Below are 72089 nucleotides of genomic sequence, written 5' to 3'. Positions count from 1 at the left end.
TTATAGGATTTGTGTGTAGGTTATAGATATTACGCGAGAGAGTAGGTGAAGTAAATTATTATTAATACTCCTCTTATTGGTTGTCAGCAAAGGGCGCATTCCTCGTCATCCTCTGGGTCGGGCGACACTATTGCTTTCTCCGTGTATGCTGAGTTGAGGCGCGAGTTCGACATGCTTCAGGGCAAGTACGACCGACTGATAGACCGACTGAAGAACGTGTATCCGGACAGCCGAAACTACGAAGGGAAGCCCAAGGAGCAGATGACTGCGAGACTTGAGACCTTGGTTCGGTACGTCAACACTAGGCTTGAGGAGATGCCAGCACACCGGGACCGTACCAGCCAGTATGTCATTCAGATGGTGGCAGATGAGCTCCAAAGCATTGTGAAGACGCTTCGAGAGAAAAAGACTACCAAGCCCCATTCAGATGGAGTGGAGCCTTAGTTCTTTCCATTTACCTTTCATGTTGTTGTACTATCAGACTCTATGGAATCCTCAATTATTTCCGTTTTTCCTTTAAATAAGCCTGTTAATCCTAGAATCAGACTATGTCCCAATCTTATGTACTGTGACCTTTAAAATTTCAATAATTATGTGCTATTGTTCCATTTGCTCTCAATTGTTATTTTATGTTTTTATCATCATATCTGCTTAATTTGGAAACTTGACCCCATATGTAAATGAGAATGCCATGCGATACCCTCGAATCATTTTATCATTCATATCTGTTTTGACACAACTCTTATTTCAGATCATGCCTCCCAAAAAGAAGAACCCAACAACCACCTTCACCACAGACCCAAATATTCTTCGACTACTGGAAACCTTGCAACAGCAAACCAATGCTATAGCTCAACAACAACTAACTCTTCAACAACGAATTGAAAACCAAGATAACCGTGAGCCACACCAACCACCTGAACCACCAGTACCACCTAGACAAATTGTCACTTTCAAGGCTTTTCAGAATGTGAATCCACCTGTATTTCATGATACCACTGATCCAGTGATAGCTAACATATGGATCAAGGAGATGGAAAGGGCTTTTGAGTTGGTGCAGTTAGGACACGATCAGAAGACGCCGTATGCTACTTACTTCTTGAAGGGAGAAGTCATCTATTGGTGGGAATCAGTAAAGGCTATGGAAGTCACTCAGCAGGTTTCTTGGGAGAGATTTAAAAAGTTATTTCTGGACAAGTATTACCCTAAGTACATGCAGAATCAGATGGAGCTAAAATTTCTGGAGTTGAAGCAAGGGAATATGACTATATTGGAGTATGAGAAGAAGTTCACTGAGTTGTCAAGGTTTGTGACAAAGTATACCAGCACTGAGGAGGAAAAAGCAAAGAAATTTCAGCAAGGATTGGAACCTTGGATCAGAGATAGGGTGGCTATGTTTGAGCTTGAAACTTATGCGGGAGTAGTACAGAAAGCTGCTCTGATTGAAAATAATGGGATGCAGTCAAGGAAAGAGAGGGATAACAAGAAGAGGAAGGTTCTGTTTTATGGAGAAAAGTCTGAAGCTGGAAGTACGCAAGATCGGAATGTAAAGAGGATTGGCTTCCAGAAGGGCGGAAATTTTCAAAAGAAGGGAAATTTGGGAAAAAGGCAAGAATCAAAAGGGAACCACCAGGCAAGCCAAGGGCAAGTTGGAGAAAACAGGTTCCAGAGACCGGAATGCAAGCACTATGGAAGAAGGCACCCCGGAGTATGCAATAAGCTGAGTATGACCTGTTATAGGTGCAATCAGAAGGGACATTTGGCAAATGAGTGCAAGATGCCAAAGCCAGGAGTTACGTGCTACAAATGTGGGAAGACTGGACACATGGCTAGGGAGTGTAAGGCAACAGGACCAGTCAAAGCTCTGATGAATGTGGCAAGTACCAGTGCAAGCGTGCCAGCTGAGGTATTTGCATTACCTCCACCACCCGCACCAACCCCGCAAGCAACAACAAGGACATTTGATCTAAAGATGAAAGATGCTGTTCAGAATTCTGAGGTGATAGCAGGTACACTTTTACTCAATAATGTCAAGGCTAAAGTATTGATTGATTCGGGAGCAACAAGATCTTTCATATCAGAATCTTTTGTTGATAAGCTCCAATGTGATAAAACGGTTATGAGTGAGGTAGTAAATGTGGTAATTGCAAACCAAGAGAAGATTCCTGTGAAACAATTTTGTCCAAAGTGTGAGATCGATATTTCGGGATATAAGTTTTCAGCCGACTTGATACTCTTCAAGTTGGGAGAGTTTGATATAATTTTAGGAATGAATTGGTTAGGAGAGAATAGCGCTCAGATTAATTGTAAGACCAAGAGAGTGTATTTAAAGACGAAGAGTGGAGAGAAGGTAATATTTAAGGGGCAGAGGCAAGAGCAACTATTTCTTACAATCATTCAGGCTAAGAAGTTGCTTAGAAAAGGTTGTGAGTCGTTCCTAGCATATGTAGTGGATTCAGAGAGAGGCAGCCTCAGCATGGAAGATATTCCTGTAGTTAGCGAGTTTCCCGATGTGTTTCCCGACGAGCTACCAGGCTTACCACCAGATCGACAAATTGAGTTCGAGATCAACCTTGCTCCAGACACGGAACCAGTTTCAAAGGCCCCCTATAGGATGGCACCAGCAGAAATGAAAGAGTTGGCGAGCCAGCTACAAGAATTATTGGATAAAGGAGTGATACGACCAAGTACGTCGCCATGGGGAGCACCTGTTCTGTTTGTAAAGAAGAAAGATGGGAGTGTGCGTCTATGCATAGATTATCGGGAGCTGAATAAGGTGACGATCAAGAACCGTTACCCGCTACCAAGGATAGATGACCTTTTTGATCAGTTGAAGGGAGCAAAATGCTTTTCGAAGATTGATTTGAGATCGGGATACCATCAATTAATGATCAAAGAAGAAGATATTCCTAAGACCGCATTCAAGACCAGATATGGGCATTATGAATTCCTAGTAATGCCGTTTGGATTGACCAACGCTCCGGCCGCATTTATGGATCTGATGAATCGGGTATTTAAGAAGTATTTGGACAAATTTGTCGTGGTATTCATTGATGACATCCTTATTTATTCTAAGTCGGAAGAAGAACATAAGCAGCACCTCTGGATAGCATTGGAGATACTCCGACAAGAGAAGTTGTATGCCAAGTTTACCAAATGTGAGTTTTGGTTAAAGGAAGTTCAATTTTTGGGGCATGTTATTGGAAATGAGGGAGTTAAAGTGGATCCGGCAAAGATTGAGGCAGTTATGAATTGGGAGAGGCCAAAGACTCCTACGGAAGTGCGAAGTTTTCTAGGATTGGCCGGATACTATAGAAGATTCGTCAAGGATTTCTCGAAGATCGCCACGCCATTGACCAAGTTAACCAGAAAGAATCAAAAGTTTGAATGGAGTGCAGAATGTGAAGATAGCTTTCAAGAATTAAAGCAGAAGTTGGTAACAGCTCCGGTATTGGTACTTCCAGATGATCAAGGGAATTTTGTAATATTCAGCGACGCTTCACATAAGGGTTTGGGTTGTGTGTTGATGCAACACAGTAAAGTGATCGCATATGCGTCAAGACAGTTGAAGCCACATGAGTTAAAGTACCCGACGCATGACTTGGAAGTAGCCGCTATAGTGTTCGCACTCAAGATCTGGAGACATTACCTCTATGGAGAGAAGTGTGAAATCTACACGGATCACAAGAGTTTAAAGTACATTTTTACTCAGAAAGAGCTCAATATGAGGCAGAGGAGATGGCTGGAATTGATCAAGGACTATGACTGCTCGATAAATTACCATCCTGGAAAGGCGAACGTAGTGGCCGATGCTCTGAGTAGGAAGGCGAGATTGAATATGATGATAACATCAAAAGAGTTAACTGGAGAAATCGAAAAATTGGAATTGGAACTTTATGCTTATGGAAAAGTTGCGGAAGTTTGTCGTGCAATGATCTTTCAGCCAACACTAGTGGAAAAGATAAAGAAGTGTCAAGAGGAAGTAATGGAAAAAAGAGAAGAAACAGTTATCTGGAGAGGAGATTAATACTCAAAGGGATGAGCAAGGGATACTAAGGTTTTCATCCAGAATATGGATTCCCCATGTACCTGAATTAAAGAATGAGATCCTCCATGAAGCCCACAATTCAAAATTTTCAATCCACCCGGGAAGCACCAAGATGTATCGAGACTTAAAGAAGAACTTTTGGTGGCCAAATATGAAGCGAGACGTGGCAGAATAGGTTGCAAAGTGCTATACTTGTCAGAAAGTAAAGGCAGAACATCAACGACCAAGCGGATTAATTCAGCCCCTGAAGATTCCAGAATGGAAATGGGAAAATATTGCTATGGACTTTATAGTAGGACTACCGCGAACGAAATCCGGACATGACGCAATATGGGTTATAGTTGATCGTCTTATGAAGTCGGCGCATTTCCTCCCAATAAACGAGAAGTCGTCATTAGACAAGTTGGTTCATTTGTATGTGCGCGAAATCGTACTAAGGCATGGAGTACCCGTATCAATAGTTTCAGACAGAGATCCCCGATTTAACTCAAGATTCTGGAAGCAATTTCAGGAGTGTCTTGGCACGAAGTTGAATATGAGCACGGCGTACCACCCACAGACGGATGGCCAGAGTGAAAGAACAATTCAAACAATTGAAGACATGTTGCGCAGTTGTGCAATCGATTTTGCAGGAAGTTGGGACGACCATTTGCCATTGATTGAATTCTCTTACAACAACAGCTATCATTCCAGTATCGGCATGCCACCATACGAAGCGTTGTACGGGCGAAAATGTAGATCACCAACAAGTTGGAATGAAGTAGGAGAATGAAGAATTCTCGGCTCGGATCTGGTACAACAGTTGCATGACTCGGTCAAGTTAATTCAGAAAAGATTGCTTGCTGCTCAAGATAGACAGAGTAAGTATGCGGATCCAGCACGTAAGGACGTTCAATTCCAAATTGGCGAAGCTGTGTTGCTGAAGGTGTCACCTAGGAAAGGGTTGATAAGATTTGGCAAGAAAGGGAAGTTAGCACCTAGATACATAGGTCCTTTTGAGATTTTGAGTCAAGTGGGAAAGGTGGCCTACGAGTTGGCCTTACCACCTCAGTATCGGCATGTGCATAATGTGTTCCATGTGTCGTTGCTTAAGAAGTACAATCCTGACGCTAGCCATGTGATAGAATATGAACCTGTAGAAATTCAGGCAGACCTGTCATTTGTGGAGCAACCGGTTAAAATACTCGACTGGCAAGTAAAGAGTCTTAGAAATAAATCCGTAAAGTTAGTAAAAGTACTTTGGAGGAACCCTAAGGTCGAAGAGTCGACTTGGGAGTTAGAGTCTGATATGCGTTCCCGGCATCCTCATCTTTTCTCTTAGATTCTGGGGACAGAATCCCTTAAGGGGGAGAGGATGTTACGACCGACATTTTATGTAATATTATTTGTGGATTTGGTATAATATTTAAGTTAAATGAAAATATATTCAATGATTGTACGCTAGAGTGAGTGAAAATTTCTGCGTTATAAATTTGCTTTGTGTAGTATATGATTTTTCAAAGCAAGAGTTTATTTAATTTCTTTATTTTTGATTTATAAGGAATATTCTAAGCTTTGGAAAAATTTTCTTTTAAAAGGAATTTTGTTCACAAATTTTGAAAATGATTTTATAAAGTCTCTAAAAATCCAAGTTATTTTATGATATAAATTTTATAATTTTTGAACTTGTATTTTATTTTATAAAAATAAATCTTTATAAATGTTAGTTGTCATAATTATCAAATTACATGGTTGTCCTTGCATGCAAATCCTTCCCTATTCAATTCAAAGGGCTAAAGAGACAATTCCAACCCCACTAACTCTTAATTTTCTAGCCAAATTCCTTCTTTGCCCTTGCATGCAAAATAAACCAAGTAAAAGTGGAGGGATAGTCTTGTCAATTCTCATTCCCATTCACATTTGCCAAATCAAAAACCATAAAGCAAGCAATTGATGTGATCATCCACTCCACTCACCATCACACTTTCTCCTCCCACCCTCCTCACTCTCTCACTCTCGGCCCTCCCCCTCCTTCTCTCGGTTTTTTAGCCGAAACCAACCCCCTCCCCATTTTCTTCATTCCTCCACCAAGTTTCCACCTTCTACACAAGTAAATGTTACTTACCATACCATGATCACATATATTCCAAAGAGTTTTGAGTAGAAAGTTTAAGTTTTAAACTTGCATGTTAAGGTTTTAGTTGAAACTCAAAATACAATCTTGATTCTTATGGATTTAAGGTTGTTTTTGAGAGGACTACAATGAATGGGTAAGTGCCAAGTCTTGAGAAGAAAACTCTTCATGATTTAATGGCCATTTCCATCCATTTTATTCGGCCATGACCATATGGGAGCCGAATAAATGGTCCTTGAAATCATTCTTGATTGTTTTGATCAATTTTTGCATGTATATGTGATAATGACTTGAATTTTGTAGTGAAAATTTGATAAAACTCCTTGCATGCTAAGTGATCATCTAGGTATACCTTATGCTAGGCTTGCATGTCAATTTTAAGATGGAATATATGTAGAAAATATGTTGTTTTGGTTTGAAAAACCCGAAGGCATGCATGCATGAGGATTTCTCTTAGAATATTGTAAGATTTTGATCATTTTGAAAGATTTTGTTAGTGAGCCTTAATTTCAGTAGGTATAATGTGTTAATATTGATTTATGCTTCTTGTTGCATGGTAATAATTCGTGGTTATCTTTTATAAAAATATATATATCTTGTTGTTTCAAAAGCATGAAGATTTGTGATTTGTGAAGAGTAGTCTCTTTTGTTTTGCCATAATTGTACCTTAGGTAAGGATGATCTCACCAAGGTTATTTTGAGAAAAAGGGAGTTAGTTCAGTAGAATACCATGTATAAGTCTTGGTTTAAGTATTTAGTTGTTGTTAGTTGAGTTTGTCAAGTCGAAAACCTTGGAAAATGAGAGTTATAGTTTCTGCAGAAAAATCAGTATAGCACCCTGAGGTTTAGAGTGAGTTTTGACCATGTCATTTGGTTAGGTGCACAAGTAGAATCACAAAAATCTGTCCAGCAGGGGACAGTTTTGTTGCAACTTGGAAAGAGGGAGATTTGACCATGTCATGGGTAGGCCCTCATTAGTCCCAATTGGGCCTTAGTTAGAGGGTATGTCAGAGAAGTTTTTCCAACCATAGTTCATAGGATATGAGCTAGAACCATGTGTCACAAGTTAATTTAAGTCAGGGCATTTTCTGCCCAGAAAAACAGGGGAACCTTGGACTTTTAGCTTAGGCCCAAGAAGGCCCAAGCCAGGCCCTTGAGCCACATCAAGTTTGTGAGATGCCCTTAGGTCAGGAGAGTCTTGTGTAAAAGTTTTGAAGAAAAACTTGTAGTTTAAGAATGTCTAATGTACTCAAGAAACCATAGTTGTCATTCTGAAATTTGCACCAGTGAGCACTATCACTTACCACATAGTTTTAGAACACTTAAAAGTGAGTATTTGGTCAACCACCATAGTTGTAAGATAGTATAAGGTCAGTAGAGAAAAAGGCACAAGTGAGGGTCAATAGGTTTTGGATAATTTAGGAAAGGCACATCGAGTTAGAAAGCCGAAATTAGAAGACCTTGTCTAGTTTAGCGACCGTGTGACTTAAGTCGCGAGTCGAGATCATCCAAGCCTAGTGTTGCATTATGATATATATGGTGTTATTTGGTGTTAATATATGATATGTGAATATGTGGCTATGTGTGTGCAATTATAATTTAAAAGTGAATATAAATTAAGTGCATATAGGCCTAAGTGCCATCCGTGTTTAATTTCGAGTTGTAAATAGGTTAGGTTGGTGAGAATATATTATAATGAGGATTATTATTATTTATGTAGGATCTCGAGACGAGGGAAAACTTGCCATAAAAGTCGAGTGAAGCTCCAGTTGTTGCTCCTACCTGTCAGACAAGACCAGCCTATCTCAAGGCAAGTGATTCAACTTGACCTTCGTATTTACTGCAAATTCATATATATCGATGCAATTATCCTGAGTCATTTTGACATACTTAAATCAAGCGTATCTTTTGTTTATCTTTGAGTTACATAGAGATGCCATGAACCCTCGAGTACGTATTGCAAGTAGTTCAAAAGTCTTTCATGATTGTTTAATGCCATGATAAAAAGAAGAATTGATATATTACTTGATGGATCACCTTGATTAACATGTTGATGTTTCCTAAGTATTAATATCTCATCCTGATACTTGAACCCCTATAGAACCTTACTTTGAATTTTGATAGTCAGATACTTACCAGCTTGATTCCTCATTGATTGATACCCTCTTTCTTATCCTAAAGCTTGACAATTCTGATATGTCCCGAGTTAAAGATCATTCTTCACACCTTAACACCCTTAGTATTCTTGAAGCTTACCTTCTTGATGATCCAGCACTTGAACCTTGATGAGAAACCATTGTTTTGAGCCCAAATTAGCATTACCCTTCATACTATCCATTAGTCTCACTAAATCCTCTTGTCCAATCCTTGATATTTGAAAACCATTCAATTACTTGAATAAAGAATAGTTTTGTGAATCATGGCTCTGATATTCAGTACCTTGTTTCCCGTGTTTCGAGCTGATCTATAATCCCTTGATAAAAATGTTTACAGTCAAAAGAGATTTTGTCATAAACCGGCATCTGTTTTTAAATAATTAAAATGTGGGTTTTTAGTCCCAAAGGGGGATAAATGTTTTCTTGAATAGTGGATCTGGACTGAGACGCGAGTCCTTTCCACACTTATATTAGGCTTAAAAGTTGCCTAGGGATTCCCAATAATGTTTTAGAACCCAGCGAGGTTCGGGATTACTTCGCGGCTGATCACCGGCTGTAATCCGTAGCGTCATAAAATGATTTTGATTAAGACATGATTTTTAAAATTGTTTTGATGCAAGCAAAATGATGCCATCTCACATAGTTTTTATCTCTCATTACCTTTGGTTATGTCTTTCCATTATCATTCTTAAAGGTATATCTCAATTTATGTTCTGTGTCGTACTGTTAGCACTTGTTGAGCATTTGGCTCACTTCTTGCTTTACCCTTATATTACAGCTAGCAGCTATGGTTAGATTCAAGCAGACTGCCCGTAAGACCTGTGATGCTGATGCTTATGTTCGAGCTCAGGTAGAATAAGTAATAATAGTTGTGTGAGGACTCGGTATTTGTAATCAGATGTAATAGTTGGTAGTGTTGGGCTGTTCCAAACCCTAAACTGCAAGATCTTGGATTTTAGTTGTGAATTCTTCATTAAAATGATGTAATAGCTATATTTATTTTGTTATTTAAGTTGGGGGTGTGACAATTCTAACGAGAAAAAAATAAAATTTTCTTCTAGAAATTTACGACCTCTCCAAGTAAATTCCTAAAATAAAATATTTGCACACTCAAATACCTAAATTAAAAAATTTCGATTTTCTAATTTATTCTTACACTTATTTCCACAAATAAAAAATCTTTTCTCAACTCAATAACTTGCGCAAAATTTTTCCAAAACATTCTAAAAAATATTTATCTAAACGAAATAATATCTGATATATAATATATAATATATAAATTAAAAATAAAATTACGGATTTTACAGATTCTCTGTGCCAGCACTCGCTAAGGCTACATTACTATCTTGTTAAATAATATGTATAATATAATAAAGTTGAAGTTGTGTAATAAGGTTCGCAGAGTTATAAAGTAGCGATATGGGTATCCCTGGACCTGTGCGGGAGTTGTAGCAAGACTTTGATGTAATTTTGTTATTTTATTTATAGCTATAATAATAAATAGATAATTGATGCACTGCATGACGTGACGAACTGAATCTGCAGAAAGGCGCATTTGGGGGCGTTACAGAGGTGGTATCAGAGCTATAGTTAAATTCTTAGGATGTAAACCCCTAGGAATATAATATGAGAGAGTAATATGAATAATGAGTATAATATTAAGTGTTAAATTATTATGTGAGATAAGATTATAATAACGGTAACCAAGTAATAATTGTGAGTTGGCTAGTGTCATTTTCCTGATAGTAACCTTATACATATAATTATTACTGCAAATGTCAGAATATAACATTGATCGCGATAACCCTTCTTCTTTATACCTCAAAATCCAGGTAGACTTGGACTTGACACTAACAGTGATCAATCTGATGGGATTATGATCGTAGAAATGATTTTAAGGATTCGTCGAGTCAGGTTATACCATCTCCTCTAACTATGGTTGTTGATTTAGAGCCTTCTCTAGTGGTTGTACCTCTAACCCTCATAGCCCTAAAATCCCATTTCTTATTGATTTAGAGAGTTCGGTTTATCCTTCTTTAACTAAGGTGACCCATGTTATTTATGTTCTTGTACTGGATATTATAATATAATCTGCTTATGGTCCACCGGTGGTTAGTGATGGAGTCGAAACTATAATTACAAGACACATTCAGTCTAAATCTGCTGAGGCTCATGTCAACTACTGATAATTTAATTATAAGATTCTGAGTCTTATCCGTATTGAGCCCATGGATTAGGGTCAGCTATCACAAGCTCTTGATATATATATATATATATATATATATAACCCCGTCAGTTATGGTTATACACTAGTTATGTATTATTGTGTCGGCACACTATATATATATGTGTGTATATATATAAATATATATATATATATATATATATATATATATAAATATATATATATATATAACCCCGTCAGTTATGGTTATACACTAGTTATGTATTATTGTGTCGGCACACTCTACTTATCATCAGTTGGTGGATGAGCCTTTTATATTATGGGTTATTATTGCACTTTAACTCTTAGCACCTTAAAATTAATATGACATTAACAATCAGTAGATATACTGAAAATCTTTTATAAACTAGAAACATTTTTATACTTACGGTCAAACATAAAATCGACTAGTTTCGAAACCCTTAACCTATAATTATTTTCATAACGATCAAGATTAAACTGTTTTCATAAGGACCGTTTAAAAATCAAAGAAAAAGAAAAACCCCATATATTATATGGAATAGATAATAGTTTTAATGATCACAAGACCTACGTTTACACGATTTCCTTGAACCCTTTTATAAATATTGTTAGGATTCAAGCCTAAATTCTGATGATAAACAAAACTATATTTGCATAATTATGTTAAGACGGAATGTAACCTCCAACTGATAACCAACCTAAGGGATAAAAATTGGAGGAGTAGCCCATCAAATGATGTGGTCATTATAACATCTTGTCTGAGATCTCAATAAAGAGATAGCAATGCAATTATTCATCCAGAAGTCATGTTGACTCAATGGATAATCTAGAATAGAATGGATAAGTGTAAAGATTCGATGCCATGTAATTCAGATTAAGTGAAGTGAATTTTCAACTATTAAATGAAGAGAAGCATCAACTGCTATATACGCTAGCCTATCAACTGCTAATCAAGTGACTATCAATGGCTAAGGGGAAGCTGTAGAAGAATGATCTCCAATGGCTCAGGAGTTCTACGACTAGCAGCTATCAATGGCCAATGCATATAATACCTACTGATAGTGATGTGACAGTGGTCAAAACCTAGGACTGTCACAACATATGGGCTGATACGTATCTCTAAAAAAGAAGATGAGTAGCCAAGATAAACTTTGCATGTGATCTTGGATTCAAAAGAAGAAGAAACATTCCATTTTCATCCATGGCAATTGGGAGTGGTAATCAAGGACGTATATCAAGATGTTATCTTTCCTCATTTGCCAAGCGTCATGGGAAAGAGAATGAAGAAGCAACATTGCTGGACCTCAAAGACTGTAATATGTATAGTCTAGCAAACTTTGTAACTTGGTGATATAAACCTTAGTAGCAGTGTTTCACTTAAGAAATAAGTTCTTTATTTTCACAGAGCTTAAGAGAGATATCCTCATCTGAGTGAAGCACTGAAAACCATAGTTGTGAGATTATATCTGTAATTGTAATAGTATATTTCTTCGAAATAAAATCTCAGGTGGCAAGTCAAAAAACAACCCACCTGAAATTATTAACATATGTGTTCCTCTTTCCTTTCCCTTGCACAAATTAACTTGAAAATTTTAATTTGTATTCAACCCCCCTTCTACAAATTAACCTATTTGCTTTTTAGTGAATAAAAATTAGTATCTGAGCAAGCCTTCAACATACAGAAGGTTTAAAGATCTTGACTTGAAGACTACTCAATCAACCATGGTTAAAAATGAGGTAGAAGCTCGGATTCCAGTCATAATCAATGACATTGACCTAGAAACTGTTAGTGTTTCTGCACTAGAGAACACTATTATATTTTTTTATGACATTTGGATTATTAATGTTTATGTTCTATAGATTTTTTTTTAATAATTTATTAAGTATTAATTTACTGTGACATAAATATTAGATTAATAAATATTCTTGGAATACGATATGAATTCTACATCTCAAAGTACGTGACATAGAAATGCGATTATGTGAATAGTATCGATATTCTAAAATATCCCTAGTCGAGTATTATTATTAAGGGACAATAATAATGCATTAAGACTAGTGTGTTTGTGGACTGATGATCACATCTCATTGATCATAGATATAGTGATACCAAAGTCGAAAACACGGGAAAATATAAATATACATGGTGCTGGAGAGACCCAATGTGAGATTCTACATGTTTGTTATGTCATAAGTAATTCTCACAGTAATAATGATGTAATGGTCCTTCGAATTGAAATCAATATATTGCTATAAGTGATTAATATACTTTGATTACCTCAAAAATTTCCTTTGACCGGGTAATGATAAAAGTGGACTTCGGGTATATTAGGAATCATGTGAGAAATATGAATGATCTAGAAAGGATTTAGCCCTTCTAATTTTGGAGAGGTATTATTGGCATCTTGTATGAGCTAGACTATGAAATATGTGGCGTCGCGCTCAAATGTTGATTTGAAATGATAGTCTACTCATTGATCTAGGAAATCTGGATTAAACCATGAAGAGGATAACACATAACATGCCTCGAGTTCAATCTATAATATTTGGTTAAAAGGATTATATTATATTGTATATTATTCACGAAAGGTTTAATCGATCGCCGATTTAATTATTATTACTTGGGTAACAATGATGTATTACTAGATGCCGCTTATTGTTTATAATTGAAATATGAGATATTTAACTTATTGCCAGGGTAATAATAACATATAGGATCGCACAAAGAAAGCTTGGAGGAATATTTAATTCAAATTCGGATTTGAATTAAATAGAAAATTTGAATTATTTATTATCAATTAAGTTGGACTTAATTAACGGGATAAATGAATTTTGAATTTGTATATTATTAAATTCAAAATTCAATCGTTATTTGATAATTGAGTTAGAATAATTATTAAATATATATAGAATTTCATATTTTAATAAACTCTAACTTGGATTAGGGTTAGGACTGTTTTTGGCCTCTATATATAAACATCATTAAGGCTAAAATTAGGTTCACGTTTTTATAAGATAAAAACATAAAACCCTAGCAGCTAAAGGTGGGAGAGTGAGATAGAGGGGAAAACAGGTCCGTTCTTGGTGTTAGTACATGCCTCCTCCATACCGGCTTTCATGTGGATACCTCTACGGTGTAGATCGTTAAGGCGGGATACGTGGTGTTTGGTTAAAGCTAGGATCTCCTTTTGGCAACCATAATCGTAAAGCTCTTTAAGGCAAACATCTCATCCACGAATTAAATATTATTTTTTGCATGGATCGTGCAGTGAGTTTTAGTTTTATTCTAATTTTACAGTTTTATTTATTGTTTCCTCTATTTTATTAAATATTGTTTTACCCCGAATTTCAACAATGGTATCAGAGCTACTTGCGAAAGGTTTTAATTCATTTGTGTTTACTGATTTTGATGATAATATTATGTATACAATCTTCCATGACTATATGTATGTGATTTGTATATTATGCATGTGTTGATAATTTGCCATGATAAATATTATGATATTATGCATGTGTTGATTATTTTCCATGATAAATATGATGATATTATTTATGTTAATGATCTGCCATGATAAATATGAATATATTATGCATGTCTTGATGATCCGAGATGACTGTTGTTATGATTAATTGTGTATAGACACAATAGGGGACTGGAACATACTGTATGTATATGATACGATGATACAGAGATGAAGAATCAAACAAAAAGGTTTCGTTTTGATTATGAAATTTCGATCCGCAAAATTGTGTTTTATATATGTTCCACTTGATATGATTAATTAGATTAATCATAATAAGCATATGATAACTTATATTAATATATGTTGTTTGAGCATGGTGGATGGTTGTGGCCTTTGGACCCTAAGATTAATGGTTTCTAAATTATGGTTTTGGTTTTTAAATACGACTTGCATGTCATTTGATTCTTGCAATATTATATCTCGAATGTAACTCGAGTTCTTCTTGTAAGTTCATAAGATTAGGTTTTTATATTTCATTTATTTTATGTACTTGAAGAATTGAAGACTAGAAGGAGTCCACTGGAGGTGATCTAAGGAAGCTATACAAGGAAGCAAATAAAGCAAGAATACATATGATGTAACAGATAGTTGTATTAATATACTTAACCACCTTAGATTGACCATGATCTTTATCATGAGCTTGACAAAGATCACATAGGCCGGGGCCATAACCTACCACGTTAATTTTATTGCACTTTACATATATCATGTGATGAATGAATGTGTAGAGTAGTTAGATAGATGCATGCTTAATTAGATTAACAATGTATGTATGTATTAGATACAACACCCATGCCATGCCTTTTAAACAAGATAAAATATGTAACGATTTAAGATTTTAAAATTTAACAAATGATTATGAGATTCTCGTATTTCAGAGACACGAAATTAAATATGATTTTTTTGATTTCTGATATGGGGCGATTTTTTCAAAAGCAGGTTCATTGAACTGGTAAGGTTGTGGGTTTTATGCGAGACCGTTGTGACCCCATCACTACCTGGAAATTAAAACATTGATGAATATTGATTTGAAGTATTTCATTCAAGGAAAAATTAGGAATCTCTTTATGACGTAATCATGATCGTTTTAATATTAACAAAACCCTAAAGTTTATATTAAGTTGTTAGATGCTGTAATAACCCCAATTTTTGGAAATTTTTGAAACCCTTATGAATAGTGATTTTGCAGATTATACTGAATGAGAAAACTTTTCATGCCACACTATGTAGGGGTTCTGTTATTGATCTTCTGGGATATTATTAGTACTCTATGTGGTATATAAGTGTATGTAAAGATCGTCAGAATCCAATTCCGAACACTTTGATTTTTCCCGGAAATCCACTAGATACGGAAAGAATTGAGTATAAGGTAACAAGATATAAAAGATTTAAATAAAAGGATTATAAGAGAGGATCATAAAAGGATTAGAATGTATTGAGAAAGGTTAAGGAAACCCATGTAATAAGATCCCGGATATGATCCCTCAAACGATAAACGAAAGCGAAAGTAAAGCGAACCGTATAACAGATCAACGGTCATTAGGCAAACAATTAGAAGCTAATCAAAGGGATTAGTGGGGATGATGTCATCAAACCAATAGGAAGAGGACAAAGGAAGGAGGGTGACATCACTTGATTATGTAAGCATGACATAAGGGGAAAGAGATGTGGTTGATTTAAAACCACACAAAGTCAAGGTTAGAAAAGTAATTACCCAAAAACAAATCAAAAGCAACCAAGGCAAGCAAAACAAATCACAAACACACCAAGCAAGCAAAAAATTCATTTCCTTTCTTTTTCTTCTTGAAGCTCTCGGCCCCTTTTCTTAAAAAATGAAGATCCAAGCTCCACCACTTACTATTTGGCAAGGTATTTATCTAAGCTTCCCCATGGATAGTTACATACTTCCTATAAGTTTAAGCTTCTCATTCCAAGCCAATTATTTTTTATAAATCAAGGAAGAAGATGGTGAATAGTGTTTTTCAAGAACTAAAATTTTTGTTCTTGAAGTTTTATTTAGTTTAAGCTTGGATAAGGACTTTAAGGGTGATTCCAAGCCATTCTCTTGATTCTCCACTCTCCAAGGGAGGTATAAACTCCAAACCCTAGCTTTAGTTTTGAGTAATTAGGAATGAATATGATTGATATAGTATATGTGAAGCATGATGCTTGTTTGTTTAAAGTTTGGTTGAGTTTGTAGAGATTAGTTGGTTGTGGTGTTTTTGGAGTTGTAAACCTTGATAATTAGTTAAAAGAACTTAAGTAAAGCTTTTAGTTCATGTGGGGAATAAGTATAAATTGTTAATGTTGAGTTGTTGGGTCTGTTATGATGTAGTATGGATGGAGTTTTGATTTGGTTGTGATTGTGGATTGATTGGTGGTTGAATTGGAATGGTATAAAATTGGGAAATCGCGTAAATATAGCCGTCGTAATGCCCGATTTACCGTAGACTGTTTTTGTTCTTAACATCAGAACCCTTGAACTCACTGTTAGGTTTTGACCATTGCCATGTTTATATAGTTCATGTTACGAGCTTTGTTTTGATATGAGGTTCGTTTGATTCCGATGTATGGTTTAGGAGAAACGGCCGTTTTAAGTAACGACGTTTCGCGAACGAACCATTACCCCTCGCCTTACTTTGAAACATAGGTTAAAGACCTTAAAGGACTAATTGAAGTATGAAACATTTATGTAAGGTGTAATAGGCAGTTGGTAAGACACTTGCGAAAGAATCGCCTTAAAACTCGTAATGGTAAATTTATTAAAAATGGTGGAGCCACGGGTACTCGAGCGACTTAAGTGAATCGTTAAGCGCGAAAGCGAACATTAGGACTCTAAATGGTTAAAGTCTAGTTTCTTAAGCGACCGGGGTCTAATTCCGACTTATGTTGTTATTCATAGGTTATCGGACCCACTCTAAGCTTAAGTCTATCCGGGAGCACTCAGGAAAGTTTTCTACCCGTATAACTATTGTTATGATGTATATGTGTATATGCATGATCTTGCGATAAATGCATATTTGTTATTAGCAAATTCTTGCGATATATTGGAGCATGCTGATATGGTATATATGCATGTCTGTTTCATAATCTTGATATATATATGTTGATTCAAATGCTTATTAGTTGCATAATACCTATGCTAGAGATAAGCAGTAGTTGCGTATACCCTGAGTATAGGGGACCCAAAGGTGAACCCTTTTCTAAAACCGGGAGTAGATGTTCCCGAGTATATGATATATATATTTATATATATATTGATATGGTTTTTAAAAACTATTAATCGAATAAGGTTTATTTGATAACCTTATATTATTTAATGAATATTATTTCGAATATTCATTCGAGGGCTTATGACTCAGCTTATTTTATTTATTGAATATTATTTCGAATATTCATTCGAGGGCTTATGACTCCGCTTATTTTATTTATTGAATATTATTTCGAATATTCATTCGAGGGCTTATGACTCACCTTATTTTATTAATTGAATATTATTTGAATATTTATTTGAGGACATATGACTCCGATACTTACTGAAATATATTCTTTATTTTATTAAAGAATAAGGTGTCGATAATCAAACTTATTTTTGATTATTCAAATAAAGATAGTACTTTCGTATAAGTATATCTTTGGTTATTTAATACTCATTTCAAGTATAAGTTTTACAACTTCTACTTCGAATATTTTTATAAGGATTATCTTTATGAGAATATTATTTAAATAATAATATTCAGATATTTTCTAATATATCGGGACTGATTTACTTTATTAAATCAGCATTACTCCAAACACTCTTTAAAGTGTTTACAAGTCTTCAAAATGATTTTTAAAGGTTAGAGCGGATCCCAAAACTTGTTTTCAAATTTAAGATCTTCCTTTTTGAAGGGGACTTGAATACTCGCTAAAAAAATCTAAGGGATCCGGCTCTGTGATGTATTTTATATTCGCAACAAGGTTGCTGTTTTGATAAATGAATTGATAACTTACCCAACACTCGGGAAGTAAAATTCTTGGAACAAGTTAATCCATTAACAGGCATCGCCTAGGAAATATCGGTGAGTTCTCCTTTCCAGCTAGATACGACTTCTTGGTGGAAAGGGGGAACGAGCTTTACGTTTCAGAGTCATGGATTTCATCTGAACTAGGAGTGGCGTAAGTGGTCGAGTAGCGCCGGCCCAGCCTTATTATATTGGACCAAATGGCCCGGAAGTTCCGCTAAGACGGTCTATTCCTTAGGAGTCCAATGTTCGGTTGACAAGTAAATCCGACAGGTTCTCCTCTACATGTAAAAAATGGTGGGGTCGCACTACTACGACTGATCATCGTAAGTGGTCTTCCTGGCGCGGTAAACTCCCGTAATGAGTTCATCATCCAATTGGATATTTCTACAGCACTACCCAGAGCACTTCGATAGAAATGCTACGGTTGGGCGATTGTTGAAAGTTGGCAGGGTCAAGTTTTCAAAATGATGTTTGCATCAAATGAAGTATCTCATAACTTCATTTTATTTTGATGATATTTTAAAGATTTAATCTATTCAAATCTTATCTTGTAGTCTCATCTATGTGATGAACTGTTGAAAGCTCATTATAACTTGAACGGTGGTAGTTCAAGCAGTATTTGGAAAAGATATAAGTATATTGGAGTATCTTGTAACTTCATCTTTTAAACTTATATCTAGTAAATGATTATCTGGTGCATGTCAAAGATTTTTAGAAAAATGTTGAGACAAGGTTAGATATATGAGATCACCTTGCAACGATATTTTTATACAGTTATAAACTGGAACTCTGTGTATATTATACATGTCAGAGGATTTCAAAGATTGTGAAAAGTATATATGTATGTATACTGAATATTTTGCGACTTCATCGTATTAAGATATCAAACTTGGTTCATTTCTTTTGACCAAGACTTTCATGAGTACTATGAGAAGGCTCATATATTGTTAATCATTATACATATTATTTTGGTGGGCTGGCTGCTCACCCTTGCTTTCTTCTTTCATCACACAACAATAAATAGAAAAGATGAACATGACCAAGCTCCCAATTTACGAGTAGATAGGAAACGTTCCGTAGTTTCCTATAGGCATTGATGTCACTGTAGCTGAGGTAGGATCTACCAATAGGCTAGGCTTCAACTTTTGATGTACCAGATTTATGTATATTTATGAATTGTAATAATGGCAAAGAAATGTAAATTTATTCAGAAACCCTTTTAAGGTGTATTGGCATATAATTGTGGAATAAAATGACTTGTGATTATTTTTGGATATTCATCTCTGAGACTATAACTTGTGGTGTGTGTGTTTATTGTGGGGTCGCAGTACAAAGTAATTGATTATTTATTAAGATTGGGTGTTATTAAGGGAAATGGAACTCGTGACAACCTGGATCCCCGACCCCGGATTTGGGGGTGTTACAGAAATGGTATCAGAGCCAAGCGTTATAAACCTCTGAGATGATGTGACGTTAAGATAATAAGTTCATTAAGATAATAAGAACTATTTCCAAGTTCATAGTCGGGCTACCTAATATAGTACTGACAGTTAAAACCCTTATGGGAACCCTTATAAATATCGTGATAGGAGCGTAGTTCGTTATCGTATATGGTAGCGGGACTCCGAACCCTGAGGTTGAGGAGCAACAACGCGATGATATTTTATTAGTTATTGGAGATCAGATTGTGGATCTGATAGAGCGTCCTAACAAGGGACCGGATGATGTTCATATTGAGGATGTAGCAGTTGAGAATGTTGTCCTAGAAGGGATTATCGCTGAGAAGGATCCCGTGAAGGATCCTGACAAGAATGAATAAAGGACCACTAAGGAATTGATGACCATGGTTAGGGCGACTACTAGAGGTAGGATTGGCCGGTCACTACCAGAGGTTCGTTCAAGTTTGTAAAGATAGTAGCCCCTTTAACGCGGCTTACTCATAAGACTGAGAAGTTCGAACGGACAGAGAAATGCGAGAACAACTTTTAAGAACTGAAGCAAAGATTGGTGACGGCCCCTATGATGGCATTGCCAGATGGAAAAGAAGATTTTGTGATCTGTAGTGACGCTTCACATAAGGAATTAAGGTGCTTCTTATACATCACATCAAGGTAATCGTGTACGCGTCAAGACAATTAAGGGAATATAAAATTCGATATCCCCACCCATGAGCTTGGGCTCGTGGCAATAGTTTTGCCCTAAAGATTTGAGGCACTACTTGTATGGAGAGAAGTGCAAGATTTACACAAGCCATAAGTGCTCTAGTGCATTTTCACGCAGAAAGAGCTCAACATGCGCCATAGGAGGTGGTTAGAGCTAATCAAGGATTACGATTATGAGATTCTATATCATCCAGGGAAAGCCAAAATGGTGGCTAATGCCCTTAGTATAAAGGAGAGACTCAAGATGAAAATGTCTTTGGGAGAGTTGATAAGAGATTTTGAGAAAATGGAAATAGAAGTGAAGGTAACCGGAGCCGGTACCGAAAAGCTGTTTGAGATTGCAATACAGCCCGAATTATTGGAGAAGATCATATTGTGCCAAGAAAAAAAAGAGTGATGAATAGAAGCAGAGAACCAATGACCGGAGAAGAGATTAATACCTAGAAAGATGATGAGGGAATAATGAGGTATCCCTACAGAATTTGGGTTCCAAATGTTCAAGAGCTTAAGGACTGGATCTTAGATGAAAGTCATAGTTCGAGGAATAAGATTTAGGGCAAACCCTGAATGTGATAGTCAGGGAGGACGCCATCAAGGTAGAAGGAACCCATAACATAATGAAGTGGAAAATGAGGATTTAAAACATGTAGGATGACCCCAATTATGGGGAGGATGAGAAAACATTTCATACTGAGAAAACAGAAGTCGAGCAAGATAGGGAGAACCAGGACGACACTCCTATGGGGCAATTCATGGACCTGCCTAAACAAAACTTATACTTTTACCCCTAACAACCACCTTGAGGAAACAATGTGGTGTGAAATTCTTTCAGGACCTTTAAGTCGCTAAGCTCTCAGAGTTCCAAGGAAATAGCTGACCCAGTCAAGGAAAGAGCCTGGCCAAAGGAAATACAGGAATCATTTGAGATTCTAAATGATTGACGAATCATAAAAGACTGTTTCTGTCACTTACCCTCCTAAGAGAGAGACCACCCACTGGTGAAAGGCCAAGGAAGGCATGAAGCAAGAGATTATAATAAACTGATTTAAGTTCAGTCAATTGTTTTCGGGAAAGTAATTCCCAAAGATAAGGAGATAGTGTAAAAGCTTTGGAGCTAGAACAAAAGCGGATAAGTATGATAAATTATGAATCTAAGTTATAAAAGTTGTCAAGATTCGTTCTGAGGACACGAATCCAGAATGACGGGATGTTTGAAATCAATACTTATGTTGTGTTGGTTCATGAAATAAGGATAAGAGAAAGAAAAATAAAAAAAAAACTGAAGTGGAAAGGAATATAAAGGCAATAGAGTTTGTGGAATGATAAGGGAGTTGGGTATGAGGAAACCCTAAAGACTCGTAGCAATAGAAATAGAAAAGTATGTAATCGTCAAGATGAGGGTGATTCACCATGAGTTAAAGTTGATGATTGAAGGAATAAGAGATATATATATTTTATCCCCTGTAAGTTAGAAGGATTCGAGGAAACCTTGAAATAGTTCGAAGGATAAATAATGAGACGCGGATAGACTGAGGAGACAAGGAAGTAAGAAATTAGGAAAATTGGATGAAGGAAGTGACCTTCAAGAATGTGAAGTGTAAAACCGGTGGCTCGATACCCAGAAAGGGAGACGCCAGGTATGAAAGATATCCCAACATTGAGATGACTGTTGAGATAAACAACAAAAGTAAATAAGGAATTATTAAGAAGAAGTTCACGTTGAACATGACCAATATCTTCCAGAACATCCTTGTTATCGTTACCAAATTAGGAAAGAAAAGCGGATTACCGCCGTTATCTTTTGGAGGCCATAATTGATTGACCTCATTTGGAATACATATGTTATTGTAAAATTAGGCATATACTATCGAGGTGGGAATGATTGAATAAGATACCCTTATCAGGGATATATGACTTGAATTATCCATGGAAGGATGCATGTACCTTTTTAAAGGTGGAATTAAGGATAGAACATCGGTAACTTAAAACGAATCCTAGGGGAATGCATAAAGGTTGGCATTTCACCCTTAATAGGGATAGTATGAGTTTTGACAGTATGAATTGGAAAGGATTAAGGTAACAACAACCTTTAAAGAATCAGTGGAGAATTTTTTTTTTCAAAAGTATATAGACAATGATTCTGGTATTAATAAATGGTATCTTGATATGCCCTATATCTAGGGAATACAGGAGGAACGATTCAAGGATAACCTTAGAGGTTTTACAAGGAGAAAGGTAATATTCAAAATTCTCAAGAATAGAAATGTTGATAAAGGAACTATGATGTAATTATAATGATGCCAAGTGGGGCACGTGTTAAACCACGAGAAAGTATGGATCGAACCAGTAATGGTCGAAATTGTTCAGGGCAATTAGGACTTAAGATAAAAAGATGTTCTAAGTATGATTAAAAGTCAGTCGTGACAGTGATTAACCTCTAAAGACTGAGGCAATAACTTATGGAAAAATGGTGATAATTTTTTTTATTTTACTCATCAGACTTTAAGGAAAACATCTTCACATAAGCTGTGATTGAAATGAGGTGGAAAATTATTTAGAGGTGGTTAAAATGACATTGACTGTACGGAAATCTTACTATCAGGAAAGGCCAAAGAGGTGGCCGACACTTTAAAGGTAAGAGGATAATTATAGGCGCTTGTGCCAAAAGAATACAGTAGTGATAATGGTTAAAGCTATGAAGGTTGTATTATGGTTTGGAAGATTGACATTCCTTCTGATGACTGTGCAATACCCAACCGTAATAGTAGTTGGTAAAGGTTTAATTCGTGTAATCGCCATGAGTGGGCTATCTATCTCAGAAGATACTATCGTGAGATAAGCCAGGACCATGTTTTGAAAAGGACTAGACGAACCTTTGAGTTAAGTCTTCTATTTAAGGTATACGATTAAGAATGGTATTAACCTGCTATCGTTACTTTGACTGAAACTCTTCTGTAATTTTATCTACTTCATGTCATGAAAGTACGTCAGAGTTTGGAGTGTTCTTCATGAATTGTGATTGGTGGTTATGTTAACTCCTTAGAAGAATTCTATATGAAATGTATGGACTCCGTATGATTAGATATTAAGATTTCATGGAAAGTGAATGACGACAGTAGGTCAGTAGTGGACCATAGTAGTGCAGCAATGATTCTGCGAGTAATGAGCTGATTACAACCGTGAGAGTTGTATTGGAATGGATGTTGAGATTGAGTACCACTAATCGGGTCGTGGTAGTGTATAAGTTATCATTGAATAGACTAATTAAGTAGATTATTTACCTATTGAATATTTATTCCTCCTTATCAATAGAGGGTCGTATGACTATACGAGGAAGGTTGCGATGCAAGCATAGAATTCTAGTAACGATGATGTCTAGAATGAGATCTCAGATTCGATTTTCAATGTCAAGGGAGTTTCAAAGGTGATTGTGTATAAGCTCGAGGAAGAGCATGGGTCCATAGAATGATGGACGGAATAGCAAAAATATTTAAGCATGTGAAATGCGATGCGATAATACTTGATGTTGATATATATACGTATATGTTTTGTTCTCCTATGACAAACCTCTATAGTTCAGAGGTAGATTCCAAGCCAGATATTTTATGGCAATAATTTTTTTTTTACGAATATACAATCCTCTTCAGTTCGTTCTTTCTCTTCTTTTCATTTCATATAAGCTGAGAAGAAAAACCCTTCCAGAAGGGGAGGTATTGCCGAATGCCTATCTATCTGTGTGATAGAATCCTAGTAGGATACCATCTATTGTTTAATTGCTTGTCAAGTACTAAAGGCTGGCCACCTTCTGTACTAACTATGCAATAGAACAAGTGTTCATGATCATAGTGATCTCTCAACAAATTCCTTTACTTTTATATGATGGATCAAGCTTTCGAAGATGGAAGCAGCTAAAGGAAGTAGTATCAGTACGGTGGTATTCCGATTCTAACGCGTTCGTGATGCTAAGGTTGACATGGGTATTAAAAGGTTATAGAAAGCTAACGAGCAAAAGTATAACCAGTATAATATTAGGAACGGAAGGTAGTAGAGATTATGAACTGGAAAAGAAAGGGTATTGAGAAGCAAAAGCTCTAATGCTAAAAGCTATAATGAGAGTCTGTGCACTAGACTTGAAAGAAATTGGAATGATCACTTAACACGGATTGAGTTTTCTTACGACAATAGATCATATGTCAGTATTGAGGTATCGCCTTATGAGATCCTTGAGGGAAGACAATGTCGACCTCCCTTATGTTAGGATGAAGTTGTAGAGCGCAAGATGCTCGGACCCGCAGTAGTCCAAAGGACCAGGGATATAATAGATCTAATCAGAGGACGGCTGGTAGTAACCCAAGATGGACATAAGAGGTATGCTGATTTGACTCAAAAGGACAAATAGTGTGAAATAGGGGACCTAGTAATGTTATAGGTATCCCTTGGAAAGGATTGATGAGGTTCGGAAAGAAAGGAAAGCTAAGTCTACAATTTGTTGGACCCTTGGATATATTAAGACGTTTTGGGAAGTTAGCATATGAGCTAACCCTACCCCCGAACATGTAGCAAGTCATAACGTATTCCACGTATCAATGTTAAGGAAGTATAATTCGGATGCCAGATAAATAGGGGCATATGAGCGCATAGACATGCAACCCGACGTAACCTATATGGAGCAACCAGGAAGGGTTATAGAGTAAAAAGGAACAAGTGCTTAGGAGAAGGGTTATCAAACTATTCAGAGTTTGATGGAAGAACCACAATGTGGGAAAATTTACTCGAGAGTTAGAAAGTGCAATGTTAAGAAAGTATCCCTATTCATTTTCTATCTGATTCTGGGACGGAATCCTTTTAAGGAGGGGAGACTGTAATAACCCCAATTTTTGGAAATTTTTGAAACCCTTATGAATAGTGATTTTGCAGATTGTGCTGAATGAGAAAACTTTTCATGCCACACTATGTAGGGGTTCTGTTATTGATCTTCTGGGATATTATTAGTACTCTATGTGGTATATAAGTGTATGTAAAGATCGTCAGAATCCAATTCCGAACACTTTGATTTTTCCCGGAAATCCACTAGATACGGAAAGAATTGAGTATAAGGTAACAAGATAAAAAGGATTTAAATAAAAGGATTATAAGATAGGATCATAAAAGGATTAGAATGTATTGAGAAAGGTTAAGGAAACCCAAGTAATAAGATCCCGGGTATGATCCCTCAAACGATAAACGAAAGCGAAAGTTAAGCGAACCGTATAACAGATCAGCGGTCATTAGGCAAACAATTAGAAGCTAATCAAAGGGATTAGTGGGGATGATGTCATCAAACCAATAGGAAGAGGACAAAGGAGGGAGGGTGACATCACTTGATTATGTAAGCATGACATAAGGGGAAAGAGATGTGGTTGATTTAAAACCACACAAAGTCAAGGTTAGAAAAGTAATTACCCAAAAACAAATCAAAAGCAACCAAGGCAAGCAAAACAAATCACAAACACACCAAGCAAGCAAAAAATTCATTTCCTTTCTTTTTCTTCTTGAAGCTCTCGGCCCCTTTTCTTAAAAAATGAAGATCCAAGCTCCACCACTTACTATTTGGCAAGGTATTTATCTAAGCTTCCCCATGGATAGTTACATACTTCCTATAAGTTTAAGCTTCTAATTCCAAGCCAATCTTTTTTTATAAATCAAGGAAGAAGATGGTGAATAGTGTTTTTCAAGAACTAAAATTTTTGTTCTTGAAGTTTTGTTTAGTTTAAGCTTGGATAAGGACTTTAAGGGTGATTCCAAGCCATTTTCTTGATTCTCCACTCTCCAAGGGAGGTATAAACTCCAAACCCTAGCTTTAGTTTTGATTAATTAGTAATGAATATGATTGATATAGTATATGTGAAGCATGATGCTTGTTTGTTTAAAGTTTGGTTGAGTTTGTAGAGATTAGTTGGTTGTGGTGTTTTTGGAGTTGTAAACCTTGATAATTAGTTAAAAGAACTTAAGTAAAGCTTTTAGCTCATGTGGGGAATAAGTATAAATTGTTAATGTTGAGTTGTTGGGGCTGTTATGATGTAGTATGGATGGATTTTTGATTTGGTTGTGATTGTGGATTGATTGGTGGTTGAATTGGAATGGTATAAAATTGGGAAATCGCGTAAACATAGCCGTCGTAATGCCCGATTTACCGTAGACTGTTTTTGTTCTTAACATCAGAACCCTTGAACTCACTGTTAGGTTTTGACCATTGCCATTTTTAGATAGTTCATGTTACGAGCTTCGTTTTGATATGTGGTTCATTTGATTCCAATGTACGGTTTAGGAGAAACGGCCGTTTTAAGTAACGACGTTTCGCGAACGAACCATTACCCCTCGCCATACTTTGAAACATAGGTTAAAGACCTTAAAGGACTAATTGAAGTATGAAACATTTATGTAAGGTGTAATAGGCAGTTGGTAAGACACTTGCGAAAGAATCGCCATAAAACTCGTAATGGTAAATTTATTAAAAATGGTGGAGCCACGGGTACTCGAGCGACTTAAGTGAATCGTTAAGCGCGAAAGCGAACGTTAGGACTCTAAATGGTTAAAGTCTAGTTTCTTAAGCGACCGGGGTCTAATTCCGACTTATGTTGTTATTCATAGGTTATCGGACCCACTCTAAGCTTAAGTCTATCCGGGAGCACTCAGGCAAGTTTTCTACCCGTATAACTGTTGTTGTGATGTATATGTGTATATGCATGATCTTGCGATAAATGCATATTTGTTATTAGCAAATTCTTGCGATGTATTGGAGCATTCTGATATGGTATATATGCATGTCTGTTTCGTAATCTTGATATATATCTGTTGATTCAAATGCTTTTTAGTTGCATAATACCTATGCTAGAGATAAGCAGTAGTTGCGTATACCCTGAGTATAGGGGACCCAAAGGTGAACCCTTTTCTAAAACCGGGAGTAGATGTTCCCGAGTATATGATATATATATATATATTTATATATATATATTGATATGGTTTTTAAAAACTATTAATCGAATAAGGTTTATTCGATAACCTTATATTATTTAATGAATATTATTTCGAATATTCATTCGAGGGCTTATGACTCAGCTTATTTTATTTATTGAATATTATTTCGAATATTCATTCGAGGGCTTATGACTCAGCTTATTTTATTTATTGAATATTGTTTCGAATATTCATTCGAGGGCTTATGAATCAGCTTATTTTATTAATTGAATATTATTTGAATATTCATTTGAGGACCTATGACTCCGATATTTACTGAAATATATTCTTTATTTTATTAAAGAATAAGGTGTCGATAATCAAACTTATTTTTGATTATTCAAATAAAGATAGTACTTTCGTATAAGTATATCTTTGGTTATTTACTACTCATTTCAAGTATAAGTTTTACAACTTCTACTTCGAATATTTTTATAAGGATTATCTTTATGAGAATATTATTTAAATAATAATATTCAGATATTTTCTAATATATCGGGACTGATTTACTTTATTAAATCAGCATTACTCCAAACACTCTTTAAAGTATTTTCAAGTCTTCAAAATGATTTTTAAAGGTTAGAGCGGATCCCAAAACTTGTTTTGAAATTTAAGATCTTCCTTTTTGAAGGGGACTTGAATACTCGCTAAAAAAATCTAAGGGATCCGGCTCTGTGATGTATTTTATATTCGCAACAAGATTGCTGTTTTGATAAATGAATTGATTACTTACCCAACACTCGGGAAGTAAAATTCTTGGAACAAGTTAATCCCTTAACAGGCATCGCCTGGGAAATATCAGTGAGTTCTCCTTTCCAGCTAGATACGACTTCTTGGTGGAGCCGTATCAACAAGTTTCTACTTGGGGAAAGGGGGAACGAGCTTTACGTTTCAGAGTCATGGATTTCATCTGAACTAGGAGTGGCGTAAGTGGTCGAGTAGCGCCGGCCCAGCCTTATTATATTGGCCCAAATGGCCCGGAAGTTCCGCTAAGACGGTCCATTCCTTAGGAGTCCAGTATTCGGTTGACAAGTAAATCCGACAGGTTCTTCTCTACATGTAGAAAATGGTGGGGTCGCACTACTACGACTGATCATCGTAAGTGGTCTTCCTGGCGCGGTAAACTCCCGTAATGAGTTCATCATCCAATTGGATATTTCTGCAACACTACCCAGAGCACTTCGATAGAAAGGCTACGGTTGGGCGATTGTTGAGTGTTGGCAGGGTCAAGTTTTCAAAATGATGTTTGCATCAAATGAAGTATCTCATAACTTCATTTTATTTTAATGATATTTTAAAGATTTAATCTATTCAAATCTTGTCTTGTAGTCTCATCTATGAGATGAACTGTTGAAAGCTCATTATAACTTGAACGGTGGTAGTTCAAGCAGTATTTGGAAAAGATATAAGTATATTGGAGTATCTTGTAACTTCATCTTTTAAACTTATATCTAGTAAATGATTATCTGGTGCATGTCAAAGATTTTTAGAAAAATGTTGAGACAAGGTTAGATATATGAGATCACCTTGCAACGATATTTTTATACAGTTATAAACTGGAACTCTGTGTATATTATACATGTCAGAGGATTTCAAAGATTGTGAAAAGTATATATGTATGTATACTGAATATTTTGCGACTTCATCGCATTAAGATATCAAACTTGGTTCATTTCTTTTGACCAAGACTTTCATGAGTACTATGAGAAGGCTCATATATTGTTAATCATTATACATATTATTTTGGTGGGCTAGCTGCTCACCCTTGCTTTCTTCTTTCATCACACAACAACAAATAGAAAAGATGAATAGGACCAAGCTCCCAATTCGCGAGCAGATAGGAAACGTTCCGCAGTTTCCTATAGGCATTGATGTCGCTGTAGCTGAGGTAGGATCTACCAATAGGCTAGGCTTCAACTTTTGATGTACCAGATTTATGTATATTTATGAATTGTAATAATGGCAAAGAAATGTAAATTTATTCAGAAACCCTTTTAAGGTGTATTGGCATATAATTGTGAAATAAAACGACTTGTGATTATTTTTGGATATTCATCTCTGAGACTATAACTTGTGGTGTGTGTGTTTATTGTGGGGTCGCAGTACAGAGTAATTGATTATTTATTAAGATTGGGTGTTATTAAGGGAAATGGAACTCGTGACAACCCGGATCCCCGACCCCGGATTTGGGGGTGTTACAGATGCCTTCCAATATGTCCAACGCGTTAAACCCTAGATCGATAACGAGTGGGTTCCCCAGAGCGTAGTACTCCTATCTTTCGTGGGAGATAAGTTGAAGTATATTGATACTTTCGGACTATTGGGTTTGACTTAACTAAGTTACCACAATAGGATTGTGAACTTAGAGGCATGAAGTTTGGCGAGATTTATTAAATAAATATGAACAAAAGTTGTTCCAACGAACTATCCAAGAGTTATATAGTTGATATAATTGACAAATATTATCTACCTTATTGAATCATGTTTTGAGAGTAAAGCCAAAGTTGAACTAAAACATTGTAAAATTTGGATCTTGGCTCACTAGAAAGGATATTAGAGATATTCTTTCTGAATTAATAGTTAGGGCTATTAATTTAATAAAAATAGTGGGAGATATATATTATAAATATATATGAATAATCACTTTAACATAATTTAATGATCATCTGTAGATTAATTCATTTAATGCATTTTAATATTGTAGATATAAAATGGTAAACAACTCAAACAACTTTTTTGTGCGATCAGTCCTTGAGAAAGACAAGCTGACAGGAACAAGCTTCCTTGATTGGAAAAGGAACTTGAGGATAGTCCTTCGGCATGATCTGTACTATCCGGGGTATGATGTGTAACTATTTTTGTCGATAAATAAATATTATGTGATTATTATATGAATTTTGGTGAATTATCTGTTAATTGGTATTTGTGTTTGGATGTTCAAATGTGGTAAAATTTAAATATTTTAATTTTAATATATGTTCAAAATAAAGTATGGATAATTTTGGTATTTTTCTATTAATTTTATATGTTGTTATATGATTTTATAAATAATTTATGGATTTAATAAATTATTTTTCTAATTATTTATAAACTATTTTGTTAATCGGGAACCAACCGACTTCAACCGTTTTTATGTTTTTACAACCCAAAAGTCTCAGAAAAACTCTTTACTAACCTAATTGCAATATTCCAAGTATTTTCCATGTTTTGACTTTTTCGATCCGGAGTACGGTTTTTCTTGTGCGGGTCCCGACGCAAAAATCTCGATACAATATTCTTTTTAGTAAATTGATAAAACCCGTACTTTCGAGAAACGAGATATTTTGATTAAAATATTATATTATCTTCTCGTAATTCGTGTAACCAAAGCGCTGAGACCAAGTCTGTATTTATAAAATATATAGTTTTGAATAATTATCCTAAAACCGGTAGCGATTTGGATCTGTTTTATCAAATAACCGTTATATTTTATATCCGATATGATCCAACGGGGTACCAATATTCCGTAAATATAAATAGCCTTTACTGTACTTTATTTTGTACATAAAATCATTTGCAGTCAGTTAAATATATAATTTTCAGAGAAAAAATAGTATATTCATATTAGTTCTTGAGAATCAAACACTAATTTCAAGGCGTTAGCGATATCCGATTTTGGAGCTTGAATAACCAAAACGAAGGTATTGAGGAGTACTATCAGATTCAAGAAGCTATTTCACTGCAGAATCAACTGAGTAATCGAGGCATAGGAAAGGAAAGCAGTTAATCAATAGATAGAACTGAGGCGTAGAAAAAGAAAGTAAGGGATCAGTGAGTAGAAGCGAGGCATAGAAAAAGTATACAATTGGTTGTTGAATAGAAGCGTTAGACGAGTACAAGTGAATTTGGAAATCATTTGTGATAAGGCAAGTACTTCTGGACCTTTCTCGAGATATATTGTAAGTATTTCTGAACTTTCTCGTGACATGTTAGTATTCAAAATAAGTTATGCTTATACTGTAAGTGCTTTGAATCATTCAGCCTTGAAACCTGATCATATCAATTGATTTTTGAACTGTAAGCCTTATTCCTTGTAAACCATCGGTTGTTAATTTCCCATACACTAAACCATACAGATATGATACTACTCCACAAATATATATACACTATACACCAAACATTGGAACAAAATTGCTTGAACCTACAGAGACTTGTATATTCTACAACACCTTGTAACATCAAAGAACTAAACCATGTATAACCATTGTTCATTTATTACCTGATTCTTCTATGGACTTGAAGCCATTCTTCATACATACCTTGATATTCCCTTGTGATACTCATGAATTGCATTAATCTTTTATACAAATGTTTTATCACTGTTGATTATGATCTTGTTTTATTGAATTACATTGTTTATCATACTTAATTGTTTTAGAATTGGATAGTTTTCTTTATGTGGACTAGATTCGTGGTCAGACAAGATTGGTGGTCGAATTAGGCCAATGTGTGCCTTGGATATAGCGCAGAGCCGTGTGCCTTGCTCGGGGTTAATGCACGACTGATCAGCAGCCTAACCTTAGTTTTAAAATTTAAAATGAATATCCAATTCTAATAATTGCATAACAAGAAACCTGATTCCTCTGAATCATTTCAATTGATTATTGTTTAACCTCAGTTATTGCTATTATGACTTGTTGAGCTGGTTAGCTCACTCTTACGAATCTGTTTATGTTATTCTACAATTAAAAAGGAATTGGTTGATAGTGAGGTTTCTCAATCCAGTGTGCGAGCAAGGATTCCAGGTTGAGTTGGATCGGGCTAGCAGGAGTCTTATATTATAGTTGAGTTATGCAAGATTGTAAGAATAATTTCACTATCAGTTGTAAGTTAAACTAGTTGGGATATGGTACGATGTAATAAAAGTTAAGGATGTGGCTTATTTTCATACTTTAACCTGTTATGATTTGTGGTTTTAAAGGATGGTCATTGCTTATATTTATTTGTAAATAAGTTTATATATTGTATGCGTGTTGTGAACCCCAAACTTCTGACCAGGGTTTGGAGGGCGTCATAGTTTTGGTATCAGAACTACAGGTTATAAGTCACTAAAACAAGCCTAGATTGTCGGGATTTGGTAGAGGGTTAAGATTAGGAAAAAGAAATAGAAAGATAGGACGATGTGAGACTGAGTGCGGCTGTATAGTAAGTTTTTGGTATGATTCGTGTTTTGGTTCGAGATTCGTATCTTGCAATGTGATTACCAGATAACGGTAGTGGCAGATCCTATTTTCCCTGTATCATTTGATCGTTCGGAGCCTTTTGTTCAAGGACCGTCATCTTCACCCATATTTGATCCACACCTTGTTCTTCCACTAGTATTAACTGTATTACCTTTTATTGTAACAGTTACACCTCTTCAAGCTATTCTACCACCACCTGATGTGAGACCACCTATTCAAGGACCCCCATTTGCTGATTCTGGTTCTACCGGACATTCAACTGTGAGTGTATCTTTTCAGTTTACCCTACACCATGTTCTATACCATAGTTTTAAGACTTGTCTAATGGAGCAACAACACCTATGCGGATGGATTCGAGAGCTATAGTATATGGTAAGTACATGAGATATTAATAAAGGTGAGAAGAAACCTAGAGAGAGGATTCATGTATTCCAGAGGATTACTTCTACCGGGTTATATGGATCCACTAGTGACTATGCCACCCATGATAATCTTGTGGAGTGGGCTAGATGGGTTTTAAAGGAGTTTGAGAAGATTGGAGATCTAGAGTTTTCTTGGAGTTAGATTATGGTGTTATGACGAATGTTGTATGTATAGTGGCAATGTGATGTTATATCAGAAGACTATATTCTATAGAATAGACATGTTGACTATTGGATAGACCTGTTGTATTTATCAATAGCAAAAATGATGATGGGAGTATTACCATTTTGGAAGCTTTGAAGTAAAGTTACGAATAAGATAATATGCAACGGTAGCTGAAGTTTTCGTTGACTAATGAAGGCAGAATGGACCCAATAAAGGGGTAGAAGATAAATTGAACTGGATGGACCCTTATGTGATTGTTTTCTTTAACTTGATACCTTGTTATAGTTAAGAAGGACAACAATAAACTCATATAGTAAAGACAACCAGATATGCGATTTTCAAAATTTTAAACGAGTTTTTGAAAAAGATTTTCTTAAAATTTTTAAAAATTTTAAGAAAATTTTTAAACAAAATAAGTTTTAAAAATTGGTTGTCAAATTACTACTTGAGTTTCTTGTTTGTTATAAGACCAGATTACTTAGAAAATACGTTTTCCAAAAATTAGTATGGTTAATTCAGAAGGCCAAGTGGATCCGCTATTACGGAGAAGTTTTGTTTGTTTCCTAATAGAATAGTGTAAATCTTGTTTGATAAGGTTAACAACAGAATCAGCGTACGGAGAAATATTCATCCAATTTCTAAGACTATTAGAGTTTAAGGAATCCGTTGATTTAAAAGAATCATGAGCATGATCTAAGAATGTTGAGCTAATCTCCAGACTTTTCTAAAGGAAAAACATTATCAGCAAAAAGTCAATATGTTGAAGGATTAGTGGTTATTCTAAGTCGCATAGGCAAAATTTGAAGTTATGGTTGTAAATACCGTATGAATGCAGTTATGATCGAATTGTTAAAATATTACACGTGCAGGTACGATGCTAAAAACACAAGAGTTAATAAGTAAAAATCTATTATAGTGCTTAATTTATAAAGGCATTTCAGCGGACTTTCTAAAGTTATTATATGACTCGAATGAGATCTATTGATCGAGAAAGCTCTGAAGGTGTATATAAGTGAAACGTGGATGGTGACCAACAATATCATTTTTTTCTACAATACTACAAAGTATATTCTTCTTCACTCTTGAACAAGTATGAACTTCTTTCATTATAAGTTCTATGAGGTGATAAGAAACAGAAAATTATTGTATTCCTTTTCAAATCATTTTTTCCCTCAAGTTTTGTTTTCCGATTGAGACAAGCAGTGTTATGGTGTGACGCTTTGTCAGAATGATGAAGAGTCTGGTGTGACGCTACCTAATCATGTGATGTATGCTCTATGGTGCGAAAGACTGGCCATCTTAAGTACCAATGTGGTTGTATCATTCATATTAAAATCATTACTCCTTATTTCTTTTCAACTATAAGTTTATTAAATTACAGGTCCTTCTAGTTATTTTGTTGCACTATTATTCTTTAAAAAGTTTTCCAAACAAAAATTAACTTATCATGAATCAAGTGGACAAAGTTCCAGCAATTGAATTTACATGTTTTAAGTGTGGGAAACCAGGGCATATGGAAAGGATTGTAAATCAACATCCCCAATCAGTGATGTGTTAAGAATTATGGGATTTACTCTACTCCGATAGTGAATAAGTCTCCAAGAGCAAGAGTTTATGATGTGTCAGAATACAGATGTGATGGAAGGAATGCTTACTGTGAATTTCTCATGTGCTTAAGTATTAGTAGATTCGGGAGCAACTCGATCGTTTATTTCTTAAGGTTTTGTTGATGGATTGAATTACCCTGTTAAATTGTTAAATGAGATCATGAATATAAAACTAGAAAATCAAGAATGTGTACCTGTTAAACCAGATGTGTACCAATTGGGTGATTGAGATTTCTGGCAACAAGTTTATGCTGATTTAGTACCATTTAAGAAAGGAAAATTTGACGTTACATAAGGACCGGTTTGTCTACTTAAACATGATGTTCAGATAAACTATCATAGTAAGAAGGTAAGTCTGAAGATGCCGGAAAAGAAGGTGATGACGTTTAAAAATCGAAGGCGAGTAAAGAAGTTTTTAAAGATGATTTAAGGTAAAAGGTAATTGTGGCAAAGATGGAAGTATTATATTGCTTATGTGATAAGTAGAAGCCAGAAGTTAGTAAAAATTTAAAGATATTCTAGCGGTCAATAAATTTCTATATGTGTTTCAGAAAAGAAATTAAGTTTGTAATCGACTTAGCACCTAGAACGGAACCAATATCCAAGGCCCCGTACAGAATGGCGCCCGTTGAAATGAAGGATTTAGCAAAGCAGTTGCAAGAGTTGTTAGAGACATGAGTGATTAGACCTAGTGTGTCTTCGTGGGGTGCACCGGTATTATTTGTTAAGAAGAAAGATAGAAGCGTGAGATTATGTGTCGACTAACGGAAGCTCAATAAGTTTACTATCAAGAACAAGCATATGTTATCTCGAATTAATGATTTGTTTGATCATTTGAAAGAAGCAAAGTGTTTTCTAAGATTAATTTAATATTTGAGTATCATCAATGGAAGATCGAACCTGAGGACGTAACAAAGACAACTTTCAGAACTAAGTACAGTCATTATGAAATTCTAGTAATATTTTTTTGGATTGACCAATACACCAACAACATTTAAACTTAATAGACAGAATCTTTAAAGAGTATCTAGATAAGTTATATTTGTGTTTATAGATGATATTTTGAATTACTCGAGGTTAACGGAGGACCATGCAAAGTATTTAAAGATAGTTTTGGGAATCTGAGAAGGAAATAGTTGTATGGTAAGTTTTCAAAGTGTGAGTTTTTGTTGCATGAAGTTTAATTCTTAAGATAAATAGTCATCGATGAAGGAACCAAGGTGGATCCAGCAAGGATTAAAGCTACTATAAATGGGGAAAGACCAAAAACACCAATAGAAGTGAGAAGTTTTTTAGGATTGGCAGGATATTACTGAAGATTTGTTCAAGATTTCTCAAAGATTGCGACACCTTTGACGAAGTTTACCTGAAAAAATTAGAAGTTTATATGGAATGAGAAGTGTGAAGGAAGTTTTCAAGAACTAAAGAAGAGATTGATCACAGCCCCTATTTTGTCAATTCCAGATGATCAAGGAAATTTTTTAATCTATAGTGATACTTCTTATAAGGGATTAGGTTGTGTTTCGATGTAACATAATAAAGTTATTGTGTATGCGTCTAGACAACTGAAATGCGTCTAGACAACTGAAACCTCATGAGCAAAAATATCCTACTCACGACTTGGAACTAGCAGCAATAGTATTCTCCATGAAGATTTGGAGATATTATGTATATGGAGAAAGATGTGAGATTTATACGGATCATAAGAGCTGGAAGTACGTATTCATGCAAAAGATGTCACATCCCAACTTAACAATAGATATTATACAAATTATTACAATAGTTAACAAAAGGAAATAAATACATCCGGATCCAAGATCTTACAGTTTAGGGTTTGGAAAAGCCCAATACTATTAACTATTACAACCTGATTTTTTAATATCGAGTCCTCACACAAAACGATCACTATTCTACCTGAGCTCGGATATACGAATCGGCATCACAAGTCTTACGCCTGTCTTCTTGTATCTAACCATATCTGCTAGCTGTAATATCAGGGTGAAAGCAAATAGTGAGCCAAATGCTCAACAAGCGCTATAATATACATAAACAAGAATAAAAGAATAACAATGGAAATGAAAGATTCAACAATATAGTATCAAGAGATAAACTTTCAGGGTGATAGCCTCTTTTCTTGTAATAAAATAATTCAAAACCATTTCTTTATCAAAAACCATTTTATGACGCTACGGATTACAGCCGGTGATCAGCCGCGAAGTAATCTCGAACCTCGATGGGTTCTGGAACATTAATGGGATCCCTAGGCAACCTTTAAGCCTACAAATTAAGAGCGGAAATGACTTGCGTCTCAGTCCAGATCCACTATTTAAAGAAAATATTTGTTCCCCTTTGGGACTGAAAATCCACTTTTTAACTTTTTCATTTTAAAAATATATTTGATGCCAAGTGACGGTTAAACTATTAAACAATGAACATCTTTATCAAGGGTTCTAGATCAACTTTGAAGCCATGATCAACTAGACTGAATACCTTATCAAATGGAATCGCAAAGTTTCTATTCACAAGAAATCTGACAATGAGGTTTCACAGGGTTGTTGGATAGTATAAAGGAACTAAGTCAAACTAGATTCAAGGTAATGGTTCCAGATAAGACATAGGTATTAAAATATAAAGAAGGTGAGCATCAGTTCAAAGTATAACAGGGTATCATGTTTCAGGGGTGAGGATAGGGTTATCAAGTAATCATGAACAACTTTTAGGAAAAACTGACTTTTAGGTATCAAGATAAGGTTACTGAGTATAACTTGCACAGGGTTCAACATCACAATTACTTTGGTATATTAGCATGGTATGACTTTTGATTTACTTGCATAGAAATCTTCAAGTAAAGTTAAACTACTTGCAATAAGTACTTGAGGGTTCATGGCACTTGCATATAATATGAAAGAAAGATTTGGAACCACTTGGATCATATATATCAAGGTGAATTAGAACACTCGTATCATATATAAGAACTGGGTTATCACACACTTGTAGTGTAAACAAAAAGGTAGGTTGAAACACTTCCCTTGAGAAAGGCTTGACTTGACTGGCAGGTGGGAGCAACCGGAGCTTCACTCAACTTTAACGGCAAGTTTACCCTCGTCTCGAGAGACTACACAAAATAATAATAACCTCATTATAATATATACTCACTAACTCAACCTAATTATAAACCGAAATTACACACATTGGCATTTAGGCCTATATACACATACACGCTTATAATTACCTTATAAGCATAATAGTTCACATATCCACACATGATCATATAAAACATTTAAGTACATAATAATATATCCACACACTATATTGCATCACTAAGTTTGGATGATCTCACTCCACTTGCTCATGTCACTTTGTTATGCTAAACTAGCCAAAACTCTTAATATCGACCTCATAACTCGAAGTGCCTTTTCTAAACCATCAAGTTCTTATGGACCCTGACTTAGGCCTTACACTCTAATGACATCATACTATCTTAAAACTATGATGGTCAACCTATGCCTCACTCATAAGTGCCCAAAACTAAAGGTTAAGTGATTGTACTCATTATAGTGATTTCAGGATGACACCAATGGGGTTTTTGAGTACAATTGACACCTTTACACTTCAATTTTACCTCCCAAACTTTTACACTAGACTCTTCTGATCATAAGTCAACTCCAAAACTTGGTGTGGCTTAAGGGACTAGCTTGGGCCAACCTGGGCCTAAGCTTAAAGTCCAATGTTCCCCTATTTTCTGGACAGAAAAGTGTCCTGAATTGCACTAACTTATGACACATGATTCTAACTCAATTCCTATGAACTATGGCTGGAAAAACTCCTCTGACACTCCCTCTAACTAGGGCTAACCAAGGCCTAATGAAGACATACCCATTACATGGTCAAAACTCCTCATTTCTAAGTTGTAAGAAAACTGTCCCTTGCTGGACAGATTTAATGTTTTCACTCGTGCACCTAACCAAACAACCTACAAACCTCTAATAAATACCTGAAATCTAAAGTATATTCCTAGTGCTAGCTTCTGGTGACTTGGGCCTCAAAGTGCATTATCATGCAGAATCTAATGTACCCCTTTTCACCATGTTTCCCACTTGACAAACCAAACCAAACATCAACCAAAAATCAAACCAAACCCCAACCAAGGCAATCTACTGAACTAAAACTCCCACACACAATATTGGCTTAGTGGAGATCATCCTTACCTAAGGTGCAATATAGTAAAATAAGAGTTAACACAATATACTAATTACAAGTCATCTCAAATTCAAAAGTAACACTTAAATCCTTCAAATATATTCGAATCAAAAACATATAACAAGGAGCACAAATCATATTTGATATCTTAACTCAACTAAAATTAGAGATTATTAACAAAAATCAAACCAAATGATCAAGAACTTTCAAAAATCATGAGTTGAATCTATGTATGCACGCTTTCGAATTTACAAGCCAAAACAATACGATTTCCTAAATAATTTTATAATAAAATCAACATGCAAGCATAGCATTAACCATAACTATGTGATCACTTAGCATGCAAAGAGTTTTATCAAGTTTTATTTCCAAAACCAAGCTATTATCACATCAACATTCAAAAATCAACAAAGCAACACCATTAAGAACCATTCATTCGGCTCCCTTATGGTCATGGTCGAATGAAATGGAAGGGAAATGACCATATAAGCAAGAGTTTCACTCTCATGACTTGGAATTCACCATTCCTTGTAGTTCTCTCAATAATACAACCTTAAATCCATGAGGATCAAGATTATATTTTGAGTTCTAGTTAAAACTATGACATGCAAGATCAAAATAAAAACTTTTCACCCTAAACTCTTTGGATTATTAAAGAACAAGATATGGGGAGTGAGATTACTTAAATGGAAGATGGATGTTTGAATGAAAAATGAAGAAAAGGACGGGGTGGGCTTCGGTTAAGGGAAAGTCCGAGAGGGAGGGGGGTTTGCCGAGAGAGAGAGAGAGTGGAGAGGGAGGAGAGAGTGAGGTGAGGGTAGAGTGTGGAGTGAAGTGAGATGATTATAACATATTGTACTTGATTTTTATTGTTTTGATTTGACTAAAAGAAGTGAGTGGAATTGAGAATTGACAAGAGTAACCTTCAAGCAAACTTGTGCTATTTTGCATGCAAGGATAATGTTGTAATTTGGCTAGTGAATTAGTAGTTAGTGGGGTTGGAAATTCCAAGTTTACCCTTAACTTGTGTTTGGGAGAAAAATGCATGCATGGGCAACTAAGTAATTTGCAAATTAAAAATCAACTAATTTATATAAAACAATTTCTATAAATATAAATGCATATCCATAAATCACAAAATATATGCCATAAAATAGCTTATGATTTTAGAAATTTAATGATATAAAATTTGAAAATTTATTGTAAAATGATTTTTAAAATCGATATTTCATATAAAATGAAGTACTTTTGATTATCATTTAAAAATACTAAATGATAAGATTTTCCTTTCAAATTTTTTTTTATAAACTAATAGATTAAACACTTAATTTATAGGCACTCAAGATATAGATCATCCACATTTATAATTCCAAAAGCAATTTAAATCTTAATTAAAAACATACAAATTATATATATAAGATTTAGAAATACCGGTCGTAACAAAAGAAACTTAATATGAGACAAAGAATATGATTGGAGTTGATCAAAGACTATAACTGCACGATTAGTTAACTATCACCCAGGAAAAGCAAATGTAGTGGCAGGCGCGTTAAGTAGAAAGGAGAGATTGACTGTGCTGACAATACCAGAAGAGTTATATAAGGAATTTCAGAAAATGGTATTGGAGGTCAGAATTTGCAAGCCTGATGAAGTAAAGATGTATTGTATGATCTTTCAGCTAGAATTGTTAAAAAATATCGTCAAGAGGAGATAATGGATAAAGATGTTAACAATATAGTAGGAGGAGAGTTATGAATTTAGAAGGATGATCAAGGTATACTTAAATTTTTCTTCCAGAATTTGGATTTCCTCAGTAACACAATTGAAGAATGAAATTTTATAGGAAGCTCATAATTCTAGATATTCAATCCATCTGGGGAGTGTCAAGATATATAGAAATTTAAATAAGAATATTGGTGGCCAGATATGAAAAGGAAAATTTCAAAATGGATTAGTAGGTGTAAGGCATATCGAAGAATTAAAGCGGAGCATCAGAGATCTAGTGATAATTATTGCAACCGTTAGAGATGCAAAATGAAAATGGGAGCATATTGCTCTGGATTTTATAGTCGGATTACCAAGGACGAAAGCGAACCACGACCCCATTTGCGTTATAATGGACATGCTAATTAAATTATCTTATTTTTTACCTATTAATGAAAGATTTTTATTGGACAAGTTGGTTCACATGTAATTGAAGAAGATAGTAGTTCATCATGGAGTCCCCGTGTCTATTATATTTGATCAAGATTCAAGATTTAATTCAAGGTTCTAGAAAAGTTTCAAGAATGTTTGAGGAGCTAAGTTGAATATGAGTACAACTTATTATCCACTGACTGACGGCCAAAGTGAAAGAACGATCCATACAATTGAAGACATGTTACATATTTGTGCCATTGATTTCAAAGGAAATTGAGATGAACATTTGCCCTTAGTGGAATTTTCTTATAATAGCAGTTATCATGCCAGTATCAGAATACCTCCCTATGAAGCTCTTTATGGACATAAATGTCGATCACCAATATATTGGGATGAAGCCGGAGAACGTAAGATACTTAGGCCCGAATTGGTGTAACAAAAAAAGGAAGTTGTTAAGGTATTCAGAAAAGATTGATTGCAGCACAGGATCGTCAAAGAAAATATGCGGAACAGTCCAGGAAAGATATGCAATTCAAAGAAGGATATCTGGTGATACTAAAAGTATCATCGTGGAAAGGATTGTCTAGGTTTGGAGAAAAAGGGAAGCTAAGTCCTAGATACGTTGGACCTTTTTAAATTTTGAAATGTGTCGGTAAGTTAGCATACGAATTGGTATTACCCCTGCATATGGAGCACATTCATAATATTGACGCTTAAGAAGTATAATCCAGATTCTAGGCATGTAATCAAGTACGAGCCGATAGAACTTCAGGCAAGATTTGTCTTATGTAGAGAATCCGATAAAGATTCTAGGAAAGAGAGAAGGTGTTGAGAAATAAAGTTGTAAAGTTATTAAAAATATTATGGAGGAACCCAAGGGTTGAAGAATCAACCTAGGAGCTAGAAAGCGATATGCGAGAAAAGTACCCTCATTTAATTATTTAGGAGATTCTGAGGACGATATCCTTTTAAGGGGCGAAGGATGTAATATCCGGGGTATGACATGTAATTATTTTTATCGATAAATAAATATTATATGATTATTATGTGAATTTTGGTGAATTATCTGTTAATTGGTATTTGTGTTTGGATGTTTAAATATGGTAAAATTTAAGCATTTTAATTTTTATATGTCCAAAATATAGTATAGATAATTGTGATATTTTTTTTATTAATTTTTTATGTTGTTATATGATTTTATAAATAATTTATGGATTTAATAAATTATTTTTCCGAGTATTTATTATTATTTTTTATAATCGGGAACCAACCGACTTCAACCATTTTTACATTTTTACAACCCGGAAGTCTCGGGAAAACTCCTTCCTAACCTAATTGCAATATTCCGAGCATTTTCCATGTTTTGACTTTTTTGATCTAGAGTACGGTTTTCCTTGTGTGGGTCCCGGTGCAAAATTCTCGATACAATATTCGTTTCGGTAAATTGATAAAACTCGTGCTTTCGAGAAACGGGATATTTTGATTAAACTATTATATTATCTTCTTATAATTCGTGTAACCAAAGCGCTGAGACCAAGCTCGTATTTACAAAATGTATTGTTTTGGATAATTATCCTAAAACCGGTACCGATTTGGATCTATTTTATCAAATAACCGTTATATTTTATATCTGATATGATCCAACGGGGTACCAATATTCCGTAAATATAAATAGCTTTTACCTTATTTTATTTTATACATAAAATCATTTACAGTCAGTTAAATATTAATTTTCTCTATATATAATTTTCAGAGAAAATTAATATATTCATGTTAGTTCTTGAGAATCAAACAATAATTTCAAGGCGTTAACGATATCCGATTTTAAAGCTTGTGTAACCAAAACGAAGGTATTGATAAGTACTATCAAATTCAAGAACCTATTACACTGCAGAATCAACTGAGTAATCGAGGCATAGAAAAGGAAAGCAGTTAATCAATGGATAGAACTGAGGCGTAGAAAAAGAAAGTAAGGGATCAGTGAGTAGAAGTGATGCATAAAAAAAGTATACAAGTGGTTGTTGAATAAAATCGTTAGACGAGTACAAGTGAAGTTGGAAATCATTTGTGATAAGGCAAGTACTTCTGAACCTTGCTCGAGATATATTGCAAGTATTTCTGAACTTTCTCGTGACATGTTGTTAGTATTCAAAATAAGTTCTACTTATATTGTAAGTGCTTTGAATCATTCAGCCTTGAACCCTGATCATATCAATTGATTTTTGATCTATAAGCCTTATTCCGTGTAAACCATCGGTTGTTAATTTCCCATTTACTAAACCTTACAGATATAATACTACTCCACAAATACATATACACTATACACCAAATACTGGAACAAAATTGCTTGAACCTAGAGAGACTTATATATTCTACAACACCTTGTAACATCAAAGAACTAAACCATGTATAACCATTGAACCATTGTTCATTTATTACCTGATTCTTCTATGGACTTGAAGTCATTCTTCATACATACCTTGATATACCCTTGTAATACTCATGAATTACATCACACTTTTATAAAAATGTTTTATCACTATTGATTATGATCTTATTTTATTGAATTATATTGTTTATCATACTGAATTGTTTTAGAATTGGATAGTTTTCTTTATGTAGACCAGATTCGTGATCAGACAAGATTGGTGGTCGAATTAGGCCAATGTGTGCCTTGGATTTATTTTATAGGACAGGGTCATTTGCCTCGGGGTTAGTGCGCAACTGGTCAACATCCTAACCTTGGTTTTAAAATTTAAAATAAATATTTAATTCTAATAATTGCTTAACAAGAAACCTGATTCCTCTGAATCATTTCAATTGATCATTGTTTGACCTCAGTTATTGCTATTATGATTTGCTAAGCTAGTTAGCTCACTCTTGCGAATCTGTTTATTTTATTCTACAGTTAAAAAGGAAATGGTTGTTAGCGAGGTTTTCCAGTCCAGTGTGCGAGCTAGGATTCCAGGTTGAGTTGGATCGATCTAGTAGGAGCCTTATATTGTAGTTGAGTTATGCAAGATTGTAAGAATAATTTCACTATCAGTTGTAAGTTAAACTAATTGGGATTTGGTACGATGTAATAAAAGTTAAGGATGTGGCTTTTTTTCATACTTTAACCTGTTGCGATCCGTGATTGTGTAAAGACGGGTCATTACTTATATTTGTTTGTATACAGGTTTGTATATTATATGTGTGTTGTGAACCCCAAACTTCTGACCCGGGTTTGGAGGGCGTCATAGGATCGAAAACTCCATGTTATTGATGTTCCTCACCCCGAACCTCTTCCTGAAGGTGAAACGCATGTTCAACAGGCTGCTTATTAGAAGCATATAGATGATGACACGGATGTCACATGTTTGATGCTAGTGACTATGAATCCTGAGCTTCAGAAATAACATGAGCATATGGATGCTTATGTCATGATTGAGCATCTTAAACGTATGTTTAAAGGATAGGCTTGTTAAGAGAGTTTTAATACAAGTAAAGCTTCGTATGCATGCAAACAGGGTGATCGTGATCCGGTTGGACCGCATGTTCTGAAGATGATTAGATATATGGATTACCTTACTACTATGGGTTCCGCGATTGGTTCGGAAGCCCAGATAGATATCATCTTACAATCTTTGAACATCAACTATGATTAGTTTGTAATAAATCACAACATGAATGAGATAGACAAGAAACCTACTGAATTGTTAGCTATGTTAAAAACTCCTGAGACCAACATTCAGAAGGCGTCCCCTGCTCCCATAATGATAGTGAATAAAGGGAGTGCAAAAGGGAAAGGTAAATGGAAAGTCAAGAAGAGGATGGGATTCAAATCTGCTGCTACTCCTAAAACTGCTCCTAAGCAGGCTTTGAATCCTGGAGGTGGTGTTGCAAAGGGTGATACTTGTCACTATTGCAAGAAACCGGGTCATTGAAAGAGAAACTGTCATGCTTTTTTGGAGGATCTGAAAAAGAAGAAGGCTGCTGGCGCTTCTGATTCAGGCTTTTATGTTATAGAAGTTAATTTGTTTACTTTTACTTCATGGGTATTAGATACTGGATGTGGTTCTCACATTTATATAAATATGCATGAACTGCGGGGAAGTAGGACATTGGCAAAGGGAGGAGTCGACCTACATGTTGGCAATGGCGAAAAGGTTGGTGCTTTAGCTATAGGGACTTATCATTTATCATTGTCCACTGGGCTCATTTTAGAGCTAGAGAACTGTTTTTATGTGTCTGTAATTTTGCAGAAACATTATTTTAGTTTCTTGTTTGGACAAGAAAGGTTTTTCATTTTTAATTCATAATAATAGTTGTTCTTTTTCATTGAATAATGTTATCTATGGGGTTGCATGTTTGTTTAATGATTTATATGTTCTTGATCTTGATACTTCTCTCTATAATGTAAATAGTAATGATAAAAAACGTATTAAGATGATAGATTCAAATCAAACATACCTATGGCATTGTCGTTTAGGCCACATAATTGAGAAACGGATTTCCAAGTTACATCAAGATGGCTACTTGGATAAGTTTGATTTTGAATCATACGAAGAATGCAAATCTTGTCTCATAGGAAAAATGGCTAAAGCTCCCTTTACCGGACAAGGTGAAAGGGCCACCATATAATTATGACTTATACATAGTGATGTATGTGGTCCAATGCATATGATGGCAAGTGGTGGATTTTACTACTTTATTACATTTAATGATGATTTCAGTTGATATGGATATGTGTACTTTTTGAAGAAAAAATCCGATTCTTTTAGAAAGTTCAAAGAATACAAGGCCGAAGTGAAAAAGCAAATAGGGGAAAGTATAAAAGTTCTACGATCAGATCATGGTGGAGAGTACTTAAGCCTCGATTTTAAAGGTTTCTTGAAGGAGTGTGGTATCGTATCACAACTTACTATTCCTAAAATGCCTCAATGGAATGGAGTTTCTGAGAGGTGAAATCGTACTTCGTTGGACATGGTGCGATCGATGATGAGTCTAGCAGATCTTCCAATAAGTTTCGGAGGTTACGCTCTAGAAACGACTATATATACACTAAATCGAGTTCTAACTAAATCGGTTCAAAAGACTCCATATGAGATATGAACTGAGAAACGTCATAGCATCTCATTTATGAAAGTATGAGAATGCGAAGCATTTGTGAAATGATTGGTCTTTGACAAGCTAGGACCAAAATTAGATAAAAAAAATTTGTAGGATATCCTGAAGAAATAAAAGGGTATAGCTTTAATAATCCTACTGAGAACAAAGTGTTTTTTCTCGGACCACTGTATTTCTTGAAAGAGAGTTACTTTCCAAGAAAAATTGTAACACCCCAAATCCGGGGTCAAGTTTGGTGTTACTAAACCATTATTACATAAAGTAAAGAAATAAATAAATAACCCCTTGAGTCCGGATCTTTTACAGGTCATGGTATGAAACAAGAATCTAACCTTCTACAACTCACTTCAACTATAATACAAGTATATATACCTTTGAACTAATGCTCTTGTCACATTCTTCTAACACCTTCAACCTCTCGCAACGGAAACTTCTCTAACTTCTGCTGTCTATCAAAGCTATTCACTTTAGTCCTTATCTGTTTCTGGCAGAAATAAGAATTGACAAAGCAAGAGTGAGCCAAAAATGCCCAGCAAGTATATAATTTGAGTTTCAAATATTAATTTTAAAGAAAACTTCCAGAAAAAATCTCTGAAATATTTTGAAGGGCGAAACACGAAATCATTTGAAGGATATATCTCGTTATCTTAAAATCAATTTGATTTGCATTGCTATGAATCACTTAGGACATAATGACATTTTTGTAAGAACTTTAGAGATCGCGTGTTTTCCAAATAGCTTCTGGTATCATCTCATAATTGAGCAATGGATGCAATAACTATTCATAAAACGACGTTCAAGAAATTCCTAACTATTCAGTATCCATCATTATCGACTAAGTTTCCATAGACTTAGCCTGCTAAACCAGCCTGATAAGGACGGGTTGAATAATTAAGAAGATCTCAATTCATTCAAGATTCTAATTATCACTGAGCAACTAATGCTGCAGCAACAATCTGAATCTCAAATATACTTAGAAACATTGTAATTTCCCGAAACTGAGGGCTAAGAAAGAATAACTTTAACCCATAATCACATTTTACTTCAAGAGGGAATGCCATTAATGGCGAACAACAATAAATTGGACTGAACACTAGAAACCAACATATGCACTATAACCTGCTGATCAGTCAGGAGATAGTGCGGATCTATACCCAACTGCATAGACCCAACCAACATATGGGGCACCCAGGCAACTATGGCCTAAATGGTCCGGTCCATCTCCGGCCCATAGGATCCAGCTCATCACTGGTCCTTATATATATATATATATATATATATATAGTAACTATCCAGTCCGTAGAGTATTTTGATATCAAATCATTTTGATTTCAACACATCCCAATTTAGGGTTCACAATTTAACCCAAACGAATGGGTATTTGCTCAAGAGAGCAATCGAATTATAGGAACAATAATTAAAAGAACTGACATAATAAGAGTAATTGCAGCGAAATATAAAACAGTTAACTATTATGAACTTAGAATAGGAGCGAATAAATATTTGCAGTATTTAAGGAGAAAAGTTAGGAATACTTGCATAAACAGAATTATTTAATTCAGCGATATGTTTATCGATTCTAAATTAAGAATAGGGAAAGCAATACTTGCATGATAAAATTTAAAATATATTTCACTTGAACAATAAGTGATGATAGGGATACTTGCAGTATTTAAAAGAAAGTTCGTGAATACTTGCCTCAATTGAGAATCCCTCTGATCTTTAACTAGTTGACATATCACTCAGTCCTGTCTCCTCTGTACTACCCTTGACGAGCTACTTAACCTTTCTTATCATTTACCTTCTTAGGTTATCTTTATCCCAAATCCACTTGTTTCAGTATTACACGAAATCAGGCTTCACTTCTACCATCTCTATCTGGCTTTGAACGTCTCATACTATATGCATCTATCATAAATAATGCTATTCAATGAACTGACAATATATAATTGACTAGTCTATACACTTATCCCTATCGTCTACCCGTCCGATAATAATAATATATAAGAATCACATCTCATTCAGATAGCATTCAAAAGACATGCTGACTCATTATTTGCATAATACATACACATAAGACAGGTAATCATATTATCCAGATAACACGTAATCATGTTATTCACGTAACATATAAGTTGAATCATCAAAAGATAGGTCTCGATATGTTTAGAGTTGAAATTGGGTCAAAAAGAACATTTTATCAATCAATTACCGACTCAGGATGATTCGTGAAACAAACATCCTTTTAATATAAAAGAATTTAGGTCTCGAAAATATTTTTAATAGAAGCAGAATATTTTTCTGAGTCTAGAAGCGTTTGTTTCGTATCAAACGGATGAACGGTTGATTTATTATGAATTTTTGAACATTTTTCGAAATTAAAACGGCCTCCGAATCATTTAATAACTAAATAATAAGGGTCGAATACCTAAATATGACTTTAAAATAAAATTTTATAATATTTATCGAGCCTTGAAAATAATTTAAAATAATATTTTAAAGCTCGAAACTATTTTTCGGAATTTGTAAATCAATTTTAAATAATTAAATCTATTTATTAAATAAATTAAAATTAATTAATAATTAATTAAATTAATTAATCAAATAATTATAAATTAATCAATTAATTAAAATAATTAAAAACTAATTTAAATTAATTAATAAAATAATTTCGATTTATTTTGAATAATTAAAATAATTTTTTCCGAATTCAAAATAATTAAATAAATAATTTTTCTGATTTTTAAAATAATAGAAATATCATTTTTTTAGAATAAACTAAACAGCAATCTGGTGTTTGCAAGTATTCAAACTAAAGTACAAAATATGTGAATTATGCAAAAGTTGGGGGACCAAACGACATTGTGGTCGTCTTCCCCGACGATACCGGCGGCGACGGCGGCGGTGACACCGCCGGCCGGTTCGTTTTTTTTGTCCAGAACGTCCCCAAATTCATCAGAGCTGTAGTACTAATTGCCAGGGACTCCCCTATGGCCTTCAATCCGGAGAACAGTCCGCCAAACAGCCGGAAAATCGGCTGGAAACTTATCGTTTCCGGCGGGTTTCTCTTTTCCGGCGACACCGATTTATCAGCCCAACATCAAAACCAATTACATGAATCAATTTGTCTTGTGACGATCTACACTCCTGTAACCTCCAAATCTCCCCAGAATCAACCAAATTAAAATCCCCAAATCGAGCATAAACCCTAAATTTATGAATTTATAAATTACCAATCCTCAGTTGATTTTGATGCTAAAATCAGATAGAACGGATTGAGGGCTTCACAACGGGTATTCATACTTGTGATTTGGTGTTCAATAACACCTCCAAAATTGACTTTGATTATCAAAACTCTTCAAGAACACCAAGAACACATATTCAAGAAATTTTCAGAAAATTAAACCTCAATTTCTATATGATACTGAACCCTATTTTTGAAGTATAATATACCAAATCGACCAGAAAAACATGCTCTACAACATGGAAGCATCAAATCACATCAACAACATCAAGAACAAATTTTCATAATTTAATTACCAAATAATTCGAATATAAATAAATAAATAAGAAAATTACCATGATTTTTGGGCAGAAACTGATGATTGATTCAGAAAGAAGATTTCGAGAGCTTCGTTTTGATATGCTGCACGCCCGAATCGGAGTTCGATAACGCCTTCGTTCGTGTGTTTGATTCCCGGAAACGTATCGGTTTTCTCGGGTTTTCTCTGTATTTTCGGTATTTTAACTGGTTGCAAATGAATAAACGGAATAAACGAAATAAGAAATAGGCTATTTATATTTATGGAATTTTGGATCGTTTTGGATCGTTTTGGATCGTTAAATTAGTTACTTAGCCGCTAAGTAATTGCAATAACGATCCGATTTGATATCAAAATTGGATAATTATCCAAACCGGGCTTTTTATAAAATACTTTATACAAAAATAATGTAATAATATCCCGTCTTTTGAAAATACGGGTTTCGTTGGTTCACCGAAATGATTATCGTATCGAAAAACTTGCGCCGGGCCGCGCACGGGTCAAACCGTAATCCGGATCGAAAAAATCAAAACACGGAAAATGTCCGGAATTACCAGATTAGGTTAGGAAGGAGTTTTCGGAAGAGTTTCGGGTTGTAAAAACGTAAAAACGATTGAAGTCGGACGATTCCCGGCTTTACAAAATAATTTTGTAATTATTCAGAAAATAATTAATAATTTCATAAATTATTATAAAATCATCTAATACTCCAAAAATTACCAGAAAAATACCTTAATTATCTATATTTTATTCTGGACATATTAAAATTAACATACTCACATTTTATTACATACAAACATCCAAATATTATTATCAAACACCAGATAATTCACCAAAAATTCATATAACATTCACATAATAATCATATATTGATATAAATAATTATACGATATTTCCCAGATGTTACATCCTTCCCCCCTTAAAAGGATTCTGTCCTCAGAATCACGCTAAGGAATAATACTAATATTTTTCAAGTATATAACTTTCATTTTCTCAGGTTAATCTCTCAACCTCATAATTTTTCATAATTTTAACGTATAATACCAATCTTTCCTTTATAGCCTCTTGCTAATATCATATTTTATTTATTGCTTGCATAACTCAATTCAACTCTCCATCTCCTATATATACTGGAGCTAATATCTACAGATAAACGCCTTATGAATGCGCTGTATGAGTAACGGTGAAGCCAACTCACTTCTACTTATCATGTCTATTTACTACTTAGGAGGAACAACATAACACATCTTAATTCTCTTTTTCTTTTTAATTCTAATAACTCGTGCCTACGTGTATTTCCAATTGTTACTCGGTGTTGAATCTCGTCCTCATATGTTTCTTCGTTCAAATAATCTAATTTGTAATCACTTCCTATCGCACTAGAGGTAACCGTTCCTGTAATTTTCTTCTTCATTTGTAAATAATACACGGGAACCGGGGCGCATTGGCTTTCTGACGTTAACTATGATATTCCCCAAGTACCTTTCCTATAATTCCTCGGTCTCATTATTTTAATCACAATTTAGCGGTCTTTCACTGACATTAAATCTGTCAGTTACTCACATAACCTGAATCACCCTTCATTTTTATACGTAGGGAACTAAATTACCTTTCTCAGCTATATACATTTAAATATCTTATGAACTCGTTATGCCTATAACAAAAGGGTCAGCTCATTCGTAACCGTTATACCTATCTCATTGTCTTGATGGACTAACTTGAGTTATACCAATCTGATTTTCTTTCTAATTTTAACAATTTGCGATTATGCACCTTCTATTTTCCTGACTGTTCAACTTTACTTCTCGTGTCTCCTTCTGTTTGGTTAATCTGGCCTATAATTGTTTTTAATCGTATTCAAGAACCTTTAGTTGGTTTCTTGTACTTTCACTCCGTATCCACCCGATATACTAAACTCATGGCGTTTAATGCTTCAAAATGTTTTGAATATATTAAAACTAACAATTAAAGAGGCAATCTTGACCATCGCATTTAACTCACCATTTTGTAGTATTTTTCAATTTCTTTTTAATTATTAACAAGTAGATTCATCAAGTGAAATCTTTTACTCTTTAAATGGAATATTAATTTGGAATAGAATGAACCATAACTTTATTCAAAACCGAATTCTTGGTACTAATACTAAATTTTGTTGTCATATCAAATTAGATATCAATATGAACTTTGATGCTAACAACATTCCATACTGAACTCAACACCAATCATCTATATTAATACCACCTTTGATATTTAACAACAAAATAAGTATCAGTATATTCCAGAAGTCGGATCAAAACCTGCTCTCAATTTCTAACTTTTCCTATCCCTTTATCCATTCCCCTGCAAATTTAGTGATATTCATTTTTTTTTTCTTCTCAAGACATCTTTCTCTGAATAGATCTTGCTTGGTTGGTAATTAATCATACTTTCGTAGCTCATAATTAATTATAACCAAAGTTCATACCTTTGAAGCTTCGAACGCAGTTGCTAATCTCTTACCTTTCGCATGCATACCTTCAGGTGTTCAACTTGGTCTTCCTTAGTTCTGGAATGGGCGAGGATGTTATCAATAAATACAATTACACTATCCAATTACTCCTGTACATTATGTTCACTTAATCTTCAAACTTGCAATTTCTAATAATCGATGCGTGACTTCATAACTCCTTTCTCTTTTCTCCATGATTGCTTTTGTGTGTAGCGCGAAGTACCCCTTTATTTCATTATTCTTTTCATTCCATATTTTTGAAGTTTTCCTTCACTCAATATCTCATTCCCACTGGGTTGTACGATACAGGACTTTTGACACCAGCTCGACTCATACAGTAACCGCCGAAAATTATTACCTCATTTCACGAGGTAACCTTGGTAAATCATTCGTTAGAATCTTCAGGGCTTAACTTTAATTATGGAGAACTCCGATATGAGATTCATTGTATCATTCTTCTCTAATAGTTTGCCACGAATACTGTTGTTTAATTTTCCCTACTTACGCGCATTCTTTGAATGAAATTCTTGTCTTCAACTTCCGATGTTTTACTTCATTCCCCTATTAGTTCTGGCATATCTGATGTTCACAACATATATCTTGGACTATTTTATAACATTTCTTTATCATCCTTTTGATTCCCCTTCTTTTCTTATTTAGTTCTTGAAAATTTTCCTCTTACTAGCATGTACCAATTACTTGCTGTTCCTCTTGTTTATCAAAAGAGCATATTCATTTAGATAAAGTCTCGCACATGTCTATGGTAACATCACGCTAATTCTACTAGGCCTTTTTAATTTACGGTAACGCCATTACTTTTTCTCAAATTTCTATATCTTTCATTTCGGATTTGGAAATTATGTTAGAGCTTGACTCAATCTAATTGGAATCGATTTCCATTTAACTAACCATTAGTTGGCAAAGTGGATCAATCAACTCCTTTAAATGATCACTTAAACCAAGTGCTAACTAGCTAACTGGAATCAAAGACCAATTACATAAGGTCAGTTTGGTCATAACAACTTTCTCAAGAACCGAGATTGCAATTATCTGGAATGCTGACGAGAATGACCATATACTTCTTTGTTCTTAACTATAGGGTAATTTCTGAAAATTTGGGCAGCACTTCCCCTACACCATTGACTACCAGTCGGACTCAAGCCGACACCATTAATCAACCAAATCATCAATTCCCACAATTCACCTTTGATCAGCATCTAACTAGTATAACATATCTCTTTTTAATTGGGATTGGATCTGAAACCCACAATGATTCATATAACCACTCTTTTCTCAATTCTTTCAGAACATTACAAAATTTTATTAATAAGATTTAAAATTTATCTCGTGTCTCAAAATTTTATTACGCGAGTATTTTGACTTATTTATTGCAGTTACTAGTTGCGTATAGTTACTTTTAAAAAGTATACTGCATCCTTCTATTGGTCACACCAATTATTTATTGTTGACGATAGGCACTTAATTTTTATTAACTATTCTGTTTATCTTTCAATAACCACGCACGGTTTTCATTACTATCGTCGCAATCTGGTAGAACCTTAATCGTTATATCGTTATTTCTTAAAAGGTTTCACCGTCGAATCACCATTGCTTTATCTCTACTTATGGTTCCGCATCAAAATTTCATCACTGACCCGAGTATGAGCATTGAATTCACCATCACTTATTTACGCAAGTTAGAGAATTTCATAATTTCTTGAAGAGCACGTTCGCAGTTCGATTACATTTAAGATTTCTTCCATCATGAATCTTCACGACAAATATCTTCCCGCGACGAAGGGTTGTTTCACGTAGTAATTGCATGTCTGCATCATTGTTCAGAATTTCCTTGAACTTTGGTCATCATCCCAATACTCGTTTGCTCCGTCTGACGCACACAACTTACTTCTTTATTTTGTAATTGATCAAATTATTACGGTTCACTAACGATTCATTCCTCATCAAAATCTTCCAATTCGAAGTGCATCGTGTTAACGTAATCTACCGTACTGATAAGATCCTTGTAGCAGGAAAAACTGTCTGACTTGATATCTTCGCCATGTCCACATTTGTCGGTGTATCTATTTTCCTTGCTCGCAGATGTCCACCATTTATCGATTTGCAGTCGTATCTATGTTTGTTGTATAATTCCACGTATCACACTATTTCATTTCTTTTGAAATCGTCAGAGAACAGGCTCTACGCAAGAGGAGAGTGTGTGAATAGGATTTTGAATAAAAAGAAGGATAAGGAATAACAATTACAACAAACAGTTGGAAGAATCTGTAAGTCATTTGAAGGAAGAAGAATGACTGAAGATTTAGATGTGAATGAGACAACCATATTCGTACTCAAGATGGCCAGTCTTTCATACTATATGGCATATAGCACATGATTAGGTGGCGTCCCACCCGACTCTTCATCATTTTGACAAAACGTCATACCACAACACTATTTGTCTCAATCAGAAATCAGTGATTTGAGGAAAGAAACAATTCAAAAGGAATACAGCAATTTTCTTTCGTCTTCACCACATATGATTTATCCATAGAAGAAACTTATACGAATTCAAGAATCAGGAAGAACATATGATATCATGTTAAGAAGAGGAATTTTGGTGTTGATCACTTTCCACGCTTCACCTAATTTTGCCTTCAAAACTAATCGAATGAGAGATTCACAATTTGGGTCACATTATAACTTTTGAAATGTCGTCTGGAAAAGCCTCCACATTAAATGCTTCAATGATTTGATCATAATTGCGTCCTTGCGAAATTTATAACTACTGCTTCGGATTTCCATTTATGTCGCATAAAATAGCCATTGATCACGCATTGCCTCAACTTCGACGATCAGGATTATTATTTTTCACCAATCTTCTGGAAGAGTCTTCAATTTCCTTCAATCATCCCCGGTCCGTTCGAATCACCATTTTCGTTAAGTTTTAATACTTTCACGAATAATGTTTTAACATGTTAATTCAATTATTGATATTATTTAAACAAAGATTACTCTCGTCTTTCACGAAAATTTTAAACCTTCTCCCTGTGGGGGGGGGGGAAATCTACTTAGTCCCTCAAACTAACAATACTGAGTCTATATCCTTCTTCTTTTTAGGTCATTTTCTGTTTATAATAACAAGAACATAAATAGTAATTCGACAACCAATTTGTAAAACTCATTATTGTATGATCTGAGGTTTAATATACCTATGATGTTGTGATATTCGCCTTGCACTTTCTCATCAATCCTATCTTACTAACTCCTTATCGGATCTGCTAATCCTAATTCGCACTCAACTCAATTTATCCTGAATATGCCTAGGGTCTTTTCTATCTTGTATGATCTATCATTTCTATCCTACTCTCACCTATTCTTATTTCAGTGACCAATAACCTTCAGCTCTGATACCAAACTGTAACACCCCAAATCCGGGGTCAAGTTTGGTGTTACTAAACCATTATTACATAAAGTAAAGAAATAAATAAATAACCCCTTGAGTCCGGATCTTTTACAGGTCATGGTATGAAACAAGAATCTAACCTTCTACAACTCACTTCAACTATAATACAAGTATATATACCTTTGAACTAATGCTCTTGTCACATTCTTCTAACACCTTCAACCTCTCGCAACGGAAACTTCTCTAACTTCTGCTGTCTATCAAAGCTATTCACTTTAGTCCTTATCTGTTTCTGGCAGAAATAAGAATTGACAAAGCAAGAGTGAGCCAAAAATGCCCAGCAAGTATATAATTTGAGATTCAAATATTAATTTTAAAGAAAACTTCCAGACAAAATCTCTGAAATATTTTGAAGGGCGAAACACGAAATCATTTGAAGGATATATCTCGTTATCTTAAAATCAATTTGATTTGCATTGCTATGAATCACTTAGGACATAATGACATTTTTGTAAGAACTTTAGAGATCGCGTGTTTTCCAAATAGCTTCTGGTATCATCTCATAATTGAGCAATGGATGCAATAACTATTCATAAAACGACGTTCAAGAAATTCCTAAATATTCAGTATCCATCATTATCGACTAAGTTTCCATAGACTTAGCCTGCTAAACCAGCCTGATAAGGACGGGTTGAATAATTAAGAAGATCTCAATTCATTCAAGATTCTAATTATCACTGAGCAACTAATGCTGCAGCAACAATCTGAATCTCAAATATACTTAGAAACATTGTAATTTCCCGAAACTGAGGGCTAAGAAAGAATAACTTTAACCCATAATCACATTTTACTTCAAGAGGGAATGCCATTAATGGCGAACAACAATAAATTGGACTGAACACTAGAAACCAACATATGCACTATAACCTGCTGATCAGTCAGGAGATAGTGCGGATCTATACCCAACTACATAGACCCAACCAACATATGGGGCACCCAGGCAACTATGGCCTAAAGGGTCCGGTCCATCTCCGGCCCATAGGATCCAGCTCATCACTGGTCCTTATATATATATATATATATAGTAACTATCCAGTCCGTGGAGTATTTTGATATCAAATCATTTTGATTTCAACACATCCCAATTTAGGGTTCACAATTTAACCCGAACGAATGGGTATTTGCTCAAGAGAGCAATCGAATTATAGGAACAATAATTAAAAGAACTGACATAATAAGAGTAATTGCAGCGAAATATAAAACAGTTAACTATTATGAACTTAGAATAGGAGCGAATAAATATTTGCAGTATTTAAGGAGAAAAGTTAGGAATACTTGCATAAACAGAATTATTTAATTCAGCGATATGTTTATCGATTCTAAATTGAGAATAGGGAAAGCAATACTTGCATGATAAAATTTAAAATATATTTCACTTGAACAATAAGTGATGATAGGGATACTTGCAGTATTTAAAAGAAAGTTCGTGAATACTTGCCTCAATTGAGAATCCCTCTGATCTTTAACTACTTGACATATCACTCAGTCCTGTCTCCTCTGTACTACCCTTGACGAGCTACTTAACCTTTCTTATCATTTACCTTCTTAGGTTATCTTTATCCCAAATCCACTTGTTTCAGTATTACACGAAATCAGGCTTCACTTCTACCATCTCTACCTGGCTTTGAACGTCTCATACTATATGCATCTATCATAAATAATGCTATTCAATGAACTGACAATATATAATTGACTAGTCTATACACTTATCCCTATCGTCTACCCGTCCGATAATAATAATATATAAGAATCACATCTCATTCAGATAGCATTCAAAAGACATGCTGACTCATTATTTGCATAATACATACACATAGGACAGGTAATCATATTATCCAGATAACACGTAATTATGTAATTCACGTAACATATAAGTTGAATCATCAAAAGATAGGTCTCGATATGTTTAGAGTTGAAATTGGGTCAAAAAGAACATTTTATCAATCAATTACCGACTCAGGATGATTCGTGAAACAAACATCCTTTTAATATAAAAGAATTTAGGTCTCGAAAATATTTTTAATAGAAGCAGAATATTTTTCTGAGTCTAGAAGCGTTTGTTTCGTATCAAACGGATGAACGGTTGATTTATTATGAATTTTTGAACATTTTTCGGAATTAAAACGGCCTCCGAATCATTTAATAACTAAATAATAAGGGTCGAATACCTAAATATGACTTTAAAATAAAATTTTATAATATTTATCGAGCCTTGAAAATAATTTAAAATAATATTTTAAAGCTCGAAACTATTTTTCGGAATTTGTAAATCAATTTTAAATAATTAAATCTATTTATTAAATCAATTAAAATTAATTAATAATTAATTAAATTAATTAATCAAATAATTATAAATTAATCAATTAATTAAAATAATTAAAAACTAATTTAAATTAATTAATAAAATAATTTCGATTTATTTTGAATAATTAAAATAATTTTTTCCGAATTCAAAATAATTAAATAAATAATTTTTCTGATTTTTAAAATAATAGAAATATCATTTTTTTAGAATAAACTAAACAGCAATCTGGTGTTTGCAAGTATTCAAACTAAAGTACAAAATATGTGAATTATGCAAAAGTTGGGGGACCAAACGACATTGTGGTCGTCTTCCCCGACGATACCGGCGGCGACGGCGGCGGTGACACCGCCGGCCGGTTCGTTTTTTTTGTCCAGAACGTCTCCAAATTCATCAGAGCTGTAGTACTAATTGCCAGGGACTCCCCTATGGCCTTCAATCCGGAGAACAGTCCGCCAAACAGCCGGAAAATCGGCTGGAAACTTATCGTTTCCGGCGGGTTTCTCTTTTCCGGCGACACCGATTTATCAGCCCAACATCAAAACCAATTACATGAATCAATTTGTCTTGTGACGATCTACACTCCTGTAACCTCCAAATCTCCCCAGAATCAACCAAATTAAAATCCCCAAATCGAGCATAAACCCTAAATTTATGAATTTATAAATTACCAATCCTCAGTTGATTTTGATGCTAAAATCAGATAGAACGGATTGAGGGCTTCACAACGGGTATTCATACTTGTGATTTGGTGTTCAATAACACCTCCAAAATTGACTTTGATTATCAAAACTCTTCAAGAACACCAAGAACACATATTCAAGAAATTTTCAGAAAATTAAACCTCAATTTCTATATGATACTGAACCCTATTTTTGAAGTATAATATACCAAATCGACCAGAAAAACATGCTCTACAACATGGAAGCATCAAATCACATCAACAACATCAAGAACAAATTTTCATAATTTAATTACCAAATAATTCGAATATAAATAAATAAATAAGAAAATTACCATGATTTCTGGGCGGAAACTGATGATTGATTCAGAAAGAAGATTTCGAGAGCTTCGTTTTGATATGCTGCACGCCCGAATCGGAGTTCGATAACGCCTTCGTTCGTGTGTTTGATTCCCGGGAACGTATCGGTTTTCTCGGGTTTTCTCTGTATTTTCGGTATTTTAACTGGTTGCAAATGAATAAACGGAATAAACGAAATAAGAAATAGGCTATTTATATTTATGGAATTTTGGATCGTTTTGGATCATTTTGGATCGTTAAATTAGTTACTTAGCCGCTAAGTAATTGCAATAACGATCCGATTTGATATCAAAATTGGATAATTATCCAAACCGGGCTTTTTATAAAATACTTTATACAAAAATAATGTAATAATATCCCGTCTTTTGAAAATACGGGTTTCGTTGGTTCACCGAAATGATTATCGTATCGAAAAACTTGCGCCGGGCCGCGCACGGGTCAAACCGTAATCCGGATCGAAAAAATCAAAACACGGAAAATGTCCGGAATTACCAGATTAGGTTAGGAAGGAGTTTTCGGAAGAGTTTCGGGTTGTAAAAACGTAAAAACGATTGAAGTCGGACGATTCCCGGCTTTACAAAATAATTTTGTAATTATTCAGAAAATAATTAATAATTTCATAAATTATTATAAAATCATCTAATACTCCAAAAATTACCAGAAAAATACCTTAATTATCTATATTTTATTCTGGACATATTAAAATTAACATACTCACATTTTATTACATACAAACATCCAAATATTATTATCAAACACCAGATAATTCACCAAAAATTCATATAACATTCACATAATAATCATATATTGATATAAATAATTATACGATATTTCCCAGATGTTACAAAAATAATGGGAGGACTATTGATCTCAATGAAGATCACGATGTACACAATAATATTGAACCAGAGTTGGAAAGTGGGCAGGATTTAAACTAAGATATTCCTTCTCCAGAAACAAGGGTTATTCGTAGATCTAGTAGAGCTCGTACTGAGCCAGAGAGAGATTATGGATTTTTCTTGACTCAAGATGATGATGTGATGCTCATAGACAATGATGAGCCTCTTACCTACCAAGAAGTTATGAATATTCCAGACTCCGAGAGATGGCTAGAGGCCATGAAATCCGAGATGAAATCCATGTATCAAAATAAAGTATGGACTTTAGTTGATCCACCTGAAGGGGTAAAACCTATAGGGTGCAAGTGGGTTTTCAAGAAGAAAATTGATATGGATGGTAAAGTACAGACCTATAAGGCGTGACTAGTGGTAAAAGCTTTCAAATAAATTCATGGTATAGACTATGATGAGACTTTTTCACCAGTTGCTATGGTCAAGTCCATCACATTTTTTCTAGCAATAGCTGCTTACTACGACTATGAGATTTGGTATATGGATGTCAAAACTGTTGTCTTCAATGGAGCCTTGAAGAAGATGTATATATGATACAACTTGAGGGTTTTGTTGATTCAAAGTTTGCTATGATGGTTTGTAAGTTGCTTGGAACTATTTATGGATTGAAGTAAGCCTCAAGGAGATGGAATCATCATTTTGATGAAACGGTCAAAGAGTTTGGCTTTATTCAAAATGAAGATGAACCATGTGTTTACAAGAAGGTTAGTGGGAGCCATGTGGCTTTCCTAGTGCTATATGTAGATGATATATTACTAATAGGAAAGGACATACCTTCTCTACAGAATGTTAAGACTTGGTTAGGAAATAGTTTCTCGATGAAGGACTTAGGCGATGCTACCTATATATTAGAGATCAAGATCTATAGAGATAGATCAAGGAGATTGATCGGCCTAAGTCAGAGTACATACATTGACAAGGTATTACATCATTTTGGGATGTAAGAGGCAACAAGAGAATATTTCCCAATATCTCATGGGATATTGATCTCAAAAGATAACTTCCCTAAATCATTAGATGATAAGGGTTGTATGAGCAAAGTTCCATATGCTATGACAATTGGATCTATAATGTAAGCGATGATATGTACTCATCCTGATGTTTCCTATACCTTAAACATGATGAGCAGATACTAGTCTAATCCAGGTGAGGGTCACTGGACAGCTGTCAAGAATATTTTTAAGTACTTAAAGAGGACTAAAGATTTATTCTTGGTGTATGGAGGACATGAGAAGCTAGTTGTAAAGGTTTACACTAATGCTAGCTTCCAGACAGACAGAGATGATTCAGTATCTCAGTCAGGTTTTGTGTTTTGCATTAATGGAGGTACTGTAAGCTGGAAGAGTTTAAAACAAGAGACAGTAGCTGATTCTACAATAAAAGCTGAGTATATTGTTGTCAGTGAAGCAGCCAAGGAGGTTATTTGGATGCGGAAATTTATAATGGGACTTGGTATGGTTCCATCGATCGGAAATCCAGTTGATCTCTATTACGATAACAATGAAGCCATTGCACAAGCTAAAAAATCAAGGTCCCATTCCAAAGCAAAGCATATACTTAGAAAATATTACCTTCTTTAAGAGATTAATGAGAGAGGAGATATACAAATATATAAAGTGCATACTGATGATAATGTTGCAGACCCACTGACTAAGGCCTTGTCGCAGCAGAAGCACGACGGTCATACTAGTTCCATGGGTATTAGGTACATAGGTGATTGACTCTAGTGCAAGTGAGAGATTTTTAGTGTTTGTGCCCTAGACACTATTATATTTTTAATGACATTTGGATTATTAATATTTATGTTCAATCAATTAATCTTTTAATAATTTATTAAGACTTAATTTACTGTGATATAAATATTAGATTAATAAATGTCCTTGGAGTATGATATGAATTATATATCTCTAAGTACGTGACATAGAAATGAGATTATGTGAATAGTATCGATATTCCAAAATATCCCTAGTCGAGTATTATTATTTAGGGACGATAATAATACATTAAGACTAGTGTGTTTGTTGACTGATGATCACATCTCATTGATCATAGGTATAGTGATACTAAAGTCGAAAACACTGGAAGATGTAAATATACATGGTGTTGGATAGACCCAATGTGAGATTCTACATGTCTGTTGTGTCATAAGTAATTCTCACAGTGATAATGATGTAATGGTCCTTGGACTTGAAATCACTATATTTCAATACGAAAATTAATATACTTTGATTACATCAAAAGTTTCCTTTGACCTGGTAATGATAAAAGTGGACTTCGGGTATATTAGGAATTGTGTGAGAAATATGAATGATCTAGAAAAGATTTAACCCTCCTAATTTTGAAGAGATATTATTTGCCTCTTGTGTGAGCTAGACTATTAAATGCGTGGCATCGCGGTCAAATCTTGATTTGAAATGATAGTCTACTCATTGATCAAGGAAACCTGGATTAAACCATGAAGAGGATGACACATAACATGCCTCGAGTTTAATCTATACTATTTGGTTAAAGGGATTATATTACATTGTACATTATTCACGAAAGGTTTAATCGATCACTGATTTAATTATTATTACTTGTATAGCAATGATGTATTACTGGATGCCGCTTATTATTTATAATTTAAATATAAGATATTTAAATTATTGCCAACATAATAATAACCTATAGGGTCCCACAAAAAAAGTTTAGAGGAATATTTAATTAAAATTCAGATTTAAATTAAATAGGAAATTTGAATTATTTATTATTAATTAAGTTAAACTTAATTAATGGGATAAATGAATTCGAATTTTTATATTATTAAATCTGAAATTCAGTTGTTATTTGATAATTGAATTAGACTTAATTATTAAATAAATAGAATTTCAGATTTTAATAAACTCTAACTTGGATTAGGGTTAGGATTTTTTTGACCTCTCTATATAAACATCCTTAGGGCTAAAATTGAGGTTACGTTTTTATTTGATAAAACATAAAACCCATGCAGCTAAAGGTGAGAAAGAGAGAGAGGGGAAAACAGGTCCGTTCTTGGTGCTAGTACACGCCTCCTCCGTACCGGATTTCGTGTGGATACCTCTACGGCATAGATCGTTAAGGCGGGGTACGTGGTGTTCGGTTAAAGCTAGGATCTCCTTTTGACAACCATAATCATAATGCTCGGTAAGGTAACATCTCATCCATTAATTAAATATTGTTTTTCGCATGGATCCTGCTGTGGGTTTCGGTTTTATTCCGTTTTTACGGTTTTTTATTATTTCCGCTGTGTTTTTATACCCCAAACTCAACAGAAACATCATCAGGAAGCAGTTATAGAAAAGAAAATCCAAGAAGATAATTAAATTTTGAACAAGAATTAATTATCAAATGGAAGACATCAAGGGATGTAGCAAGCAATGTCACAGAGCATGAAAATGTTGAAACTACCTGTGATGAGGCTTGGATCATAGAAAGAAAGGATGGTGAACAAGAGTTTATTCCTGATGTCCTCTCACCATCAAATGATCCTTGTTATTCAAGAAGAATAAAAATCAACAAATAAGGATGATTAGTTAAGTGAGAGTATCGGTACTTTTATACTAGACATGTCAAGGAAATTCAATAATCAGTAAGCAAGAACTCTGCAAATAAAGAAAGCATTAAAACCAAACGAAGGAGCATAGGTTATTGGTCCAGCAGAAAACTGAAGGACAAACTGAAACCCTGGATAGGTTTCAGAAAGAGGAATTACAGGTGTGACAAAGCTGAGATCGGCAAGCATACACTTTACACTCCTATCAAACGAGTCTCAAAAGAAGCTTGTGGTAATTCTAATCACTCATCTGCTAACTATAGATCTATATATGTCATTAACATACCTGAATCCTATATACCTATGAAAGTCATGTCACATATGCAAAGAGAGTTCAGTCAGAACATTTGTAACATGTTAGTCTCACATAATCCTTATCATTCGGTCTTCGGTATGCCATGGAATAAACAAGATGTCAACAACATGTTTGTATCCCCATCAAGTAAAATAGACACCAAATTGTCTAAATCTGATTCATGCTCCAAATTTCACACTCATTGATCAACACCCAATGTTAAATTGGATCTCAATCCTGACAAGCCAAGGGTATCAATTGGTCGTAGAGCAAGAAAAATGCATGACAAGAAAGATCCTGAGAAGATCTTGTTATTTCCAAACAAAATTAAAAAAATTACAGAAGGGGGGGTTGAATGTAATTCTGGCTTCATTTTTTTATTTTAAAATGTTCTAACTTAATACATATAACAGTGCTTTATTTGCTAAAGTGCGGAATAAAAATATAATTAAAATCAACACACTAAGTAATAAAACACAAGGCTTTAAAACTTTCTGGAGGATTTGAATATATCCACCAGATATATATATATAGATAGATAGATAGATAGATAGATAGATAGATAGATATCAGAATGAGAACTCTGTGAAGCTTTGAATAGCTCACAGCTGCTTTACAAGTAGAAGAAACAAACTACCGAGAAATTCTTACAGAATACAGCTTGATACGTTTCTCTGGAAAATATATTTGCTTAGTTAATTGTTTTACTTTCTACACTTGGGTTATATATCACCAAGTTTACATGATAGTAAGACAAGATAATAGAACAAAACATATCTAGTCTAACTCCATGCTACTTCACTACTCTATTCCAGCATCTTTGAATATCTCCACATTTGCATAGAAACGGTAATGCTTCTTTGTTCTCAAAATCCTGCTTAACAGGCGACCATATTCCTTTTGTAAACACCCAACGCATGTGACTGTATTGTCACTATCAACAGCTATTTTGAATTTGATGATCCGTCGGGACTATGTTTGTCATCCGTCAAGAGTCTTGATGATTATTCGTAGGGAGCTTTGTTGAACATCCGTCGGCAGTCTTGTAGATCATCTGTCGGGAGTCTATCCGCCACTTGACTCTATTTCACTTATATATAATTACAAGACATCTCATATTTATAATTGGTCAACCTATTCTGCATATCAGTCTAGTAGTCAACATTATTTAGATAACCCTATACAATCTACTAGACTAAAACATGTTGTTTGCAGAAATGTGCTACAGTACTTATTTGTTACATAAGCTATACTCTCGATGGATGTCAAATTGTCATCCGTTGTGACTATAAAGTTCATCCGTCGGGACTATATTAGATCATCCGTCGAGAGCTACAAATTTCACTAAGTTAAATCTACTAAGGTGTTTTGTTTAACTTATCATCAAGTTCACAACATATTTCTAACAATCTCCCCCAAGTTATGTCTACTAGAATTGTAGCCATAAATTAAGAGAAACTTGATGATAATAAAACACCCTAAAAATACAGATTAAAAAGTAGTAGATAAAACTGATAAATGCTGCAAATTTATTGAAAATTGAACAAAACAAAGTGTATAAAGAGTTCTCACAATCATTTTCAAGGTGCTCCTCTACTTTGAGCAGATGATTCTATTTCCTTGATTGTCTGGATTTCTTCCCAAGCTTCCTATTTTTTTCTTCTATTTGATTCTGGAGTTGTCTGTGGAATTAAAATTCATCAGCTTCAGATAGATCCAGCATTTCTTGCATTTCCAATAGAGTCTCATTGCTAAAGATACTCAATTGGTCATCCAGTCTGAAGAATCTTCTAACTCCCTTATCATCCATGAATTCCATCAGCCAATAAGGCCTTAAATGCACTCTTTTTCCTGTGAAGGGAATTGTAAGAGATCTTGGAAATGCATTCATGGCTTTTTCACTCCTTAGATCTTCTATCTTCTTTAGAACCAACTTCTTTGCAACTATATTGACACCAAAGTTCTTATTGAAGGATGAGAAGATCCTAATCAGTACAGAGCATCTTTCCTGAAGAATTCTGTGAAGTGGCCATATAATTTCTTTCCCTTCCTTGTACTTGAACACCAGCCTTTCAGGAAGATGTCTGTGAGCATCAATCCCTCTTACTTCTTCCAATTTATCCAAGTAGAGGTTTATTTCAGAAAACTCCTTGATGTCACAGATGTATAAGAGATCCTCCTTGTTGACTGTAGGTTGAGATTTGGTTAGGGTCTTGGATCTAAGAGTCACGGGCTTCACTTTCTTGGTTGCTCTAATCTTTGTCTTCTTTGGCTTGTTGAAGATAGGTAAGTTGAATTCAGGAATTGGCAGACTTTCCCAGTCTAATGGCTCATCATTGGGAATAATAGGCTCACCATGAAAGTTCTTTGTTGGATCCACCTTGAATTCCTAATGCACCACTGAGGGCATGGATGTTTGAGTTGATGTTGTAGACTTTTTGGGAATGTAGTCCTCCATTTCCTCATCACTACAGTCCAATTTTCTTTTGGAGTGAAACTTGTATCTGAACTTTCTTTTATGTGGAGGTTCATTTTACATTTGTTGATCTTGAGCTTCAGTAATCACATGTGGTTTTTCAGAATTCTCAGTTGTAGATTTGACAGCTTGAAGTTTGGCCAAGATAGCAGCTTGCTCCTTCTTTTGTTTGAGCTTCTTAACATCTAAAGCAGCCTACTTCTTTTCTTACTTGATCCTTTCTTTTTCATCCTTCTTAGCTTCTAGAAACAGAGGGTGTCCAGCCACCACACAGATCTCTTTTCCATTCCTGTAAATTTTAGCAATTCTCTTCTTTTGAACTGAATCAGATGGACCTTTGTAAAATGCAATTGACCTTGCCAACAGCTTCTTTTTATATGGCCTAGGTATCTTAAACATAAGATCCATAGGTTTTTTGTCTGAGAGCTTTGAATAGTTCCTTTTAGGCTTCATAATTAGATTGGATTTTGGAGATTTGATGCATGAAGTTTGGCCATTTTTCAAGCTACCTAGACTCATTTCATTCACTGAGATTTGTTTGACTTGTGAGTGGTGATGAAAGGTCTTGTCTAGTTTCTGTATCTGACCAAATTTCCTTTGAATATCTGCATCAATATTCTTCCATTTATCATCTAGCTCCTTCTCAGTTGCTGCTACATCAATCTTTGTCAGTTTGCCATTTGATTCCAGTTTTGTTGTTGCTAGATTGATGAGATCAATGCTATCCATAACTGGTGGCTTAGTAAAAGTAATTACTGGCATAATTACTTTGCTGACTTGAATGTTGATCTGTTTATTCCCCTCATTTGATGAACCTTTCTCCCCCTTTTTGTTAGCATCAAGTTGTTAAGAAGAAGGGAGTTGTGCCACAAACTGTTGGAGCAGAGCAGTCTGAGCCTCCTGATTTGCAAGTATGTTGGCCACTGACTTCTCCACATTAGACAACCTAGAGTCCATGGCCCCAACCTTTCTTGTTAGATCAGCTTATTTCCTTAGCTTTTGAGCTATCTCAGTCATGGTGGTTCCTGGAAGTCTGGCATCCAACCTTGCCATAAAATCTTGTTTGACTTCAGAAATTTCTAGCTTCATTTCATCCACACTTTGACTGTGTTGGAGAGCTTGAATCTTGTTATTAGGAATATGTGTATTAGTTTGATGATAAGTTCAACAAAACACTTAAGTAGAAATCTGATGTTTGTAGCCTCAACGGATAAGACCATTCTGGCTATCCGTTGAAGGAGTAGCTCTACTTAGAAATAAGTTTAGTATTGTAGCACATTTCATTCTCTGTATTTAAGTTGTAATTCTTCGATGTTGTGGCAAATTATGAGTCATGTTGACTACTAGTGGATATGCAAATAGGAGGGCTAATTGTAAATATTTCATGCCTTATAATTTTGTATAAGTGAAGTAGTATCAACTGATATTAAAGGCCTTCAACGGATGAGAAACAAAGCTTCAACGGATGTCTTTAAAGCTTCAACGGATAACATCCATCAACGGATGAGTGCATCAACGGATAAAGCTTCAACTGCTAATGCATCAACAAATAAGGCTTCAACGGATAAAGCTTCAACGGATAAAGCTTCAACGGATAAAGCCATCAACAGATAAAAGCTTCAACGGATGCTAAGCTCAATAGCAGTTGATAGTGATAATTCATAAGCTGACAGAGGCACATGGGTTGACAGAGATAAACTGGAATGTGGTAGCCTCTTGGGGGAATCAAGAAAAAGCATTATTTCCATTCTGGTGCAAACAAGGAAGTATTCAAAGATTCACAGCTAAACCTAAACTGCATTGGATAGAGAAATGAAGAAGAAACATGTGAAGAATCTTTTAATTGTATTTTACAGTTTTGTCTTCACTTGTAAACTTGGTGATATATAAACCAAGTAACAGCTAGTAATTAGATGGTGAATTTTCCAGAGTTGTTTAGAAAATTCCTGAGAGAAAATCATCTAGTTTGTACACATCTCTGGTGGAACAACAAATCCACCAGAAAAGTTTTTAAGTTCTTTGTGTTCTTTACATTTGTGCTTGAATATATATCTGTCTGTATTAGCTTAAAGCAATTCACACACATTTGTTCATCAAAACACTTAGTCTTAGAAACTGCTCAAAACTTGAAAAAGTTTTTAGATTTACATTCAACCCCCCCCTCTGTAAATCTCATTTTTAGTCCATTGGGAATAACAATTGGTATCAAAGCAAGCTCTTAACATACAAAGAGTTTAAAGATCTATTCTGCTAACATCATGAGTAAGAAGGATATTGGTGTAAAGATTCCAATCCTGGAAAGAGATAACTATCATCACTGGAAAGTAAAGATGCATTTACATCTTCTCTCTCAAGATGAAAACTACATCAACTGCATTGAAAATGGTCCTCACATTCCTCACAAAGTGGCCACAGCTGCTACTGCAACAGTTGCTGTTGGACAGTCTATTCCCAAGCTAAAAGCAGAATGGACTGTTGAAGATATTGAAGAGGTTCACAAGGACAAGAAAGCCATGAACATTTTGTTTAATGGCCTAGATAAAGATATGTTTGACAATGTCATTAACAGCCAAACTGCTAAGGAAATTTGGGATACTGTGCAACTTATCCATGAAGGTACTGAGCAAGTTAGAGAAAACAAAATACAGCTTCTCATTCAACAGTATGAATATTTTCATTTTGAAGAAGGAGAATCATTGAATGATACCTTCAACAGATTTCAGAAACTGTTAAATGGATTGAAGCTATATGGCAGAGTGTACCAAGTCAAGGACTCCAATTTAAAATTTCTGAGGTCTCTACCAAAGGAATGGAAGCCTATGACTATTTCTCTAAGAAATTCTCAAGATTATAAGGACTTCACACTTGAAAGATTATATGGAATTTTGAAGACCTATGAACTTGAGATGGAGCAAGATGAGCTGTTGGAAAAGGGAAAAAGAAAAGGTGGATCAGTTGCACTTGTAGCTGACAATGAGAAGATTGAAGCCAGGAATGAAGAAAAGACAATGCCAAGTCTTAAAAGTGGCACAAGCAAATCAGAATCAAGCAAGGGAAAGGAGTAAGTAGCTGAGGTTGAAGACAATTCCAGTCAAGATGACTCTGATGATGTTGATGAACATCTGGCTTTTCTGTCCAGGAGGTTTTCAAAGATGAAATTTAAGAAAAATGCAAAATTCACTAAGCCAAACAAGAACATGGTGGACAAATCTAAGTTCAAATGTTATAATTGTGGCATAAGTGGACACTTTGCAAATGATTGCAGAAAGCCATCCTCTGATAAGAAGAAATTTGAGCAAGTTGATTACAAAAAGAAATATTTCGATTTGCTCAAATAAAAGGAAAGAGCTTTTCTGACTCAAGATGATTAGCCAGCAGATGGAGCCAATAAAGATGATGATATGGAATATGCCAACCTAGCCCTGATGGCTAATTCTGATGAAAATGAAACTAGTTCATCAAGCAACCAGGTAATTACTACTGACCTCTCTCAGCTTTCTAATATTGAATGGAATGAAGCCATAAATGATATGTCCAATGAATTATATCATTTGCGTGTTTCCCTTAAATCACTAGCTAAAGAAAACACAAGAATCAAAGAAAATAATGTGTTTTTAAGTGATAGGAATGCTGTGTTAGAGGGTAAGGTAATTGAGCTTGAAAAGATTAAAATCAAATGCTTGACTGTTGAGAGTGAACTAGAAGAAGCTGTTAAGAAAGTAGAAATTCTTTCTAAATAATTAGAACGTGGGCAAGAGGTAATCAAGGCTTGGAAAACATCTAGGGATGTTAGTGCTCAAATTGTCAAGGTTCAGGGAATTGAATCACACTGTGAGAATGCCTGGAAGAAAACCAAAAAGAAAGTTGAATTAATTGATGGATTGTCAACGGATGTGGAATCAACGGATGATGAAAGTTATCCGTTGAAGGAAGAAAAAGAACATCCGTTGAAGGCTCATCAATTAAAACAGGCAAGTGATTTTAAAAAGAACAATTTGAAAAATCTCAATAAGAAGTTTGGTTTAACTTCCAAGAACTTTGTCAAGGAAGAAGCTAGCACATCCAAAGATGCTAGTAAGGTGAATATATGACACATGACTTTAGATCAGTTGAAAAATAGGCTTAAGTTGGTTGAGGATAAAAAAGAAACTAAAAGAAAATCTAATAGAAATGGGAAGGTAGGGATTAACAAACACAATAATTATACACCTGATAAGTATGCTCCTAGAAAAAGATGGGTGCATTGTAAAAGTGTTAATCATCTATCTGATAACTGCAAATCTGTTAAGAAAGCTCCCATGCCTTTAACTCCTTCCATGCCTAACATGTCTATGTCACATCTGCATGCTATGCCTGTTATGTCTCATCAGAATCCTCATGCACATTTTGCAAACATGCCATATGTTAATAACCCTTATTTTACTACATTCAGTATGCCTCAAATGCCATACAACATGCCTATGTGGAATAATATGTTTTCACAATCTATGCCTTATCAAATTCAACCAAATGTGCTAAATGATTCTGTAACTAATCCTACACTTCAACCAACTGCATCTGAGATCAAGGTTGACCCAAAGTTGCCTAAGTCAAAAGATGCAGGAGGAATGAAGTCTAGGAAAAAGACTAACAAGGATGGACGCAAGGAAACTTGGGTACCAAAATCTACTTGATTGATTTTGTTGTGTGCAGGGAAAAAGAAGGAATCTATGGTACTTGGACAGTGGTTGTTCAAGGCACATGACATGAGATTTCACCCTGCTCACAGAGTTCAAGGAGAGAGCTAGCCCTTGCATAACCTTTGGAGATGACAGCAAAGGGTTCACTATGGGATATGGCTTGATTTCAAAGGAAAATGTCATCATTGATGAAGTTGCATTAGTTGATGGTCTCAAACACAATCTATTGAGCATCAGTCAACTATGTGACAGAGGGAATACTGTTTCCTTCAATTCTGAAGCCTGTGTTGTCACAAATAAGAAGGACAACAAAGTGGTTCTAACTGGAGTTAAAAAAGGGAATGTGTACTTGGATGACTTCAACTCTACAGATGCAGAATCAATTACTTGTCTTTTCAGCAAAGCAAGTCCAGTTGAAAGTTGGCTATGGCACAAGAAGCTGTCCCATTTGAATTTCAAGATAATGAATGATCTAGTCAAAAAGGACTTAGTTAGAGGAATGCCTCTAGTGGAATTCACAAGGGATGGACTGTGTGATGCTTGTCAGAAAGGAAAGCAAAAGAAAGCATCATTCAGTAAGAAGCTCGAATCAGCAATTGATGAACCATTACAACTGCTACACATGGATCTTTTTGGACCAGTCAATGTATTGTCAATTTCAAGGAAAAGATATTGCCTAGTGATTGTAGATGATTTCTCAAAGTTTTTATGGGCTTATTTTCTTGGATTAAAGGATGAAGCTAGTGAAATCATTATCAATCATATCAAGCAAGTCAACAATCATCCAGATTTCAAAGTAAGGAATATCAGGAGTGACAATGGAACTGAGTTCAAGAATTCAACCATGAAGTTGTTCTGTGAAGAAAATGGGATCATGCATGAGTTCTCAGCTCCAAGGACTCCACAACAGAATGGTGTGGTGGAAAGGAAGAACAGATCACTAATTAAAGCTGCAAGAACAATGCTTGAAGAATCAAAACTCCCAACATACTTTTGGGCTGAAGTTGTTAACTGTGCATGTTACACTCAGAATATTTCTCTAATCAATCAGGCAAAATGCATGACTCCCTATCAATTGTTCAAGAGAAGAAAACCAACTTTAAACTTTCTTCATGTCTTTGGTTGCAAATGCTACATTCTAAGGAATCAACCTGATCACAAAGGGAAGTTTGATGCAAAGGCTGATGAAGGAATATTTGTTGGTTATTCTGCTGGAAAATCATATAGGGTCTACAATCTAAGA

This window comes from Apium graveolens, chromosome 6, assembly GCF_009905375.1.
Source record: "Apium graveolens cultivar Ventura chromosome 6, ASM990537v1, whole genome shotgun sequence".
Lineage (NCBI taxonomy): Eukaryota > Viridiplantae > Streptophyta > Magnoliopsida > Apiales > Apiaceae > Apium > Apium graveolens.
Note: the sequence above shows the minus strand (reverse complement) of the source record.